The 72,089-nt window shown below is 33.2% G+C and overlaps 2 protein-coding genes across 6 annotated transcripts; both read right to left on the reverse strand.

Moving 5' to 3' along the window:
- Nucleotides 1-15,290: 15,290 nt before the first annotated feature.
- LOC117907361 (histidinol dehydrogenase, chloroplastic-like) lies at nt 15,291-29,242 on the reverse strand. 5 transcript variants are annotated; one of them, XM_034820874.1, is made up of 15 exons: nt 29,095-29,174; nt 26,724-26,853; nt 25,299-25,420; nt 25,159-25,211; nt 24,959-25,031; nt 24,629-24,730; nt 24,439-24,540; nt 24,238-24,309; nt 24,092-24,154; nt 23,942-23,983; nt 21,528-21,587; nt 21,302-21,412; nt 19,759-19,929; nt 17,630-17,720; nt 15,291-16,072 (listed from the first exon to the last, which is right to left on the reverse strand). In XM_034820874.1, exons 2-15 carry the CDS (start codon nt 26,845-26,847, stop codon nt 15,789-15,791), a joined length of 1,470 nt encoding a protein of 489 aa, XP_034676765.1. In that variant the 5' UTR covers nt 26,848-26,853; nt 29,095-29,174; the 3' UTR covers nt 15,291-15,788. The 5 variants fall into 5 exon arrangements, with proteins under 5 accessions (XP_034676765.1, XP_034676763.1, XP_034676764.1 ...); XM_034820872.1 differs by having other exon boundaries at nt 28,923-29,113; XM_034820873.1 differs by lacking the exon at nt 29,095-29,174 and adding an exon at nt 27,305-27,404.
- A 15,020-nt stretch (nt 29,243-44,262) lies between these two features.
- LOC117907009 (ABC transporter F family member 4) lies at nt 44,263-48,154 on the reverse strand. The gene is made up of 2 exons (XM_034820325.1): nt 48,051-48,154; nt 44,263-46,780 (listed from the first exon to the last, which is right to left on the reverse strand). The coding sequence occupies exon 2, from the start codon at nt 46,765-46,767 to the stop codon at nt 44,572-44,574; it is 2,196 nt and encodes a 731-aa protein (XP_034676216.1). The 5' UTR covers nt 46,768-46,780; nt 48,051-48,154; the 3' UTR covers nt 44,263-44,571.
- Between the last annotated feature and the right edge of the window lie 23,935 nt (nt 48,155-72,089).

Here is a 72,089-nt window from a genome sequence, read left to right on the forward strand (position 1 = left end):
TCATGAAACAATGAAGATTGGAGCCTTTTTATAGAAGAAAAAAGCCAAACTAGCCGTTGGGGGTTCGATCGGTCGAGTTAGGGGTCGACCAGTTGACTAGCCATTAGGAAAAGTGACCGTTAGGCCTCAACCGGACCTCAACCGATTGAGGTTCAACCTTGACCGGGAAGAGAAGGCCACTGAGAGAGAGAGAGAAACTTTTTAGCCTCCCTCAACCGGTCCTCGACCGGACGAGCACAATCGGTCGACTGGTTGAACCGGTTGAGCCAACATTTTTCAACTTAAAACCTTTTAACACAAGTTTGAAAATCATTTAACACAAGGTTTTAGTTGAAAACATGAAATCATCAAATTCTTAAGATATTTAAAAAAATATTACTCTTGGATGATTTTGGTGCATAAATAAAAAATGAAATGCATGAAAGTTCTAGTGCACCAACAACCTTACAAAGAGATCTTAAGAAGCTTTGGTCTTGAAAAACTCTTCTCTTTGAGGTGGTCTTCTTCTTCATGATTTCTCCTTAGCTTGATTTGTCATTGGATTGCCACTTTGGAAGTCGTCTTGCCTAATCACACTTGAAATATGATCATTAGTTCTAGACCTTGTTTTGTTATTATCAAAATCAAGATTAACCAAACCTTGGTTTCACAATTATCTTATACTCTTGCGTCATTGAAACTTTGGATTTAAAGTTAAGTTTCCTCAATTTTCTCATTATTTCAATTTTAAATGCACTTTGTGCTTGACGTCAATTTTATTGAAAAGTGAAGAACATGTGTGTAGTTTTTCTATAGATCCCCACAAATCTCCTCATTGAAGGAAGTCACCTTTATTTATAGGTGAAATTAGAGAATTAAATTTTGGAATTCTCTAAGATTTTGTTGCTTGATTTTAACAATTTGTCTTCTTCATTAAGGAAATTTGCCAATAAGAAAATATTTATTTATTCTTTATTCTCTTTTTATTTCAATTGAAATATTTATTTCCTTCAAGAATATGTCAACAAGAGGATATATATATTTAATTTTCTTTTGACTGTAATTGAAAGATTTAATTTTATTTGAAAGACTAAATTTTGTAGTCTTTCAAATTTCCTCACATGTCACCTTTTAACACATACCACATGTCAATTATGTGTAGAACTTGTCACTTGTTGATTTCAAATTTTGTCGAATTGGGGAGTCACATTTTTTTTTGGGCCTTGGATATTGGGCCGTGGACTAGGCGGTGGCGGGATGAAAGGGCCAAGAAAGTGGGCTTTTAAAAACAAAAAAAAAAAAAAAAAGGAAAAGGAGAAGGATTGGAAAAAGTGGCAAAGAGGGAGACTTGCGGGACTGTGGAGAATTCTTCTTGCCGCCGGAACTTTGGCCGACCATTTGGACAGCTGAACAACGTCCGTTTCGACTCAAATTTTGAGAAGTTGTTCTACTCAACGAGAGGAACAATTCTACAGTGGCTGATTGTGATTTTAACTGTCAATTTCTTAGATATGTGGTAGGGGAATTTAACCCTAAAACTTTAATTAAATACGTTTTTCCTTAGAAAAAAATTATAAATCTTGTCATTATGAGTTAAGTAGGTAATATTGGTGTTGTAGGAATTTTTGTGGATGATTTGGATTTTTTTTGGAATTTTTGTAATTTTAGGAATTTCTTTTTAGTTGCTAAATAATTGTTTTGGGTTGTTAAAAATTGTTGAAAAATTCCAAAATTGTGGTATAATTTCGAATTTATTAATATGTGAATTTTCTAGAATTTTTGGAAAATTTTCACTAATTTTATTGTAGAAAATTAATTATTTTCGAATATTGGAAATTATTAGAATTGTTGAAAAATTTCGAAATTTTGGTATAATTTCAAGTTTATTGATATGTGAATTTTTTGAAAATTTGTTGGAATATTTTCGAAAATTTTAATGTGGAAAATTTATTTTAGCGGATTATTGGGAATGTTGGAATTGTTGAAATTATTAGGAAATTTTGGAATTATGGCATTCATTTGCACCATGGTTGTGTGGAGAAATGATAAAAAATTGTGAAAAGTGTATGGAATGGAAAAAGAAAAAAAAAAATAGTGATGAAAAGTAAAAGTCCGTGTGAGGCGAATTAAGAAGGGAGAAAGATCCCTAAGGTGAAATACCCAAAAGTTTACCCCGGGAAGACTCCGAATGGGGAGTGTATTTGGGTGCAGACGAATATTCTTTGGTGAAAGCCTGAGAACAATAGTACATTGTATGACTATGTGTCACACGTTCATATGCATTTCATTTAATTGTTGAATGTTGTGAAATTGTATATAATATTAGATATTAAATTACGTGGCTTGATTAATACTGTAGAAATGTTTCTTTTGTGTTATTTGAAACTTAGTAATCCCCATTAACCCCTTGGGTGATAGGCACCCTACTGAGCAATGTGGAATACTCACCCTTTCATTTTTACATATTTTTAGATGCAGATATCACTCTTAAGGATCCACAGGTGGAGCATGGAGGACTTTAGGATGCCCTTGGAGCGGTCTAGTGGAGCGGTCTAGTGGAACGTGTCTCATTTATTGTGTTTGTGCTATTAGGACTTGTTTTGATAAATTGTGAACTATGGATGTGTAATGAGACCCTAATTTGATTAAGTTGTTTAACTATGAACTTTTATTTTGGACTGTAGTGATAATTAATACATCTTGTTGATTTTGAGCAGTGTTTGAGATATTATTAGTTGATGAAAACTCTAGTGTGAGGTATGTGTAGAAGAAGAAAAAAATTTAGAGTGTTTTGGTTGACTGCCAGCGTGGAATAGGAGGAACCCTTAAAGTCAAACCTTTGACTTGGGGTCATGGGCCAAATTTTGGGTCGCCCGAAATTTAGGTTGTGACACTTTGTGTCCCAGATGATGGAGACCTAAGGAGGGAGCTTTTAAAGGAAGCTCATTGTTCTAGGCTTGCGATCCACCTAGGAGGGACAAAGATGTATAAAGATTTGAGACGGAATTATTGGTGGTCAGGTATGAAATGAGATATTGCACAAATTGTGGCTCAGTGTTTGGTACGTCAACAAGTGAAAGTTGAGCATCAACGACCAGTAGGGTCTTTGCAACCACTTTCTATTCCTGAGTGAAAGTGGGAACATATTACTATGGATTTTGTGACAGGGTTACCAAGGACCTTAGGGGGCAATAATACTATTTGAGTGATTATTGATTGATTGATTGACAAAGTCTGTTCACTTATTGCCTATGAAAGTTAACTTCTTTATGGACCGTCTAACTTCTTTATATGTTAGGGAAATTGTGAGAATGCATGGTGTACCTGTTTCTATAGTATTTGATAGAGATCCTCATTTTACTTCTAGATTTTGGCATAGTCTACAGAAAGCTTTGGGTACTAAGTTGAGTTTTAGTACTGATTTTCATCCTTAGACTGATGGTCAATCAAAAAAGGCAATTCAAGTTTTGGAAGATTTGTTGAGAGCTTGTACTTTAGACTTAAAAGGTAATTGGAATGATTACTTACCTTTAGTAGAGTTTGCCTATAATAATAGCTTTCAAGCTAGCATTGGGGTGACACCTTTTGAGGGGCTATATGGTAGGAAATGTCGATCTCCTGTTTGTTGGGATGATGTTGGAGAAAGGAAATTTAGAGCCCTGAACTTGTGCAGTTGATAGTTGAAAAAGTTGCCTTAATTAAAGAGAGATTAAAAACAGCTCAAAGTATACAAAAAAGTTATGCTAACAATCGTAGGCGGGATTTGGAGTTTGAGGTAGGTGATCATGTTTTCTTAAAAGTATCGCCTATGAAATCTGTGATGAGATTTGGGAGAAAGGGAAAACTCAGTCCTTGATTTGTGGGTCCATTTGAAATATTAGAAAGAGTAGGCACTTTGGCATATAAAGTGGCCTTGCCCCCAAGTCTGTCTAAGATTCATAATGTATTCTATGTTTCAGCTTTGAGGAAATTTGTTTTTGACCTCTCTCATATTGTGAAGTTGGAGCCTATTCAGATTTCTAAAGACTTGACTTATGAAGAAGTACCAATTCAGATTGTGGTTGTGATGGATAAGGTATTATGTCATGCTATTGTCAAGTTAATACAAATCCAATGGAGCAATCATAGTATTTGAGAAACTACTTGGGAATTAGAAGAGGAGATGAAAGAAAAACATCTACATCTTTTTTAAGACCAAGGTATGTCAAGTTTAGAGGACTAAACTTTTGTTAAGGAGGAGAGGATGTAACACCCCAAAATTAACTCTAGGGGTAAAATAGTAAATTACAAAGTAGTTAATTAATTAAACTCATTAAAGGTGAAAAAGTCATTTTACAATTAATAATCCTAGGTATAAATTAGATTTTCCTCTTGCCTTCTTTATTCAGAAAACCCTATCAACCAAAATTAGAGAATTGGAGATCATAGGCCTCGAGGTTTAGAGGTTCAGAGTTTGAAGTTCATATTTTTCCAGGTAAAATTCTAACCCTAAATTAATATATGATATTCGTTAGTTAGTTTTGAACACGCTAGATATTCTTTGAATTTTTTTTTTTTTTAATTTAGATTAGGGTTAGTTTATTTTTTTAAATTCGTTTTAATATCAAAATATTAGAAATTTAAGATTATGGGTTGATTTATTGTTGGAAATTGGGAAATCTTAAGTTTTTAGATGGAAAAAAAAAATTATTTGGAAAATTTCAATTTAGGTTAGGGTTAATCTATTTAATTTTTGATGAAAATAGGGAAATTCAAAATTTCTTAGATGAATAGATCTAAGCAATGAAATTTCAAAAATTAAATGAGTAAATAAATATATGATTATATGTGGCTTAAGGGATTGAAAAATATTAGGAATACTTTTTTTTTTTATATAAGATTTCAATGTATTGGGTGATTTCTAAAAGTGTATAATAATAATAATGAGATAGTGTGCACAATGGCCAAAAAAAAAAAGAATGCGTGCGTGAGGAAGTATGAGGAATGATGAAAATAATAATAATAATAATAATAATAATAATAATAATACTAAAGAAGACATGCACTGTGCATGGAGCGTGTGAGTGTGGTGGATGATATATATATATTTATATATATTATATTGGTAGTTGTGCTAGTGTTGTTATGGTAGTTGTGTTTGGAAAATATGAAAATGATAGAATAAATTACATATAAATGAAACGAGGTGAAGTACAAATTAGTTAAATTTATAGTATTATAATTAGATTAATGATAAATATTAAGTTAATAAGTAGCATAAAATTTAATTAGTAAAATAAATTATAGTTTAATTAAATTATTTGTGTCCCAAGAAATAGATTGAAAATAAAATTTAAGTTTTATATGAATTAGAAATTTATTAATTTTTCTAAAATAGGAATAGATTAAGTTATCTTTCATAATTAAAAACATTAATTTGAATACCTAAAATTTTAGGATTGTTAAACCTATAATTTTCGATAAATAGTAATGATTATTTATCTTATACTTTGTTAGGTGAAGAGTAGATTTTCTAGAATTATTTTTCTCTAAAGTTTTTGAGGATTTCTTTTGAAGTAAGGGAAATTAATATAGATTTTGTGACATCCCACATCGGATAAGAGGGAAAGTTCCTTACGCTATATAAGTATGGACTCCTCTTAACCTTGTAAACGCATTTTTAAGCCGTGAGAACCCTTTTGGGTCCAAAGCGGACAATATCTACATGGTTGGGAGTGGGTCGTAACAAATGGTATCAGAGCCAATCTTTGACCTCGATGTGGGAGTTTGTTTGGCCCTATAGGGATGTTCAACTGTTTAGCCCCGCAATCCCGTGGGACACAATAAGGATGTTGTGTCTGCATGAGGGTATTTGTGACATCCTACATCAGATAGAGGGGTAATTTCTTGGCGCTATATAAGTATGGACTTCTCTTAACTCTATAGACGTAGTTTAAAGCCATGAGGGTCCTTTTGGGTCCAAAGTAAACAATATCTACATGGTTGGGAGTGGGTCGTTACAACTCCCACCACTGTAATGTCCAGCTTAGCCATGGTTTCCATAATGGTGAGTAGACAATAAATTAAAAAGAGATGAAGAAAGACCATTTCTTTTTCTCTAACGTTTGTAAAAGTGCATCTTAGGGCATTTATAAGGGCTTATTGGATGGTTCAGTAATGGTGGCGATGCCATTAGGTGACTAACTTATCTTTGTCATTCCTAATTCATGTTTTCATAGGTAATGATTGTTTTTTTTTTCTTGGTTTTATGGTATGACTTTTTTCATGTCATGATTATGCCTTGGAGCCATATCACATTAAGAGTGCTTTTGACAGTGATTTTAGGAAGTGTTTTTAGTATTTCTAACACATAAATTTTTTTATTTTTAAAGTATTAGAAAAGTTAGAAACACTTCTTAAAATTACTGTCAAACGGACTTTAAAAATGTATTTGATAGTGATTCTAAGAAGTATTTATATCATTTCTAATACTTGAAAATTTTTATTTTTCAAGTATTAGAAATATTAGAAACACTTCCTAGAATTACTATCCAACACACTCTTAATATAATCTAATCATCTTGCATCAAATGTTTTTTGTGGAATGAGACAACGTTTTACCTATTATTCACCACAAATAGGCCTTTCTGAGGGCGTTGTATGAAAGGGAAGTTTGTCCCACTAACCTTCTAGTTGATTGAGTTTAGGGACAAGTTCATCTTGTGCCATGGTCTTTACATGTCTTAGGTATGCCACAGATCAAGTTGATCCTATCCCCACAAAAACCAAGATAATGTTTGTTGTAGTGGAAATAATTATCATAAAAGCCTTAGACCATATGACATACCAGTTCAATACACACTTCCAAAGGGTGAAGACATAAAGGGTAAGGCATACAAGGGGTAAAGGCAAGGGAAGGTGAAAGGCATAGTATTTTTTTCTCGAAAATAGGTCCTACAGGCGTCGAAAGACAAAGGGACAATAGAGCAAAGAGCCTTGTGAAGCCTATTTAGTAGAAGCTTTACGAGAGGCCACATGGTGGAAGGACCTCATTGAGCAATAGAGGTTATAAGGTTCTTGCAAGATAGCTATCCCTATATAAAATTGCTGGCGTTAAGAGGATTTTTTATAAGAGTATGGTAGTTTGAAAAAATAATTTGTAAACTACCGTAGTGGAAAAAATATTTCCAAATCTATTGTAGTTTTTTCCAACTAGGAAAAAGAAAAATAAAAATTCTCTCTTCAAAAAACGATTTATTTCCTTTAAAAAAAAATTTGAAGGCAAAAATTGTCTTTTGAAAAGACAATTCCTAAAATTTTTAGGCTAAAATTGTGATTTCTCAAGGGAAAAAGGAAAAAATTTAGGAGAGAAATTGTCTCTTGAAGAGATGATTTACATATATATATATATATATATATATATATATATATATATAAAGGAAAATTGTCTCTTATTTTCCTTTTAACTACTAATATAGTTTAATAATTTTTCATTGTAAAATGAATTAATTTTATGTTTATTATTATTTGATATATTATTTATAATTACAATATTTATAAAAGTATAAATTATATTTATCATCTCATGTTAATTAGAAAAGTATTTTGGTGTTTATCATGATTTTTAAGTGATGTAACATTGTATTATTAATTTAAAATAAGAAAACACATAACACTTATACAATAATATAATTATTATAAATATATGTATTATAAAATTAATTAATTAATAAATTCTATATATAAAAATAATTATAATTATTGGGATATTTATCAACAATAATATTTATAAAAATATAAATTATGTTAACATTTGATATTAAAAAAAATACTATTTTATATTAAGTTAGATATTGATTTAAAAAACATTTTGGTCTTTATCTCTTATTTTATCTTTAAACTAATTCAATTAATTATAATTATAAATAGAAACTAATTTAGTTTTATATTGTTTTTTATAAGATAAATAATATTTATCTATTACTTTTTGTTTTTTTCACTTTCCGATTAAAAAAAAAACTATTATCCATTTTATGTGAAAATTGAGTTTATAAAAAATAAATTTATTATTAATTTATTAAATAATTATTTTAAAAATAAATAATTTGAAATTAATTTTAATAGATAATCTTTAAAATTAACAATGTTGTTCTTTAATTTAAAATTTCACACTAAAATATAAAATGACATTTTTTTGGGGGAATCTTGTCCCACCATAAGGCTGTCCACTACTTCACACATCACTTTCCCCACTATTTCATACATTAGTCCAACAAATTGGGAGAATCTTGTCCCACCACACATCACTTCCCCTACTATTTCACATATTAGTTCAATAATACACTGCACCATTGCACTACATCACTTCACACCATTGCACTACATCACTTCACACACCATTGCACCGTACCACTTAACACAATACCATTGTAGCACTCAATCGATTTGACATTTCACACTACACCATTTCACACAATTTTACCGTTTTAAGTATTGTCACTTCTTCTAAAACATTTAAACACTACACTATTTCACACAAATTTTACTGTTTCAAGTATTGTCACTTCTTCTGAAATATTTAAACACTATTTTTTTTAAAACACACTCCCTATTCTACACATTACACCTATCTTTCATTCAAAACTCCTTGCTTACCATCTTCACTGACAAAATAAAATCTACTTCAATCTCCATTCTCATTTTTCTCAAGGATGAAAATATCAGGATAAATCAGCGATATATCGTGTATTAGAGAAGTTGAATACGATATATAGGTAAGATATATCGTCTAGTAGAAATATTGATAAATATCGACAATATATCGATAATTATGAATATATCAGTGATACAAGTAAAAAATCGGTCCTAAATGGAAAAAAATTGCTGAAATTTTGGATATATATTGGATATATTGAAAATATATCGATGAATAATCGGTAAAAAAATTAAATCATTATAAATAAGTTAATTTTATTTATCTTGTAATTTATTTTGTGTACTAATTAAATATGAAACAAATATAAAATCAAAAATAAAATTATCAATATTTTTAAATAAAAATATTTTGTGTCAAAATGTACCAATATTTTTAAATAAAAATCATAAATACATTGAAATCACATAATTAGTACATTTGTAATAATTTAGTTTTAAATTAATAATTTTATTTTATTTTGATATTCAAGTGTAGTAATAGTATATTAAGAATAAATTAATTTAGTATATTTTTAAATTAGTTTATCACTAAATTTAAATTAGTACATTTCTACAATTAATAAATATATTTTCAATAGATGTAAGTAAATTAACTTAACATAGTAATATATTTGAATCACATAATTAATATATTTGTAATAATTTAACTTCATAATAAGTGTACACTTACAAAATTCACATTTCTTATCGATCAATATGATATAATTAAATTTAATATCGCAAATCATATTATACATATATCAATTTCTTTAACAAAACAACTTTAAAATGTTTATTATACTATAATTTCATTTTTAAGAGTTTTTATTTATTTATTTATTTACATTTTTATAAGTTTTAATCAATTTTTGATCTACTGATATTTTGTATCAAAATATTCATTGATATATCATTGATATATCCGTGATAACTGATATTTTCATCTTTGATTTTTCTTTCCTCCCCATTTGAAACCTAGTTTTTTCACTCTCCATTGCTTATTTTCATAACCCTTGTTTCTCTTTATGCAACTTGATCTGCATATCTCTTCCCTTTCTTTGGATGCTCATGCCACTCATCTTGATAGGTTATATTTTTTTACTATTTTTTCAATGCATGGTTTTTATTGTTATATAAGTTTTTTAATTTATTTGAATTCATGTGACATGAAATTATCATTTTAAATAGATTAAATCATTTAAAAAATAAAAGTTATATTATTTTATTCCTACATAATATTTTTTATCTACTTTGTTTCATTTTTATTTTGTAATGATATATATATATATATATAATTACAAAATAAATATATTAATTTATTGAATTTATGTTAATTTTTTTTAAAATAATATTTGTTGTAAATTGTCATTTTATAGAAATGAACAGATTAAATCATTCAAAAAATAAAAGTGATATTATTTATTTAATTAATATGAAATAATAGTAATAAACATTAGAAATAAAATGAAAATATTATATGATATTTTAATAATAGTAGTTGTAAACATAAATATTAGTGGATAATATATCTATGTATTTGCATAAAATATGATTTAAAAAATATTAAAATCTAAAAAATGGAAATACAACATTATCCGAAATTACGAATTTATCCCATATATTTTTAAAAATTACTGTCAATCTTAATTTGTTGAAAAAATTCTTGTAACATAATGAGATCTAAATATAAAAATAAACAATAGTAGAAGTAAAACTAAAATGTTATTTGATTTATTTAAATGTATAAAATATAATAAAAAAAATAGTAGTTGTGTATTATTATTTAAAAAAACAAAAGAAAGATAGACTTGTAAAATATTAAAATATATAATAATATAAAAAAACTATGAAATTAGTAATGGTTATCAATATTAAATTATTATTATTTTTGCATAAAATATTTTTCAAAAATATTAAAATCTAAGAAATAGATCAAATCCTTGAATGAGAAATTGGGAATGGTTTCACACTTTAGGCTTTTTATCTAGGAAACCTTCTCTAGAGAATATGTGATCTCATTTCAATCACTTAATCGTCTCTATACGATCTCTATCCAATTTCTATGCGATCTCTAACTCTCAAAGGGTTATAATGAGGTATTTATAGGAGTAAATTACGAAGAGATTTGGTTTTAGAAGACTTCCAAATCATATTTGCATGAAAGAATCTTAGTTGGAAATTCATGACCGCTTGAGCCCACTTTGGTGGCAAAGTGGTGGCTTGAGCGTTAAGGGCGCTCGAGCAGTTAGCACTTGAGTGTTGCTGCTCCTCACTTGAGTGTTTCTTGTTTTTCAAAAACTTTATAAAAATTAATTTTAAGTTCAATACAATTACCAATCCTCTTTATCCCAATGGAGCCTAAATTGCCACAAGTCAAACCTTCTTAGATGTACCTATGACTTCTCGGTTGGACGAACAACAACTCTTGATCTTCAATGGAGAGCAAGTTATTATCTAAAAAGGCTTCCATGGCCAAATTTTAAAAGGAACAAAATTGCAAACATATAAACAAGACTCAATGTCTTAATAGGGTTGAATGGAAAAAGATGTCGATATCCTATTTGTTGGGATGATGTTAGAGAGAGGAAAATTTTGGGGCCTGAAATCATGTAGTTAACTATTGAAAAAGTTGCCTTGATTAAAAAATAAAATAAAAATAGCTCAAAGAAAACAAAAGAGTTATGCTAATAATCATAGGCAAGGTTTGGAGTTTCAGGTTAGTGATCATGTTTTCTTAAAAGTTTTGCCTATGAAGTCTATGATGAGATTTAAGAGAAAAAGAAAGGTCGATCATCGATTTGTGAGTCCGTTTGAAATATTAGAAAGAATAGGCACCTTGGAGTATAAAGTAGCCTTGCCCCCAAGCTTGTCTAAAGATTCATAATGTATTTCACGTATCAACATTGAGGAAATATGTGTTTTTTTATCCCTTTCATATTGCAGTTAAACCTTATTCAAATTTCAATAGATCTAACTTATGAAAAAGTACTCGTTCAGATTGCAAATTTCAATTAGATAAGATACTACGTCATGCTATTGTCAAGTTGGTAAATATCCAATGGAGAAATCATGGTATTCCAAAGGCCACTTGGGAATTAAAGGAGGAGACGAGAGCAAATCATCCACATTTATTTCAAGACTCAAGTATGTCAAGTTTAGATGACTAAACTTTTTTTAAGGAAGGAAGTTGTAATACCTCAAATTAATTTTAAGGGGTAAAATAGTAAAATTAGAAATACAAAATTAATTAGGACTTTTGTTAACAATTTTTTAGTTACTCTTAGTTCAAGCGAGGAGTGATGGTTAGGTTGGGAATTTGGCATTATTAGGACTTTTGGTTTAAACATTATTTTTTGAATATTGTTTCAAAGTTAGAATTTAATGACTATTTGAATTGTTAAGTTTGAAGTTGTTTGGACACTAACACTTTGGTTGATGTGTTAGTTTTAAAGTTGAGATTTGAAGATTATAAAATTTGGTTCTACTATTCTGAACATGAATTTGGTAATTGGTAACTTTTAGTTATAAGATGAATGTTTGGGTCAACTCACATTTTGAGCCTTCAGGCTTGAGGTGTGAAATAACAGTCATGCCTTAGAGTGGGTCCTAAGGCATGACACCTTTATAGCGTCCCTTAAAACAACGTTTTTCCATATTTTTAAGCAAAAACAAGAAGTTAGATTCAACAAGAATATAATATATTTCAACCAAAATAAAACATATCACAACTTGTTTCAAACACCAACTATATTAAATACATTTGCTCAAGCTTCAAACAAGGAGTTAACACAACATTTTTAGACAAGCTTCCCTACCTCTTTCAACATTTTGGTTAGCTTAACTTCAATTTCTTTTTCAAAGAAAGTCTTGTTATTCACATGTTTTGATTTTCATGAAACAAACAATGGCTAAAGCTAGCAACTATTTATTCACAACAAGCTATTGTCCGATGTTTAATTTTAAAACAATCATAGTGTCCCTTACACCTATAGTCAACCTCCTTTTTGATGAATTTTAAAATTTTTTGAATTTTTAGGCACTCATTCAAGCAAGCAGTTGACTAAGTTGCCAACTTACTAATCATTAAAACGCAAAGGTTCCCTACCACTTCTAACTACGTTTGAGTTATTAATCATCTAGTTTAACATGTTCATTACTTAGCTAAACAATTTCTATAAAATAATATTTATTACTCAATTCATTCATCAAGCCATTACACTATGTTTAATTGGCAGGATATAATATGAGATAAGATAGGATATAATATTATATCCTATCCCATGTTTGGTTGATGATATGATGAGTTATTTCATCACTTATCCTATCATTTCTTCAATCAAACATGAGATAAGATAAGTGATAGGATATATTATCCATTTTTTTTTAATATTTATTCTACATGGGATATGTTAATCTCATGTTAAGATATGACATATGCATATCCATATCCATGTATTATAAATTTATTTGTTTTTTTTATCAATTTTTTATTTTTTATTTTTTTATATACTCATTTTGTAAAATAATTTTTTTATTATAAATTAAATTTATGGTTAAAAAGGAAAGACTAAAAAAATATTTATAAAATAAATTAATATTAATATTTGATACATGAATTGTTTTTATATATTGAATAACATAATATAAAAAAAATTATTTATAAAACTTAAATATTTTAATAGTGAATATTGTTAAATATAAGAGAAATTTCATTCATTTTAAATGGAAAATATTAGAATGTGATATAATTTTTATTTTAAATATTGAAAATGATACATGTTTTTTTATTCATTTCACAAATTAATTATAAAAATAATATAACATAGCATATTTCATTGGATATGCTATCTTAAAATTTCATATAGAATATGTATATTTTAGGATATCATATCCAATTGGATAAGAAATAAATATAATTGGATATCCTTCCTTAAGATTTCATGTACATATATATATATATATATATATATATATATATATATATATATATATATATATATATATATATATATATATATATATATATATATATATATATATATATATAAGAATATCATATTTCATTATAAATCATATCCTAAGATATTTATTTCCTATCTAATTGGATATATGATATTTTAGAATATATACATTTTATCTTATCATATCTAGCATTAATCTTTATTAAAGGATTAAACAAACTTAAGTATGTTCAAGTTATTATAGGTCTTACATCTATTTGATGTATTACTAACTTATGGATCAATGCTAAAGCTATCAAAATTCTAATAGTTATAATCCCAAAGACCGGAGAATATGTATCAAAGTAGTTAATTCCGTTTTTGTGTGTAAAACCGTTATTCACTAGTCTAGTTTTATATTTATATATTTTCCCACCAAGTTTTAATTTCTTTTTAAATACCCACTTACATCTAATAGCTTTACTCTCAGGAACTAAATCAAGTAAGACCAAAGTGTTTGAATTTAAATTCAGTATTGGTAGCTTCTTTCCGAAAAGGTGCATATTTAGACGCCATAGCCTCTTGATAGGTTATTGGACCTCCTTCCATTAAGAAATTATAAAATTCATCTCCAAAGTTCTTTTCTATTCTTCCTATTTGCTTCTTCTAAGGTTCAAAATGAGCTTTCACTTCCAAGTTTAAGCGAGACATGTCACTAAAAGAATGCTATGAAGTGGATGGTCTAACTTGAATAGAAACTTTGGGCTTGTTTAGTTTATGTTTTTGAAAATTGTTCTAGAAAACAGTTTTTGAGACCAGTTTTGTGTGTTTTCAAAAAAAAAAAAAAAAAAGTGTGTTTGGGAACTGAATTCTGAAAAACAGTTTTTGTTCTTAAAAAAAAAAAAAAAACATGTTTGATTGACTTAATAAAAAAGTTTTTAAAAATAAGTAAAACAAAAAACATGTTTAAAAGTTTTTTTTTTAATTAATAAAACGTTTTCTTCCATTAATTTGATATTATAAATATTTAAATAATTTTTATATGCATAATTCATTTAAATTAAAAAAAATTATTCTATTTTGAAATTTTTACACCAGTTATAATTTTTTAAAACAAAAGATGACTTTGTTATCATGTGTAAGTATATTAATTTTAATAATTTAAGGAATAAGAAAAGGTTTATGGGTGGGGGTGTGGTGGTTGGATGGAGTTCACCTTTGTGAAAATACAAAAAATAGATAAGAAAATACAAAAAGAAGGAAGAGAAAACACGAAAAATAATCTATTATTTAAATAGTAAAAAAACAATGAAAACATCTTTTTATTGTTCTAAAAAAAGTGATTTTTGAGAACACAGAAAACACAAAAAATAAAAACACACCCCCTTCCCCAAACAAGTTTTTTGTGTTTTTTTTTTGTTCTTGAAAACAGGAACCAAATAAGCCATTTGGTTCTAAAAGAAAACATACCTTTAAAGCATGTTACTATAGAAAAGCCCTGATTACTCTATTCTCAGTCAAAAAAACATAATTTTATTTTATAATTTTCCTTTCTGCTTTTATATAAATTGAAAGTATAATTTCTTTTTATTTTTTAATTTTTAAGAAAAGTAATTTAAAAATATTTAAAGATTAAATTCAAGAGACGCCTATTATGAAATTTTTTCAATCTTCTGAATTAAAATCCTGAACGGTCAGTTTTTAGGAATTCAACAGCGCCAGATTTTTTTAATCAAAATCAATGTGTCGTTGGTCACCAGCACATCTCTGTGGAGATTAGCGGGTCCACCACACCATCTAAATCTCCAGCGTCGAGGCCGATGTGGCCTCCTAACACGGGTTTACTCTTCCAATCACCAATAACATCGCCACACCTATGCTCTTGCCTTCTCTAGATTTGTAGGCCCCACCTCAGCCCACATAACGGGGTTTTGCTTGAAGTGGGCTGGGCCGATCCAAGCAAACTGACCAGACTAGAGGAAATTGGGGAGAGAACTGCTTCCTAGTCCATACAGTCAAAATTCAACTGCTATTAACTTAAACCATTCAGTATCTAGCCCCAGAATTTCCTCTGTTCCTCACATCTGAAGGATTATTAAAAAGACTGCTGACCCCAAACCAGACCATCTTCTGGAACACTTTACACTACAACAACAATTTGCTTAAAAACCCGAGACCAAGAATTTGCAGCGGCAATCATCTCATATTGGGCACTTGCCTTGCTTCAATATCCTGTAGTCTTAGAGTTACAGCTCTCTTGTGGGCTTCCAGTCCTTCAACTTCAGCCATGACTTCCACATATGGGCCAAGCTTCCTCAGGCCTTCCTCTGTCAAAGACTGTACTGTCATATACTTCAAGAAGGAGTCGAGAGACAACCCGCCATACATCCGTGCATAGCCATATGTTGGAAGGACATGGTTTGTCCCACTTGCATAATCCCCCACACTTTCCGGTGTCCACTGCCCTAAAAACACAGAACCTGCAGAGAAGTAAATGATATGAGGCTGGATTATAAAAACACCAGTGATAAACATAGTTATTGACTGGGCTGCATGGTCTCTTGTTTTTCTTAATCATGTTACACAAAAAAATCATAGACCGGAAATACATAAATACTGAGTAATGCCTGGTAAAGAAACTTTATAATGGTGAAGACTACCAAAACAGGGAGGCCAAAAATAGGAAAACTTCCATCTGAAACCCACTCTGATAATACCAACACCTCAATAAATGGACTTTTCCTACTAACTTAGAATGACCAGAACAGCAAATATTGGTTTTTCATTTAAAACTAATCAAATGATCACAGTAGGTCAATGCTTTACCAGTTGGAAAATACTAGTACTAGATTAATCCAGTCTTTCATTTCTAATTAGCCGCTGTGAAAATCCATGTTGGAAGTTGTGACAAGTACATTTTCTCCAAATAAAAAACATTAAATAAAAAAGGACATGAACTTCATAAACAATTAGGTAAACATGTAGCAGATGACCCAAAACAGACCTTACTGCCAGGAAGGAACACAAACTGGCTTGTAAAAAAACTTCTTGTCAATTTTCCCACCTACAGAAAATTGACAAAGCTGGATAAATCCCAACCACTTCTGTACAGAAAATTTTCCAGCAAGACTCTACCCTATGTTTGGTTTTTGGAAAATTTGAGAAAAAACATGAAGGAAAGAAAATAATAAGGCAAAATAGAAAGAAAATAATAAAGAAAAATAGAAAGAAAAAAAAAAGTGAAAAAAAAAAAAAAATTTAATTAATGAAAGTTAATAAATTATTTTTATATGTTTCTTCAAACTCATTTTGCTTAATTTTTTTTTTTCTCTACAAAAATTAAATAATTTTAAAATGCATAAATTTCCAACTAATTTTAATAATATTTGTTTCTTCTGCATTTTTCATGGTAAACCAAACATGAGAAAATAATTTTTCTTAACATTTTATTTCTTCCCACTAGGAACCAAATATAGCCTAAAGGACCTGCTAAGATGTTAATTAAAAAGAACTAGCCAAAACAAAGGAAAAATGAAGCATGGGCAGCAGCTACTATAACTGTCAGACTCAAACTTTCCTATATGGCCAAGGATAAGACATCCATTTGGATAATGAACTATCAATTGTAGATCATCTTTGGTGATAAATCAACATGTTGAAGTGCTTTTCTTGCATATTCTTGACAAACTAGTGTTTATATATAGATGTAAAAAGATGTGTTTGGGAAGAAGCAAGGAGCTTTGCTTTTTTTAATAGGCAAAGTACTGAGCCTTTTTTGACATCTCTTCATCTGTGAAGAATTCTCTACTATTACTAAGACATGCTTAAACAGATCAACAGTCAAGATATTGTCATCCTGTGCCTATGTTATGAGCTGCTAAAGAAAATGTTGAAAGGAAAACACCCCTGAAATAGAAGTGGGAAATTAACGTGATGATTAATAGCTATTACGGCACTGAAGATTATGATGATGATGGTGAAAACTATTGAGAAAGAACAGCCAGAAAGATAAACAATCAAACCACTCCAAATTGTACCTGCATTCTCAATGAAATTCTCCCACTTCTCAGCATCTTTCACATTAATTATCAGATGCTCAGGTGCATATAAGTTTGAAAAGGAGATAGCCTGAAAGTTCAAATGATCAATTTTAGTTTCAAGAGGTAATAATACAAGATATATATATTCATGCATGCATGCATATGTATGTGTGTGGGTGTGTGCGTAGACATACACAGTGGAAAGTTTTCACCAAAGCTGCTCCTGAGTTTTAAACTCACAGGGTGCTCTCCTTCATTTCAATTCACTCCTATCAGTTATCCTCAATGTTTCACCCATTCGTATAATATATTTCTTTCTCTTGTCAGTTGTCACTGTTGGTTTAATAAGTTGTTCGGTAAGTATTCAGTATTCTTGCCAATTAATGTCAGATAGCAGTGTTGTGTATCTTCTTTGTAGTACAAGAATGCATGGTAAATGCATTGTGTGCTTATTTGTATGGAACAACATAAGCAAAATCATAAATCAATAGGAATCGCGACCATAAAGCTAAAGAAACACTGTCATAAAAAACATGGAAGGAAATAGAAGCATAAGATGTTTTCATGGCAAGATTAAAGTGAATTTAGGTGACAAGGAAAAGGTATACAGGACACACTTTGGTTATGCACTTTGATGGGAATGCTTTCCACGAGTTCAAGTATGTGCATGCATGTGTCCATGTGCATCAAAGGTGAGAAATGGAATACCTATCAAAAAACAAAAAGGTGAGAAATGGAATCAATGCTCTATTGCTTTGGGTGTGTATTTCTATAATTTCCAAAAAAAATTCTCAACTTCCACACCACACCATGTGGTCTTCTCTCTCCACACACCACACACAGACCCACCACCCATCTATGATACCCTCCCACCACTACTGCCCAATTCTTGTAACCTCATCCAGGGCCACTGCCACTGCCACTGCCACCGCCACCACCAGTGGTATGTTCTTGGTTTTTTCAAAATTAATAAGGAAAAATGAAAAGAGATGAGTTCTTTCCTATTTCCAGAGAGAAGAAAAATGGCAATGCAACTAAAAGAAATCCAAAATGTATAGTCCTTTAACATAAAGGATGAATAGGAAACCCTAATTTGAGACTTTAGGGCTTGTTGGAGCTGCTGAGCATAATGAATCGAAGCCGAAGACGGATCAAGGTTTTTATTCCAAGCCGATAGGCGAAGGGCCGAAGGATGGAGCGTGCAAAGTCGATCGTGCACCTGTCGTGTGACCCGTTGGTCCTAAGCAATGTCTTGCGCGAAGCGACCCACCTAGAAACAGCTCTCCTTTATGTTTCGAGATCAAATAGAATATGTTTCTTTCCATTCCTCGTGAGCCACTTATTTCTCCGAAACAAGAGATCAAAGTTATTTGACTCCTTTTTCCCAATAAGTCGACGGCGTTACACCATTGGGATACTTCGAATAAACTAGAGTACATATAGGATACACTGGTGCTAAAACCTTTTCTCAAGATATCTTCCAAACTGTTGGGGTCGTTGCTCCGGATGTTGTTCCCCGGTGTCTGCCTTGATAGGGCAGTGCTCTGACCAATTGAACTACAATCCCAGGAAAAGAAGGTGTACATCCTACATATTCTTATGATTTAATTCAACCCATTTCTATTTAGAAGCGCCGTCTTCTATTATAAGAGAGACGCGAGTGATATATTGATTATACACACGGATATGCACTTTAGTGATTACTAGTAATCCTTTCGTTATTGACAAATCGATTGATAATCAATCTTTCAATGAAAAAAGTATTTTTTCACTTTTCAGTTATATATTTAAAAGAGGGGGACAAAAGCATAATCATTGAGAAGAGAGTCTCAAAGGAATGTACACAAAGCAAGAGAGCAGAATTGTGCAACCATAATTGATCCTAAAGACACCAATGAAAATACAACAAATATGAGCTTATTTCTATAAAATTGAGCTACCAAATTAGGAAAAAACCATATAATGCTGTGTTCAACACAGAAGGGGCTTCAAGCCATTTTTATAAAGCTGCAATTGGCTCATGGATTCTGCGTCCAATCACTATTTTCCAAACAATCTAAATATGCATACAAAAAACAAATTCAAAAAATTAAGAACCAGCCCCAATCAAGAATAAGACCACTAACCTCAACCATATCGCGAGCAAACACAGTGAAACTGTGGCTCAAAGCTTTTGAAGCAAACTCTCCTCTTGGAAGGCTTTGGCACTGCTTGCTGATTTCCTCCTCAATAGCCCTTAGGTCCGCGCCATCCCCAGCAATTACAAGAACAACCTGACTATCAGGGCCATGCTCAGCCTGGAAATAAGTCAATTGAAACATCAGGGATGAAATAGTATGAAAATTGAAAGCAGAAAACTTAAAAACTTTGCTTTACACATGCATATGGAAATAGGGGGAGCTCCTAACCAATGACAAAGAGTAGAGCTTTGAGGAAAGCCTAATTGCAAGATTCTGCAATTGGCATAAAGAGAAATTTGCAGTCTTGGTATTGGAAGGTTTCACCAGAGAGAATATCTTGAAAATGTAACTAATGCTTGAAACCACTTAGGTTACTTGATTATTCATAAATTCAAGAAACGTACTAGTCTGAAACCTCATTGGATTGATAACACAAATTCATTTCCGATCAGGAACACCAAATATAACAGCAGGTTTTAATGCATTATTCCCATTAAGTTTAATTAATTACTCTTAGCAATAACCCAATTTTATATCCCTTCCAGTTTTCTAATGTAGATTCAAAATTTTAAAATATATTTAAAAAGATCATCTGGAAGAGAACACCTGCTCTATCATCCCCACCAGGAGCGAATTTCAGTTTGTTTCTTTCACATTAATTACTAATGGAACAAATGCCCATTCTCAAGATAGACTAATTATTTATATAAAGAAACAACCATATTAAAATAAAATGAGGATGAGGTATCCTTGAAGTAGAGAAAAAGAGAATGGATTCTAGGAGGTTCAGAAATAACAAGGCAAGAAGAACAGAGAGTGATTGAACAAGGAACTAATATGAGTGTGAAGGCCATGCAAAAGCATGCAGGCATCTACACTCCTGGCGTAAAAAAGGATAAAAAAAAAAAAGAAAAAAAAAAGGAACCTCCAAGTTTCCAACTGAAACACTCGCGCAATAACTTTTCTGAGAAGCTCCCTCCACAAAAATACTTGGTAATATCATCAAGCAAACATGTATCTACACATAAACAATAGGAAAAGAGAAGAATGACCATTTAGCCCTTCCACCTACACCACTCAAAAAACGTCTATTACAACTCTACCTCATCTTCTTCGGTGATTCCAGAATTCCACCACCCCAAAAGAAACCATTTTTTTTTATGAGAAACCCTAAAAGAGACCTATTATAAATATGAAAATGTTTCAGAATGAAAAAGTAACTAATAGAGATGGATACAAATCTGTTCCTTCGACCTAACTCCAATCCTTTCAAACTTTCAAATATAACTAGACTAGTCAAATATAACTAAACCTAGATCTTTATGTAGTAGGGCCAACTGCTAAAAGGATTTGGACTTACCCAAAAACAGGTGCACTTACTATATCATTCACATTAGATAAGCAGAAAACATAGAATAACTTACTTAACCTAGATATATGGAAGTGGTCCATCAAAAATTATAACAAGCATTACAAAATGATTACACACCTGGGACAACAAATCTGCAGCAATATGAACAGGATTAGCATGTTTGTCGGCAATGACTAGAACTTCTGATGGACCCGCAGGCATATCAATTGAAACCATAGCTTCACTATTCTGTTGATGAATAAAAAAAGAAAAGCAACAGAATCATATCAAGATAAGATGTGTATCATATAGACAGCAAAAAAGTAGAGTTCCAATAATCTTTGGGAAGGAAATGTGTGCCTACTTGGAGAATCATTTTTGCAGCCGTGACATACTGATTTCCAGGGCCAAAAATCTTTTCCACCTGCAAATTATGACTAAATACACTTAGAACTGGATGTCATTTCTGATGCAGCCAAGCAAAACTAATTAAAATACTACATCTTTGATGAAGTAACTCAAAGAATTAGAACCATTTTCCTCTTCAAATTAACAAAATGTTATCCAATCAAAGGTCTACACTTCCCTTTGGGCAGGATTGTCACACAAACTAAGCTGCTCAAGCTCAACCCAATAAGAGGCTCATGTAGATAGAATAAGTGGTAGTGTCAGAGTGGAAATTGTTAGATGTGCAGTCTGCTCCTTTGCTTGAAAGTATAGACCAGCTAACCAGGATTAATGGGCTGGCCATGAGGGGAGCTCACTCGACTGAGTTTTATTAGGAACTTTGTCCTCTTCCTCCACTCCCCCTCCCTGCCTCCTCAGTTTCCTCTGCTTTGACATTGCCCTGATTTTTAAGGTTGGGTTTATGTTGTTATGAACCATTTCTAATCTTTTTGTTTTCTTTTTTGATTTTTCTTTCTTACCCTTCTATTTGCCTGAAGGAACCTTCATTCATTCCAATTGCCTCTTTTATATTACATTAATATACATATTGAATTTCTTTAATATAAAAATAAAAATTATTAATAAAAAAACCTCCCCTAGTTGGTGGTTAGCAAGCCTCACTTGAAAAAAAAAAGTACCAAAAGATCAGATTTCTGGGTTCCCATATGCCTGCCCATCTCCATTTGCTTCAAAAATTGTGTACAACACCCTATTATGATACATTTTGTTTTGGGACAAATCATAATCACTTCCTTCACTCTCCAATAATCTACAAAGTAGTGGCAAAAGGTCATGTATTAACTCATGTATTCCCTTCCATATTCACCCACACAAGCACATGCACATGTTTGGGCCTGCATACAGACAACCATATAACCAAGTCTAATCTTTGTATTTGTCATGTCCAACACAACAAACCATTTGTATAGATTATAACTTTTAGACGTTGACAGGGGCAATATCCAATATTTACCCACTATTTACTGCCTAAACAGCTTTTAAGAGTTTTAATAGCGAAAAATGTTATTTAAAAAACCTAGAGTAAAGCTCTTCATCTATCTAAATTCAACAAAGTCACTATGCCATCCACTAGGGATCAGCTACAAGGCTCCTTTAGCTCTATTTTTGGTATTTGCCTTGCATTTTTGGTAAAACAAGCAAGGGAGAAAGTTTTGGTAAAATCAATCATACTCCAATTCTTACTTATTTCTCAACAACAATATGAAACTCCTTTTTTTTTTTTAATTTTTTATTAAAACAATATAAAACTCCAATTGTCCAGGTGTTTTGTTTTAGTTATTTATAATACACATTATAACATCAAGGATAACTGATTTCCACATAAAATGAGATTGATTTGGTAAAGACTGCATGGCCCAAGAACTATTGTGCTAAACCCATCAGCCCATCTTTTTATTGTAGTATCCTAAAAGCTTATATTGTGCATGCCTCTTTCTCTTCCATTTTATTTTATGTTGGGAGCAAGGTTGAAATTTTTGCCAAAATCTCAAATATTGCATAGATTATAATTTTGATATAAATGTAATGTAATGTGTTTTTAATTTTAAAATTCAATGCAATGTAATTTTTATCTCTATATTAATATTCAATATTCACTTTTATAGCCATATTTGTAATTAGTGTATTTTTATTATTCACTAATGACATTAATTTTATCATATATTATTTTCTTAAGAAAACTAATTTAACATGTACATTATTGATTATTTTATCATTTCTCCATCCATAATATTTCTATCTTTTGGTCATTTTCCACCATTTTTTTCTAATTTCTAAAGAAAATTCCATCGATATTTCTGTCAATATCAATATTTTCAACATTGGGTGGGAATAAACTAAATTGTTGAATCATCCATAGCATCAGTAGACTTAATAATCCTGGATGTCACCCTTTCACATTCTTTTGACCCAGAAGTTTATGACACAAACATAAGAATGATAATGGACACCCAGCAGCTTGCATGATACTCATTAAAGCATACAAAACAGGTAGGTCAAGCAAGAAGCCCAATTTCCAAACATTCAATAATTCTTAAGCCAATACTCAAAGCATGAAAATAATCACTAGCCAAAATTTTTTCTCCCATATATTAAACCCATTTCAGCACAAGCACACAAGTCCAACCACTGGTATGTTAACGCTCAAATGCACAAACTTGCTTTTCAATTCAGAAACCAAAATATTAAATCCCAATTTCAATTTAAGTGCATCAACTCAAAACCCTTAGGTTACCAGCAAAAGAATCCAATTCTTATTTTACTTCAATGCAATACCAAAATGTGTGTGGTACATTAACTGGGAACTATTACCTTAGGGCATGATGTTGTCCCCCATGCCATGGCAGCAATGGCCTGCAAATATAAATTATCAACTTAGAAAGTAAAATTAAAACACAGTACCATACATAGGTGTTGTCTGACAGGCAATTTCAAATATAGGAATTATTAATGCTTTCAAACCTGTGCCCCTCCAGCTTTGAGGATATGAGTCACACCAGCTTTCTTGGCACAATAGAGTACCTCCTACAGGAGAACATTAATCAAATAATAATAATAATTGATTTCATAATGAGATATATGTCTCATCTTAGGCACTAAAAGAATACCTTGCATATGCCGCCATCTTGACTAGGGGGAGTTGCAAGGACAACAGTCTTACACCCAGCAATCTGTGCAGGCTGGTGACAGAACATACTCAATGTCAATCAAATGTGACAACAGACATCATAAAGTCGAGGATCTAAATAAAGATTTGTAGGAAGATGAACTAAAAAAAGCAATTGACTTGGTAAATTTGATCAACCTACAACTGAAAGCATCAGAGCTGTTGAAGGTAACACTGCAGTTCCTCCTGGAACATAAAGACCAACAGAAGCAATGCTCCTTGCAACCCGTTTGCATTTAACACCCTGGAAAAAATCAGGAATAGAAAAAGTAAATATGGGCTAGAAGTAGGATGAATCAACCATAATTAGCATTCAATATTCTCTTGCTTACTTTCATGTTCTCAACAATTTTTTCAGCTGACTTTTGAGCAGCATGAAATGCAAAAATGTTATCATATGCCACATCAAATGCTTCTTTTATACCTGCATCAAGCTGCAGCACAGACATATATATATTTTAAAGGTATTGGAATTGACAAATTTGCCAATAGAAGTCACAGCTCACAAATCAACCTTTCAGGTCAAACAAGTAGTTACTTAAACATGAAAGGTAAATGAACTATAGCTGACTCCAAAATATTAAACCTGAGTTAAAGGGGGTTGCCAATCTTCAGCAAAAAGATATGAGTGCACAAAAGAATACTTGTGTTTGAAGGAATACCTCTGGATCTGGAAGTTCAGCAACATTTTCAATTAATCTATCTAGTTCAACTTTGTCAAAACGTGTAGTATAACTGCAAAAGAAATATATGACAATCTCAATGCTAACTGTACTGCACAGAGCAAAATTATTTCATCCCAATTTCAAAAGCCTTAAAATACAAGCAAGATATTTAATAAAGAAATCAATGAGGCACTAACTCTTTAACAGCAGCATCACCTCTACTGCGTACATCATCAACAATGGGGTGAACCTGATACAGTATCATCAAGCGCTAAGTAAATTGAATAAACCTCAAAGGAAGGTGAAAGTTGCTCTCAGAAAGAAACTTGAAGCCCACCACATTGAAAATGGAAGAGAAATCAATACGAGGACGAGCCTTGAGGCTGTTGACTTCAGCCTGAGAGAGCTCTGATAGTCGATAAGACTTCATTGAACAACTTATACTTCTATGAATTGATCCTGCAACAACAGTTAACTATAGAAATGAAGATGGATAAGAATCACAAACAACACATACATTACATCACTTGTACAGGAAGGGAGCTCCTAAACTTGGTCAATCAAAACCATACAAAGGTCAAAGGGTGGTTAAGAACAAAAACTTGAATTAGACATTGAAATATAGTAGACATGTTATATGGTAGACACATTAATAAGTTTTCACAGGTTAACTTCCCTTTTGCAATACCAACCTTTTTTCCAGGCTTTTGATTAGTTGGGTGAAAGATGAGACAGCAATGCATTATGGTGCATAATGGCAGGCAATCAAGAAAATTATCTAGAAATGAGTGTTGCTGAATGAAATGGATGTGTTAGGAAGTATATGTAATTCATTAAGGTGAGAGAGGAGCAAGCACCATCTATGATTAAGCTCTATCTCTCTCTCTGAAATAATGGGGGTCTGAGCGTGATATGGATGTTAGGAAGTATATGTAATTCATTATGGTCTCTCTCTCTCTAAAATAAAGAGGGTGAAATGAATGCATTAAGAAGTGTATGTAATTTATTAAGCTGATAGAGGAGCAAGCACTATAAACAATCAAGCTGTATTGCTTGTTCTCCCTCTCTCTCTCTCTCTCATTTCAGATTCTTCTGAATTCCAAGTATACATTCATATGAAAGAGTCTCATACTGTCCTTTTTGTTGTCCATCCATTCATAGCACAGAGTCAGTTCAGTTCCGGGTTTAGATCACTAGGGGAAGTCTCACTGCAGAACTGAAAGGAAGGGGAGAGAAGGACAAAGCAAGCAGCAAAGGGCATAGTTTCATCAAACTTACTAAGGCAAAAGGAATCCTCAACAATCGAGCTATGGAAACCATAATAACATTAGTCTCAAAAACAAAATACATAATGCAGTAGAATACAGTCTCACGGCCAAAAAGGTCCATGATGCACTTGTTTTTCTTAATGGTTCAAAAGCATGTAAAGGTGGGCAGACCCATGATTATCAAAACCAGAGTAAACACAAGTGGATAGATGTTTTTTTCTATCAACTACCATCTGACATACTGGCTGTGAATGGGATAATATATCCCTTTTTAAGTAAAATATAGTTATCAAATGTCACATGACTCACATCCAGTTTTTCATATCTTTATGGTTTATAGGACAAGCTATTAATCAATAAATACATTAATTTTCATTTTTTTAAAATAAAAATGAATGCAGAAAGATAATTCAAGAACCCTTTTTAATATCTAATTCCCATGTTAGTATAAAATGTCACTAAATCAAAAGATGTATCTAACAATATGGCTCTACCTTCTCGTAAATAACAAGAACCACGATATATATTTTGGGGAGTACCAATTACTCGAAACTGATGAATCTGCCACAATTTAGTCAAAAAGTTGCTCCGATTAAAAGATACAAGTTGAATGTCCATCACCACCTTCAATCAATCAAATTGGCAAGAATGTAAAAACAAGGCAAGTAATTTTATAGAAAAATGGAAAAAGATGAAAGTTTTCCCATTAATTTAATTCAAAAAGATTAGGCCTGACCTTATTCATGAATTCATACTAAGAATTCCAAATTTATACATTCTTTACTCTAATTCTCTATGTGAAAGAGAAGTAAAATTGTAGACAAATAAAATTGAGTTGGACTCAATTTTTATTTTCCTTCACTTTTGCTCCATATTTTTTTCTCTTATTTTTCATTGATTTCCATGATCCAAATGGAGCCTAAATAAACCCAATATTTTGAGTCAAATCACACATTATAACTTGATTCATCAAAAACCTTGAACCAGATACTACAAAGGCAAAATCAAAGTAAAACCTAAGCAAAGCAATACAAAAGTAAAGTATGGAGAAGGATGAAAATACAACAATGATTACCAGCAATGGATGATAGAGCTCTTCTTCTCCATTGAGAGAGACATATCCATGGAGAAGGATGTTACTTGAATTTAAAAATGATTATTAGGTAATCTGATTAATCTATTTTTAATATATTTATCTAATCCATATTATGTATAAAAATTTGAAGAAACCAAGTGTTTGTAGACTTTCCCTTCCCTAAATACCCTTTTAGATATTCAAAATTCCTAATATGTCCCACACATCATTCATATCTTTAAACTCACTCTTTTCTATATAACAATCAAACTTTAATTTCAAACAGATACTACTTATCAGTTACTTTAAAGTTTCTGTTTCCATAAGAATTTTAAATAATTTATTACATTATTGTTGAGGAAATTGAAAGACTGATGACAGGTCCAACAGAGAACAGAAGCTCCTTGGTTCATGCACCTTGGAATTGTAGCTTGTGTTATATTAAAGTTAAGGATTTGTGGCTTGGATTTTTTTCTTCATCCTCTACACTTCAATGATGATGGCTTCCTATGATCTTGTCAAAGAATTGGCAGTTGAATATGGCCATTATTGGGTTGAATATTTGTTTATACTGCATAAAAAAGTGCAGAGAATTTGAAGAAACTTTTTTCTTTTGATAGTACCCATTGTAGACTTTTTTTCTGCTCAAAGGGCCAAAGTACCCCTGTTCACTTATCTCCCCTGTTATATCACTCTTATTTTATAGGCAAACAAGATTATATAAAAGAAACCAATCAAAGAGTGGGGGCACACCCATGTACAGAGGAGGTATACAAAGGATATATCACTTATTTCCTCTCGTATTCCACATCTATATTATTTTTTCCATAACAGTCATAATATGATCACCTTATAATTATTTATAGGTTATAACTGATAAAATTAAATTCATTTTACTTATTTTGCACTTCAATGTTCTTTCTTTTCTTTTTTAAAGGTAAGATAAAAGTTTTTACATTTTTCCTTGCTCCTCTTTTTCTTCCAAAGGTTCCATTATTGGAAGCACGATAAGTGCGATTTATATTTCTGTGGGGAAATTCGTGAGCATTAATTCAAACTAAATCTTGTTTATATAAAACTACACAATATAATGTTCCCGTAGAATTAATTCTATAAAAATTCTAGCTTGATTTGTAGTCCAAAATGAAATCCTAGAATTCAAAATTTTTAACAATAGCATTTACAAGTTAAAAGCACTCAAAGAGAAGCCTAGCTTTCCGGTTGGTTTCCAATAAAATAGACCAATAAAGGAAACAACATTTTCATTCCTATGTCATATCTCAGCTTTCGCTTCCGGAAAAACCAAAAAAAAAAAAAACCTAGGTCAACTAATGCCAAACAGTCAGAGTGAATTTTAAGTAAACGGCTGTTCAAAGAAAAACCCTAGATTCAAAACTTCCAGCGATAGCATTCCCAAGTTATTAAGCACTCAGAGTGAAACCCGACCTCTGTTTGATTACCAAGAAAATGAAGAAAGATAAAAGAAAACAACATTTTGATCACTATGTCATCTGTCTCACTATCTTTGCCGTCAAACATCCAAAACAAACCCAAAAAATAAAAATAAAAAATAAAATAAAAATAAAAATAAATAAATATCAGACGGCCAAAAACTTACTATTAAAAAAATTTCTTTCCTTTTCTAATTATTTCCTCAGTATCCAAACGATTGTATATAACCTATAAGTCAATTGATTGAACTGGGAATAGAGATTGGAGCAGAGAGATCGACCAAAACGCAGCGTTTGAAGAATGAATGATTGAACTAGGAATCGAGATTGAAACAGTACCACCAGAGAGATCGACCAAAACGCAGCGTTTGGAGAAGGAATGACTGACTGATTGAATGGTTGTGTAAAGCAAACCCTGAAAATGGGATTGTGCTGCAAACAAACCCGGGGAGTTCAGTATAGAGGTGTCCATTGGGCCGGCCGCCCATTTTGGCCCGTGGCACGGCACGGCACGGGAAAAGGCCGGGCTGGGCCGGCACGGCCCGTCACTGTATCATGATGGGCTGTCACGCCCCAAAGTAGCAGGCCATGCTGGTGGTGATTTTTGTATCAGGTGGTGATTTTTGTTGATTGGGGGATTATTTGGCACGGACGAGTTTGAATTAACGGGTTTTTGGGAATATTTTGGAAAGTACCTGGTGTAGTTTAAGATATGTAGAATCGATTTTGGGGTTGCTGAACTACATAGGATGAATTGGGGTTTTGTTCATTTGAGGGAAGGTTGGGATCAATTTAAAAGATCTTAGGATAATTTGAACATTTTGTCAGTGCAGACGATATGAAATAATTAATTTGATCACTTGGGGAAAGTTGGGATCAACTAGAAAAATTGTCCATTCACTTATAAGTGCTAGATAATTGATATGGGTAGAAGTAGTGCTCGGCGAAATCTGCAGAACAAGTCGGTCTGTATCTGTACCAACCAAATGGAATCCTGTAATAGTGCATCTGACAGTATTTTTATTCAAATTGCTTGGAAGTGTTTTTAACAGAATCGTGTGTTTTTCCATAAAACATTATAAGTAATTTTTCAACGCTCCCAAGTGATTTTTCAGGTTTTTAAAAGTGTTTCTAAATTTTATCAAACACCTAATTTTTTATTTTTTTTCAAAAGTGCTTTTTAGACTAATGTGCTAGATTTCTTAAGTAGAGAGCTAAAAGACTGCTGACTGCTTAACTTTTTGTTGCTTGAGTAGTAGTGCTATGTTTCCCGATGGTATCTTGACTACCTTTGTGATTGCTTAGCATTGTAATTGTAAATGTGCTATGTTTCACATGCAATCCATCTGAAACAGTTAATGTGATATCTTGATTACCATTGTGATGTATGTATCCTTTGTAGGCGCAATTTTTAGTTTATTCTTGTATTTTATTTTTCTAGGATTTGTGGCTTGTATTTTTTTTCTCCATCCTTTACACTTCGATGATGATGGCTACCCATGATCTTGTAATAGAATCAACTATTGATTATGGCCATTCCTGGGGTGAATAATTGTTTCTTGTTTCCTTTTTTGCAAGTATTAATTGAATTGTTTATTTATTTATTTTAACCAAAGGATTCCAATATATTTATCTCAATACACTTTCTATTTTTTATTTTTTATTTTAAAAAATAGAAAGTCTTGTATAAAATGTAAGGATTTTTATACGAAAAGTAGGTAAATACCTTCTATACTTAAAAACACTTTTAACAATTTCTAAATGTCAGGAAGTAAAAAATTTCACTTCTTCAATTTTTTTGAAATTTTGAAAAGAGTTTTAAGAATGCAAGATAAATTTTTGCTTTTATAAAAGTTCTTGTAGTTTATGTAGAGTTTTTAACTTTTAAAATAAAAAATAGGAAGTGTATCTAAATGCCACCTATGTTAGTTATTTATTGATTTTAATTGCAATGAAGTTAACTATAGAGCTGTAGAACTAGGTAAATTGATTTTTTGAGTTATCTTATTGCCAGATATTCTGGTGCAATGGGAAGGAAGAAAACAGAGGATAGTGGTGCAACTACAAAGGTTAAGCTTAGCAATAAAGATGCCGCCAAGGATGGGAAGAAAGAGAAGCTTTCAGTCTCGGCCATGCTTGCTAGCATGGACCAGAAATCTGATAAACCCAAGAAGGGATCTTCATCCTCAAGCACCACCTCTAGCAAGCCCAAAGCAAAAGCAGCTCCAAAACTTCCATCCTACACTGCTGACATCGATCTCCCTCCCTCTGATGATGAGGATGATGCTTATTCCTCTGAAGAAGACGCACGACTTAAGCGGCAACAAAGGGCTGAACAAAAGACACTTGACATATCCATAACCGAAAAGGAATTGAAGAAACGTGAAAAAAAAGACATGCTTGCCGCCCATGTCGCACAGCAGGCCCGACAGGAGGCCCTTAAGGATGATCATGATGCATTCACCGTTGTTATTGGTAGCCGGGCTTCAGTTCTTGATGGCGAAGATGAAGCTGATGCTAATGTCAAAGATATAACAATAGAAAACTTTTCTGTGTCGGCACGTGGGAAAGAACTCTTAAAGAATGCCTCGGTGAAGATATCTCATGGGAAGAGGTATGGTTTAGTTGGACCAAATGAGATGGGAAAATCTACATTATTAAAACTTCTTGCTTGGAGGAAGATTCCAGTACCTAAAAATATTGATGTACTATTGGTTGAGCAAGAGGTGATCGGTGATGATAAAACTGCCCTTCAGGGCCATGCATTGGCTGACGCACTAGATGAGTTCAGCGGTGGAGTGGTGCTTGTAAGTCATGATTCGCGGTTAATATCTCGTGTGTGTAACGATGAGGAGAAGAGTGAAATTTGGGTAGTAGAAAACGGAACCGTGAGTAGTTTCCCTGAATCATTTGAGGAGTACAAGGAAGAGCTACAGAGAGAGATCAAAGCCGAGGTTGATGATTAAAGTGAGTCTGTGACATAGACATTTTGATTGCTGTAAGTTAAACAACAAGTTCCTCAATGCTGTTTTCATAACATGATTTTCAGTTTTCTGCGAGACAAAGGCATATTTCTATAATTTACGAGTGTAATTCTTTTGTACTGAGGATATTAGGAAATGCGAACCCTTAGAATTTTCAAATTGTTACCTATACATGTATTGTACTCTAGCTCAGGGGGATTCAGTTTCTTTGATTCAATTCCCATGTTTTGGTTTGGATACTGTTTGTGGGCATTAAACTACACGTCCTTATTGTAATAAGGTTACCCTTACTACTTGCAATAGAAAATAGGATTTGTTCTTCCACTATTTAGCAATTCTTCTATTATGTGGAATAATTATTTCCGGTATATTCTTCAAATTTAAGGAATTGCTATTCTATTGGTATATTTGTCCATTGAAAAAGGAAATTTTAACACCTCTTCCATAAATCCGGTCGGGTATTAATGGGCCATCCTTAATGTAAATGTATACAATTAGAAGGAAAAAAAATGATAACAAAAACAAAAACAAAACCATTCAAGGACTAAAATCGACCCTAAATGAGAATTTTGTGGGTCTCATTCTGCTTCTATTTCTGTGGATGAATGGGAAGATCTATTTCTATTCCATCTTAATTTTCTACCAATCAGGTATAATGGTCCTTCCATTCTTCCATCCTTATCATCCGGTACGTGTTCTTCTTCAAGGAGTAATTTTGAAATAGGTTAAAAGTTGAAAACATTTTCTTGCAAGGTTCATCAAGGAGGAGCAATTTGAATTTGATATCCTACTCGTAGTGTTCCTTTGTGGCTACTGCTACTAATCTCCTTTTTTTTTTTGAATTGAAGTAGGTTGATGGAATAACATTTGATTTAGAGCACATTTTATAGTGATTTTAAAAAGTATTTGAAGTCTTTCTTGAAATTTTTTGCCTTTAAATGGTATAAAAATTAAAAACACTTTTTAAAATCATTATCAAACGCACTTTTATAGTTTATTTGACATTGTTATTGAAAAATACTTTTAATTTAAAAAGTATTTTTGAAAAGAAAAAAAGGCATTTGATAAAATTTAGAAATATATTTAAAAATTTGAAAAATCACTTATAATATTCAAAAAATCATTTATAGTGTTTTAAAAAAAAAATTGATAGGTAATTCTCTAAAAAATACTTTCAGATAAAATACTATGACTAAAAATACTTCAAGTAGAAAAACTGTCAAAAACACTCTTAGGAAAAAGACTTATTAAGCAATTAGACATTATGTGATTTGTAATTATACAGTCATATCCTTATTGCAAAATTGTTGAAAAGAAGATTATGAGTAAACTAGATTAGCTAGTTTAGGTTAAAAATTTGTTCCAAATATCATCGTATTGGTCTTTGAATACTTGAGATCATCATCAATTTTGATTTGAGGTCATTTAGGTGGGTCTTGTTTAGTATGTATGGGGTGGATAATGGCATTAAAAGATGTATATTGGGCATGGTTCAAAGTCGCGGTATCGGTCATTAACTCGGATGGTCCCAAGGCACATCGGTCTTGATGTCTTGGCTTGGTATCGGATGATACGCAAAATATGATAATTAAAGTTTTTTTAAAATTAAAAAAATACTATAAAATTTTTTAGAAAAATAAATATAATTAAATAAGTTTAAAAACATTTAAAAATAAAATTTATTTCACATTTAACATTATTTAAACAATTATAAAGCCTTTGTAGAAAGCAGTTTATAATAGTATTAAAAATTTAAAATTATTTTATTTCACATATAATAATATTTTTACTAAAAGACATAACTCAATCATCAATTCCATTTTTAATTTTGATTAAATGATTTTAATAATATTAATATAATAACAAATTAAATGGTTTGAATAAATTGTTAATAAGAAATTAATACACCCAATATGCTATCATTACCATATAAAATGATGCAGTACATATCATTTATATCACACCATTAATATATAAAACAATAAATCATTATCATATGAAATAATAGTTTAAAAAACCAGTTAATATATTGCGAATATCCTTTCTCCAAATACCCAATTTACACCCACGACCCTTTTTTCAATATCACCAATTCATTCACAGCACTCACCCACACCATGGTGAGATAGGGCCAAAAAAGCAAAGAGAGAAGGGCAACAACTGTTGTTGCATTCCTAGCGGCACCACCGAAGGAGCTCCACATCCATTCTGCAATTAGTGATGCCCTCAACCTCCTCTTTTTATACACCTCCAACACTCATGGTTAGACTGATGCCTTTCTTCTTCTTCATAATGGGTCATGGGTCTTGGTTGTTGAAAAGTTTTTCCTTTTGAAGGCAATCTCTGATTTTTCAAAGGTTTTTTAGGTTTAGATCTCAATTGTTGTTCATTTGCTATGATTGCGAAGTGAAAAAATGATTTATTTTGGTAACTCGGAAGGTTCGACCTAGTCAACTCGGAAACCCAGATCGAGTCAACCGAGGTTAAAACGATTCTTGATTTGAGTCTGAGTTTCAGATCGTATCAGGTATCGCACTCGGCGCGGAGAGGCTCGAGGTAGATACCACTTAGCTGAGTCGTACCGGACTCGGCCGATACTTTGAACCGTGATATTGGGTTTATAGCATTATGTAAAATTAATGGGCTGAAAAAATAGATTTTGGGGAGGAGCATTGAAGAGCTTAGATTTAATCATGATTTGTATATTTTGCATCATATTTTCTTTTCTCATGTAATCAGTGTAACCCGTTAAGCATAAATACACCTTATTCTATTGAATCTTTTAAGGTGTGCCTTAGAATGATGGTGTCATTATTCTCCGCCACATTCCCAACTATTTCAAGAGTCTTATTTTTAGATAAGATTTGTTCAAGGTGATTAACCATTTATCCTCAAATTGCTGAGGAGTTCACTAGAGTATGAGAGGCTACATCGTAGATGTGAAAATTAGTGTAGGTGTTGTCCATACCATTGACAGATTGTAGTGTTTGGTCCAAGTCAAACTATGTACTTATTCTCTAATATTTAGTGAGTTTGCTCTACTGTTGATTGGATATGTGATTTTTACACATAGACTTTATAAATGGTTTTTGAAATACATCATGTCTGAATTGTGAGATTGGAACTTATTCAACTATCTTGATATTTTGTATCGATTAAAGAAATTCATTATTGTAAAAAAAATGAAAATTTGGGCATATAATCAAGACTACATATCCAATCTTCATCTATATAGTTTTAAAAATAAAGATGAGAGCTTTTATATAGATACATGCTTAGACTTATAGTTGTCAATGCAACTCATCAAGCCAATGTTACTTTGATGTAGCTGCAAAAGTTATTAGATGTTTTATGATAGAACTTGTAAGGAGTTAAAAAAGAGGTATAACACTTCTTACTTCCAAAACAAAAAAGAAAAAAGAAAAAAAGAAAAATGATTTGTAAGCTAACTTGCTCAACCTTGTAATGTAGAAAAGCATAATCTGGGGAGGCATAAATAGCAAATTCAACAAAGGATTAATCAATTCATATGAAAGATCGTAAGTCTTTCTTACAAATATCAACAAGATTAGGGATGACAATTTTATGGGTTTTTTTTTAGTCATCCACCTCACCTTGCCCCTATTAGGACAGGTATAGGAGCATAGTAATCGAGGATGGGACGGGTTCAAGTTTATTCTTTTAAACTCGAATTGAGTTCAGGGCAAGGTCAGGTTTTGTAATAATATGCTCTGCCTCGAATATGAAATTACAAGTTTACCCCCACCTAAAAATATTTGCTTCTCTTCCCATCTTCCTCTCTCATTTTAGGGTTGTCGTTCCTCCCACTCAACTCAAAAATCCATCTGATAATCTCATTTCCTTCTCCTCCTTTCTCAATTCATTCCTATCTATTGCATAAACAAATTTATTGCCAGTCCCATTAGTTCACACCACTACCATTTTCTCCCTCCAAATCATATTTTCTCGCGTCCACGAACTAATATGGTTCTTTGTTCATTTGTATTCATTTGTTTTTTGATCTTGGACTTTAGGTATTTTTCTCGAATGTTGATTTGTTTGCTCTAGGTTTCTTTAAAAGATTCATGATGTTCTTCGATTCCTAATCTAGGTTTCTTTTTCATTAATGATAGATGTATTTTCTTCTTCTACATGTCTAATATTTTATTTGAATCTCTTTATTTTTTATTTTGATTGTATTGCATGCAACCTTGCAATTTATTCAAATCTCTAATTATTTTTCTTAAATAGTAATGAAGTATGAGGGGGATAGGGGTAGTAATCCTCATGGATTTAACATATTTTGGAAATATATAAGCAAAGTTTGGGCATTTTCTCTGTCAGTTTGTAGGCAAAAGATGAGAGATTTTGTTGCAATCTCTACCTTTTAGTAGGGCAATTCAAGATTGAGAGTCAAAATTAGTGACACACTTTTTGTTGTCCTTGCAAGATGGTGATTCTGGTGAAGTTGAGGTTTAGGTGCTTCCCAAAAAGGAGATTGGTTTTTGGAAATGGTGTTTGCCAGAATTTCCAACTTGTAATCTAGCCCGGCACAATCCTACCTCACTTCACTCACCTCACTTTGAAAACACATACCCGTGTCAAGATGGGATGGGGTTAGGATTTCAACTGTTGTTTCAAAACAAGGATGAGGTTCATTTCCCGCCCTGCCTTGGGTTTGGGACGAGGATGAGAAATAACCATATATTGTGGGACGGAGATGGGATAGGGGTGTCCCATCCCAAACCCGCCTAGTTGCCATTCCTAAACAAGATGAATGATGCAAGTTGGACTTTAAGAAGGTTCATTACACAAGATATCTATAATGAGGAAGACTTGGATGTCACATGTAAACATAAAAAATTTAGTGGCTTAAATTACCACTAAATTGATCATCAAAATTGTGACACATTAGTTCAACAAATTTGGATTTAACAAGTGATAAGTAGAACATGTGACATGCAATTCAAATGTTAACACAAGGCAAATTTTGGAAGATTACAAAATCAAGGTTTGCTAAAAAAATATAGTTACAACTAAGTTGATGGAGTCTAAGAAGTCTCAAGCTACATACAACAACAAGAGTAATGACAAGATTATCTTTGCTTAATCAATGCACAACACCTTAACAGGCCTTATGACTCATCCCAAAGCAAAGACACCCATTGTGTTTTCAACAAGGCAAGCAAATAGGCATACTCTCTTGTTGAAACCAATAAAGACACATGACATTTAGAGCTGCTTATCACCTTATCTTTGTGGGATAAGGACTAAGGTTCTTATGGTAAGAAAAATGCCCTTCAACATTTAAGGGCTTCAAGGATAGGCCTTCTTACTCTATTGCCAATGTGAACTCCACCATTGCCCCATGTTATGAATCACTAATCGGGATGTCTAAGAGAGATCGTTGGTCAAAACACTCTAACTCCTTCACTTCCTACTTCTCAATGACTATGTGAAAAATGACAATTAACGCCACCTCCAATGAAAACAACTAGCTAAGATAGGTTGTCTCATTGCAAAACTCATGAACAAGGTTGAGATGCAAAATGTAGATGAGTTGAGTTAGGGACTCACTCACCCTCCAAGGATTACACCTCAAGGTGATGCACCATATATATGCATCTATGTTAGTGCAAGTCGAAAGGCAAACTGCTAAATTTGCCTCGATGACTTTATTATCTGTCCAACAACTCTAGAACATAATAACCAACACCATTAAAACACAATATGAAGGATCATCATAAAGGGTGACCTCCTTGTCAAACAATTCACTCATTCCCTTTAAGGGAATGTTTTTAATTGTTATATGGATCTTGAGCCTAAATGCATTGATAGTTGGGATCATGGTTTGAAATATTGGTAAACATAGATATCGGTACTTGGATTTTACGGATATATTGGAAATATAGGAAAAATATAGGTGGATATTTGGACAAAAATATCGATAATGCGAAAATTACTCAAAATTTATGGAAATATTTAGAAAAACTCCAAAAACATGATAAAATAAATAAAATACACATGTTAAAGTCATTTTCTAAGTGTAATTGACATAGATATGGTCAAAGAGAAAAGTATCGGTAAGCAAAAATAAATCGATCTTACTAATTTATTATTTATCTAATCAAATTAATTTTAATTTAAAAATATTAAAATTTCATTATTGTTATTATTTTTATTTTAGTATTTTTTAAAAATTCATATTTTTTATATTTTAAAATAAAAACATTCAAAATTAAATAAAATTAAAAGGATAAATATAAAAAATTTAAAAGTAAAGTGATAGTAATTTTTTAAAATAGGATTAATGAGATAATGATATATTTAATATTAAAACTATAATTTATTTAGTTCAAATCCATTCAATAATGTAAAATAGATGATAATGCATATATGATTTTTTTTATATTTATATTTTTTATATTTAATTATCATATAAATAATATTAAAAAATATTTGTTAAAAAATTATATGATGGTTTTTATACATTTATTAATTAATTAAATAAAATTTAAAGTAAAATAATTATAATTAATTCATTAATTTTTTTTATAAGGGAGAATCATTTGATTCTCCATAGGATTTGCTATATCCCAATTCGATTCCATAAAATCCGAATGTATAGCTGTAAATATATGTAGATATGTTTTCAATATTTGTATTTCAAATCTTTCCTATTTTATAGGATCACATTGTTGCTATTTATTCTATATATATTTGATGTTATCTCCTATACACGACAAGGAGGATTTCAATCATTATACATTGTTTCTTAAACATCTTTATGGTATCAGAGCAAGGTTTTTTTCTTTGATTCTAACCATGGCTGATTCGGCTTCTTCATCTCCTTCTTTTCCGCTTAACACAATGGTGCATATGCTTACCATTAAACTGACTTCCTCAAATTACTTATTGTGGAAAAATCAATTTGTTCCACTGCTCCTACACACGACAAGGAGGATTTCAGTCATTATACATTGTTTCTTAAACATCTTTATGGTATCAGAGCAAGGTTTTTTTCTTTGATTCTAACCATGGCTGATTCGACTTCTTCATCTCCTTCTCTTCCGCTTAACACAATGGTGCATATGCTTACCATTAAACTAACTTCCTCAAATTACTTATTGTGGAAAAATCAATTTGTTCCACTGTTAGCCAGTCAAGATTTGTTTGGCTATTTGGATAGTAGCATCGGGGTTCCCTCAGCCAAAATTCTTGTCGCTGATGGCACCACCAAGTCAAATCCAGCATACACTTCTTGGCTACATACTGATCAGACGCTTTTCAGTTTACTCTACTCTTCTCTTACCGAGGAGTCCATGAGTGAAGTATTGGGTTTACGTCATTCTCATGAGGCTTGGAGTGCTCTTGAAGTCTCATTCTCGCATCGGTCGAAGACTTGTGAACGACAACTCAAGGATGAACTCCAATTGATGGAACGCGACTCTCAGTCCATTGTTGAGTCTTCCCGTACCTTCAAAGGTCTTTGTGATCAATTGGTTGCGATCGGTCGTCCCATTGATGACACAGATAAAGTTCACTGGTATTTACGAGCATTGGGGTCCGACTATAAGATCTTCTCCACCACCATGATGTCACAATTTTCGTTACCCTCCTTTGCCGAGATTGTTCTGAAAGCTTTAAGTCATGAGATTTTTGACAGGTCGGTTTCCCACTCGTCTTCTAACTCTGCTTATTATGTGCAGAAGACTTCCAAACCCGTAGGGGCTAAGAAATGGAAGAATCAGCCTCCCACTTCGTCTAGCTCTTCTATAAATTCGAAGTCCTCATCCACCGTTCATTGCCAATTGTGTACCAAGGATGGACACCTAGCCAAACGTTGCTGGAGCTTCTTGAAACTTAAGAAGAAGCAGTCGGCTAATATTGCTGAAGCTTTTTTAGCTTGCTCGATTCAAGACCTGAATGACTTTGAATGGTATCCTGATTTTGGTGCAACGTCCCATATGACAAGTGACACCGAGGTTGTGGATCAACCAACTCTCTACTCTAGTAATGAGCGTGTCATGGTTGGAAATGGTCAATCTTTAGCAATTTCTCATACTGGTTCCATTTCATCTCTTATCCCGTCTAGTTCTCTTCTTTTATCAAATGTCTTAGTTGTTCCTGGCATTAAGAAAAATCTTATTTCGATTAGTCAACTTACTACAGATAATAATTGTCTTGTTACCTTCTCTTCCTCTGGTTTTACCATACAGGATCAGGTCACAAGAACCGTACTGGGAGTCGGAAGATGTGAAAATGGTCTCTATGTGTTGGATCGTTGTCATCATGCCCTTATGTCCACCACTTCTCCTTCACCGCGAGCCTGTGTTCGTTTATGGCATGCTCGCCTTGGTCATCCTAATTATCGTACTGTCGTTTCTCTTTCTAGATTGGGATATATTTCTTGTAGTAATAAATTGGTGAACATTGATTCTGAAATTTGTGTTGGTTGTAGACTTGGCAAAAGCCATCATTTACCTTTTTCTCTAAATGATAAACGTTGTGCCATGCCTTTTGATCGCTTACACTATGATTTATGGGGTCTGTCACCAGTTCTCTCTTTTATTGGATATAGATACTATGCGGTATTCATTGATGATTGTACCAAATTTAGTTAGATATTCCCTTTAAAACAAAAATCTGATTTTTTTGATACCTTCATCCATTTACAACATTATATTGAGACTCAATTTTCATCCAAAATAAAATCCTTTCAATGTGATGGTGGAATCGAATTTACAAATAATAAATTTCGATCTCACTTGCAATCTTGTGGCATTGTTCTCCGTTTGGCATGCCCCTACACTCCTAGTCAAAATGGCATTGCTGAATGCAAGCATTGCCATGTCACAAAAACGGGTCTTACCCTTATGTTCCATGCACGTGTACCACTCTCTTTGTGGGTTAAGGCCTTCTCAACTATTGTCTTTCTCATTAACCAACTCCCGTCACCGTTACTTGATGGCAAAACTCCTTATGAGCTCTTGTTTGGTAAGCAACCGGATTACTCTATGTTTCGCACTTGTGGGTGTCTTTGCTTCCCTCATTTGAAAGATTACTCACCAAATAAATTGTCTCCAAAATCTGCTTCTTGTATCTTTTTAGGTTACAATACACTTCATAAAGGATTTCGATGCCTCGACCGAACGACACATCATGTCTATGTTTCTCGACATGTGCAGTTTTATGAAAATACTTTTCCTTGTCATGGTGATTCTGTACAAAATTTACAAACCAACATTGACTATACCCATTTTTCTGAATGTCCGGACTATATGTTTAGTTCTTCTAATATTGGTTATTCTCATTCTTTTTCGAGTTCACCATGTTTGCCTTGCAGTGGTTCTCCACACCTGTCCTCAGATCATCCCCCTGATCTGCAAGGTCCTATTCTGTGGAACCCCTCTCGGATTCTGCAACTCCAGACTCAACTTTCCCACCGCCGGTGTTTTCCGTTCCTCGTGTGACCACTTCCAACCACCCGATGATTACTAGAGGAAAAGCTTGTATATTCAAACCATGGTTATATCATGCTATGAATGTTTTGTCATATTCTCAAACTTTTTAGGCACTTCTTGCTCTCAAAGAACCTCAGGGTTTTAAGTATGTTACAAAACACCCTAAATGGCTCTCAACTATGGATGATGAGATTCAAGCTTTGAAGACAAATGATACGTGGGTTCTTGTATCTCGTCCTAACAATCACAATGTAGTGGGTTGTCATTGGATTTTCAAAACCAAACTTCGATCGGATGGGTCAATTGAACATCACAAGGCATGTCTTGTGGCTCAAGGATTTTCTCAGATTCATGGTCTTGACTTTGGTGACACATCTGCACCCTGCTACAGTCAGAATTATTTTGTCATTGGCTGTTACTTCTGGATGGCATTTATATCAGCTAGATGTTAAAAACGCCTTTCGACATGGTTTTCTCAATGAAGAGATGTATATGGAACAACTGCCTGGTTACACAGATCCACAGTTCCCTCAGCATGTTTATCGCCTAAAAAGGGCTCTTTATGGGTTGAAACAAGCTCCTCGAGCTTGGTTTCATCGTTTTAGCTATTTTTTACTCAAACTTGGATTTCTTTCCAGTCAGGCTGATTCTTCATTATTTGTCTATCACTCCTTGGTTGGAACTGTTTATTTACTTTTTTATGTTGATGACATGGTCATAACTGGAAGTAATTCTTCTATGGTTCAAATCCTCAGTACTCAGCTTTCCAAGGAATTCTCCATGAAGGATTTGGGTGATCTTCATTATTTCCTCGGCGTTGAAGTGCAAGCTAATGAGAAGGGTTTGTTTCTCAGTCAAACGAAGTATGCCCTTGATCTGTTGTAGCGTGCTTCCATGATTGATGCAAAGCCTATTTCTACACCCTGTGTTGTCCGTCAACATCTCTCAATTGAAGGAAAATTGTTCTTCGATCCTATTATGTTTCGTTCATTTGTAGGTGCTCTTCAATACCTGACCATCACCAGGCCGAATCTCTCATTCAATGTGAATTCTATTTGCCAATTCATGCATGCTCCCCGCTCTTAAGCGCATTTTGCGCTATGTCAAAGGCACTCCTCATCATGGACTTCAACTCCATCAACAATCCACTCATGATATTCTTGCTTACTCTGATGCAGATTGGGCAGGTTGTCCTGATACACGTCGTTCCACTATTGGCTACGTTATTTTTTTTTGTACCAATTTGGTTTCTTAGTCCTCTAAGAAACAAAGCATTGTCTCTCGATCAAGTGTCGAAGCAGAATACCGCTCTTTAGCTGTTGCCACTACTGATATTGCCTGGATTGTTCAACTACTTTGGGACCTCCATGTTACACTCTCAACAACACCTAAAATTCTTTATGACAATTAAAGTGCAATTTTTATGGCAGTCAATCTGGTTACTCGCCCTCGCTCAAAACATATTGCGATCGACTACCACTTTGTTAGTGAACTTGTTGCTAATGGCACTTTGAAAGTTGATTTTATCCCTTCACATCTATAGCTTGCTGATTCATTGACCAAAGGCGTCACCAAGCCTCAGTTCTTTCTCTTCCGAAGCAAGCTTAGCGTTATCCCTTCTCCCACGCTCACCTTGCAGGGGGGTGATAAGGGAAAATCATTTGATTCTCCATAAGATTTGTTATATCCCAATTCGCTTCCATAAAATCCGAATATATAGCTGTAAATATATGTAGATATGTTTTCAATATTTGTATTTCAAATCTTTCCTATTTTATAGGATCACATTATTGTTATTTATTCTATATATATTTGATGTTATCTCCTGCACACGGCAAGGAGGATTTCAATCATTTTACATTGTTTCTTAAACACATTTATTTTTAATAATAAACTTTAACAAATTTATTATCAACATATATTAATAAGTGTGAACTTGGCCTAGTGGTAACCACACTTGAACCTAAGGGGGCAGACAGCGGGCAACAAGCAGTAGGCAACACAAAATTTGAAGGGGGTAGGTAGTGGGCAGTAGGCAGCAACGTAATTGAAGGGTCAACTGGAGTTGACCCCCGAAAATATTAAGAAATTTCCTAAAAAATCAGCTGATCGATTATCGATGAGGAGTACCATGCTAATTTGCTCCGATAACTGGAATATGGGCGATATTTCGCCAAAAAATTCCAACATTTCAAACCATGGTTAGGACCAAATGGAGCATGAATTCCTCGATCACTTCTATAATACCTAATAAATAGTAAGCATGATCAAGCTCATAAATACCAAGTAATAGAAAGACAAACCCATTATTTACTATAATTGTTGGAATTTTTTAAGCCATGACTACAAGAATAGATTATTCGAGAGTTCAGTTGTGAAAATGTGGATACAAGGTATGTATTGGGGTATTTTATACATCTTCTAACGGATACAACTGATGCACCTTCAAAAAGTTAGCTACTTAACATATAACATAAAGCTTAGCATAGTTAACCATTATGTGAAGAAAGAGCCTATCATACAACAAAGGGAGAAGAATGATAGGGAATTGATAAGTCATTAAAGAAACCTATCAAGGATTCAATGGTAGTGTATACGAGTCCTATCAAAATCTTAACATAAGATAAATGACAGAGGTAAGAGAGTGGAGCCAACCTAAGAAAGAAGAAGGTATCAATTCACCTTAGAATTCCTAACTTTGATATGTCTACATATTAGAAGACCTATTTCATATAAAGGTCATGAATATTGAAAACACCCTGAAAGAAATGATTCGTGTCAATAATCTGAAATACTGCGGGTACCATCCAATTTAAGGAATTAGAAAATTTTCAGTTCTTTAAATTTTTAAAATTTTAAAAAGAGTTTGTAAGGTTATACAAAGTAAAATTTTACTTTTTGAAAGGCAGTACTAATATTTTATATAGGAGTTTTTCTATTTTTTTAAAATGAAATATAGGAAATGTACCAAACCTCGCATTGCAATGAACTTAACGACCCAATTGCTTTTTCTAACTTTTCCAATTTAATGACTAATCTGATTTTAATAATATTAAAAATAATTACTCATAGGAATTAATAAACAGTATAAAAGGGAGCCTTATTACAATAAGGATGCGAAGTTTAATTCTCATAATTAAATTAAAGAAACTGAACCCCTTGAGCTAAAGTAAAATACATGTATATGTAACAAAGTGAATTCTTAGGGGTCGCGTTTCCTAATATCCGCAGTACAGAAGAATTACGCTCGTAAATTATAGAAATATCCATTTGTCTCGCAGCAAACTGAAAATCATGTTATGAAAACAGCATTGAGGAACTTATTGTTTAACTCATAGCAATCAAAACATCTATGTCACAGACTCACTTCAATCATCAACCTCTGCTTTGATCTCTCTCTGTAGCTCTTCCTTGTACTCCTCAAATGATCCAGGGAAACTACTCACAGTTCCGTTTTCTACCACCCAAATTTCACTTCTCTCCTCGTTCTCACACACACGAGATATTAACCGCGAATCATGACTTACAAGCACCACTCCACCACTGAACTCATCTAGTGCATCAGCCAATGCATCAATGCTCTGCATGTCTAGATGATTTGTAGGCTCATCCAACAGCAAAATGTGTGGTTTTGACATAGAAATTGATGTGAAGACAACCCGTGCTTTCTGCCCTCCCGATAGTTTCATAATTGGGGTGAGGTGGTTATGACTGGGGAGCCCAAATTTCCCAAGCTTTGCACGAACGGCTTCCTGCTTGCTAAGTCCCTCCTGATCTGGATGAAGCCTGAGAAGATACTGAACTGGTGTTTCATCCATTGTCAGAAGGTCCACAAAGTGTTGTGAGTACCTCCCAATCCTCAGTTTTTGACTCCTTCGTACTTCACCCTCCGTCGGAACCAAATCACCAGCAAGAAGATTAAGCAATGTAGATTTCCCAGCTCCATTTGGTCCAACAATGGCAACACGAGTCCCCATATCAATACCAACATCAACATCCGATAGCCTGAAATCCTCCCTGTTTGGATAGCTGAAACTGACTTCAATGAGCTGTAAGAGTGGTGGGGTTAACTCAGTGGGTTCAGGGAAGTGGAACTCCACACTGTAATCTCTCCACTTCTTTGGGGCCTCTGGTTGAGGCTCATCATCGTCAACCTTACCCTTGGCCTTATTCTTTGAAGCTTCCTTAGCAGCAGCAAACTTAGCTCTATCCTTAACCTTCTCCTGCTGAACCCGATTGCCTGTTCTCTTTGCAGCTTTCACTTGCTTATCATAAATCTCGAACTTCTTATTCATCTCCTTGCGACGCTGCTCATACCCACTTTCAAAATCATCAAAGTTCCCCCGGTAGAAATGAAGTTTCTGGTCATGGAGATGAATAATCTCACTACAAACCGTGTTAAGAAAATCCCGATCATGCGAGACGACAACAAGAGTTTTCTTCCACCGGCACAAGTACTCCTCTAACCAGAGAACAGCCCTCAGGTCAAGATGGTTGGTGGGTTCATCAAGCAATAGAAGAGTTGGCTGCACAAAGAGTGCCCTAGCCAATGAAATTCTCATCCTCCACCCACCACTAAATGACCGGGTTGCACGGCCCTGCATATCCTTAGTGAAACCCAGTCCAGCAAGAATCTTTGATGCCTGAGCCTCAGCAGCATCAGACCCCAAAAGCTGCAAATTCTCATACAGTTCAGCAAGCTTTTCTCCCACATCATCCCCACTCGCATCATTTTCATCCTCGTCACAAGTGGCAGCAGATGAATTCTGCAAAGAATCCAAAGATGCAACTTCCTGTCGGAGCCTGACCAGCTCTTCGTTCGCTGAAATAACTGCCTGAAGGGCAGTATTATCATCACCAATCACCTCTTGCTCAACCAGTAGTACATCAATATTTTTAGGTACTGGAATCTTCCTCCAAGCAAGAAGTTTTAATAATGTAGATTTTCCCATCCCATTTGGTCCAACTAAACCATACCTCTTCCCATGAGATATCTTCACTGATGCATTCTTTAAGAGTTCTTTCCCACGTGCTGACACAGAAAAGTTTTCTATCGTTACATCTTTGACATTAGCATCAGCTTCATCTTCGCCATCAAGAACTGAAGCCCGGCTACCAATAACAACGGTGAATGCATCATGATCATCCTTAAGGGCCTCCTGTCGGGCCTGCTGTGAGGCATGGACAGCAAGCATGTCTTTCTTTTCACGTTTCTTCAATTCCTTTTCAGTTACGGATATGTCAAGTGTCTTTTGTTCAGCCCTTTGTTGCCGCTTAAGTCGTGCGTCTTCTTCAGAGGAATAAGCATCATCCTCATCATCAGAGGGAGGGAGGTCGATGTCAGCAGTGTAGGATGGAAGTTTTGGAGCTGCTTTTGCTTTGGGCTTGCTAGTGGTAGTGCTTGAGGAGGAAGATCCCTTTTTGGGTTTATCAGATTTCTGATCCATGCTAGCAAGCATCGCTGAAACTGAGAGCTTCTCTTTCTTCCCATCCTTGGAGGCATCTTTGTTGCTAGGCTTAACCTTTGTGGTTGCACCACTATCCTCTGTTTTCTTCCTTCCCATTCCACCAGTAGACCTGGAAGTAAGATAACTCAAGAAATCAATTTACCTAGTTGTAGAGCTCCATAGTTGAGTTCATTGCAATTAAAATCAATAATAACTAATTTAGCAACTAGCAAATATAGACAATTATATTTATAGCCCTATTATAAGCCATCCTAGATGATCTCCATCAAGATATTTAGATCAGTTTGAGGCTGTCAACATCAGAAGAGAAATGGAGAGGTGAAGTACAGAAATCTCCATACCAATTTTATCACAATATCAACAAGTTCAAGAGAGATCCGAACATGAGAAGTAATCCAATCTAAGTTGAACACGCTTCTTCAAGCTTAGATTAGCAAAACACAAAATAAGACACTAAATATGCAACAGAGATAGCCCAGTGGCAACAAGAAGCAATGATAACATATGGGAACCTTTATTGGTGCAGTTAAAAGGGAAAGAAAAAATTCAATTCATACTTGCATAAGAGGAAACAACAAACAAATATTTACCCCAAGAAGGGACATATTCAACAGCCAATTTTTTTACAAGGTCAAAGACAGCCATCATCATTTAGGTGTAAAGCATAAACTGAAAAGGATACATACATCATGAAGGTAGTAAAGATATCACATAAACTGTCTCATATGCATTGCATCTACACCACTAAGCGACACAGCAGTACCACTCAAGCAACAAAAATTTACACAGTCAGCAGTCTTTCAGCTCTCTATCTGGAACAAATCCAGACCGATTCGCAGATTTCACAGAGCACTACTTCTACCCACACCAATCAGCTAGCACTTATTTGTTTATGTGCAATTTTTCTAATTGATCCCAACCTTGTCTCAATTGACTAAATTAATCATCCTATATCATCCGCATTGACAAACTTTACAAATTATCTTTAAATCCTTTAAATTGATCCAACTTTTCCTCCACTGAACAAAACCCCTCTTCATCCATGTAGTTCAGCAATCCCGAAATCGATCCCAGGTATCTTAAACTACACTAGGTAATTTCCAAGACATGCCAAATAATCCCCCAATAAAAAAAAATAAAAAAAATACACCCTAATCCTAAATTTTAAGGCCGACCCATCTTTCCAACAATCGCCAAATACGAAATACATCTATGAGTTGTAGTTAAAGTGCAATTTTATGTATTCCCAAGCCCTAGATGGTGAAAATTTTACGATTCAAAATTTCCTTCCATTTTCTCAATATTTTCTCAGCATACAAACGATTGCATATAACCCATAAGACGATTGATTGGACTGGGAATAGAGATTGGAACAGTACCTTGAGCTGAGATATCGACCGAGCCGCAGAGTTTAGAGAGGGAAAGGTTGAATGGTTTTGTGTAAACAGAGATTGGGGTTTCTTGGGATGCAAGCAAACCCTAAAATGAGGGACAAGGAAGTTTAGTCAGGTGATCAATGGGCTAAACCCGTGCCGGCCCAATATTTGAATTATTGGGCTGATCCTAATAGTTTGGTCCAAAGAAAGCTATCTTAACCCAGCCTGCTTTTAATGCCTTCAATCCACCTTGATACATTTTCCATTTTTAATTCTTATACAAAAAGTAGGCAGATATATTGTGTAGTTGAAAACACTTTTCAAAACTTTTTAATTTTTTTAAAAAAAAATCACTTTCTCAAATTTTAAAAATTTTGAAAAGAGTATTAAGAATACAAAGCAAATTTTTTTCTTTTTATATAAAAATCCTACATTTTATATAGAATTTTTTATCTTCATAATAAATAATTTAATAAATAATTTTATTTTTAATATATATATATATTAATTTGATAACTAATTAATTAAGTTTTCGTCAAAATAATTTAGATTGATATTATAGAAAATTTTTATCATTTTATTTATTGGACTGGACCAATACCTTCATTTCAACATGTTAATATTTTCTTTTGTTCATATATAAAATACTTTTCATAATATTACATTTATACAAAATATATATATATATATATATATTTGTATATGGTTGTTAAATGTATAATTTTTTTATTTTATAATAACCATTAAAATTATTATTTTTGTGGTCCTTTAATTGGCTCTTTCTTTGAAAGTGTGATAAATTACCTTAGTACTCGATAACTTAATTTAAATTATTAAATAGATTAAACCTATTTTGTAAAATAATTTAATATCACAACTTAAAGTTAAAAATAACTTCAAATGTTAAGTTAAAATAATTAATTTATTCTTAATCCTAATTTTATTTTATTTTATTTTATAAAAATATGTTTAACAAGTTGACTCTATATCCATAACTCATTTTTTATAGTAAATATTTTAAGGTTATTTTTCAAATTTACATTTAGTGCTTAAGATTAAGTTAAATTTTTTAATAATAAACATCAATTAAATATGTGAATTCAATAACTTAAAATAAATTTTAAGTTAATTTTATCAAATAACTTTAATATTTAAGTAAAAAATAAATAATAAGTTTTAAGCTATCAATTTAAAATTAATTTAAGTCATTAAATAATAAGAAGTTTTATGAAACACCCACTTAATTTTTTATTTCATTCTAACTCCAGTTATTAAAATAAAAATTTTAATTGGTAGAAACTTTTTATCTTCCTTATTTACATGTAAGGCATTTTATATAAAATTTTAAGATACTATTACGAGCATTTTATATTTCTAAATTATCTTTCTTTATATATAAAATATTTATGAGAAATATGTTGTACAAAGTCCAATAAATAAAATAAAAATAAGAAAAATGATTTAGAAATTATTTACAAGGAAAATAAATTTACAAGTGAAGAGCATATATTAATTTTACAAAACTATATATTACACTCTTTGCGATTATTATTATTATTATTATTATTATTATTATTATTTTAGTTATTTAAGATTTTCTATTTTTTGTTTTTATTTTTATTTTTTATTATTGAAATATACAATTATAATTACTAACACAATATACTAGATTGAATTTCAGTAGAACTAAAGACTCCCATACAAGACGTGACTACGCACCAGGCCGACTCAACCATCGAATTATCAAAGAAGGTGAAGTTTAGTGGAAATATCAAAGAGATTTTCTTGTAAACTTATTATATTTCACTTTTTCCTTTTATGTATTCCAAACACCCTATTTTGTTTGCTCTAAATCTATCTAACAATTTTTATAAGTAAAATTTTATTACAGGTGCGATTTACAAGTTTGTTTACTAATTATTTATTTTTTGTGAATTTTTTTAGTCTTAATATAATGAAAAAAAAAAACCAATAATTTTATATAAATATAAATAAAATCAATCACATGAATGAACAAACCACCATATAACAATTTATTAGGTATAAAAAATCATTGGTAATCTCGATCATTAAATAATATACCAAATATGATAAAATAATATATAATTTTATTTGATTGGATGTACCTACTCAGATTATGTCGTTAGCACTATGCACTCAAAACCCTTATTGAGGTTTCGTTTTACAATGTGATCTTGCACTCCTCTACTCCACCCTAATTGAGGTTTCGTTTTACGATGTGATCTCAATCGAAAATTACTTTCAAGAAAAATCTTAAAAGTTTAAAAGTTAGAAGATGAAACTTTTAAAAATGATTATAATTTATATTTATTAAACCTTTTTAGAATTGTGGAGAGTTTTAAATTTTAAAATATTCTAAATATCATTTTTAAAATTAAATATCAATTTAGAGATAATCACAATTTTAAAACTTACTAAAAAGATATTTCAAAAATTCTTTTTAGAATCCAATACATATTTAGAAATAAACATGATTTTAAAACTTATCAAAAATAATATATAGAATTAAAGATATAGTAAAAATCAAATTAGAAAATCAAAAGTATTATAATCTTAATTTATTCTATTAGCTATTCCAAAAGTTTTATTAACCGTAAATATATATTTACCTTAAATTTTACAACTCTGATCAATCCTAAGAAGTAAGTTGCATCTAATTAATAAGAAAAGAACAAAATCATCAATTAAATAAAATATCCTAATATTTTGATTAAAATTGTTTTGCCTTTCAATTAGGTTTGTTAATTTAATTATTGTTTGGAAGATTTTATCAAGTAAAAATCTTTTCAAATTTTAATAAAAAATCATGAATTTTCCAAATAAAAATCCAACCATCAGAAAAATATAAAATAGTATTTGCAGTGAATGTGATGTCTTTTAAATTAAAAATGCTCGTTTAGAATTTTAAAATATGATGAATCAAGTTTTTAATCCTTATACAGAAGTTTCAAATGATTTATTAATATTTTCAAAATCAATCGTTGAAAAAGATGTACTTGAATCCAATTGAGATCGGATTCCAAAAACCCGAATTTGTCGTATAATGTAGAAGTTTGTTTATTAATTTTTTTTGTTTGAAAATTATTAATTTTCTTTTGGTTGAGTTAGTTTGTTTAAATTGTTTTGTATTTTAATTAGTTTGTCAATTTAACATTATTCAATTATGTACTTTATATTACTATTTTTTTTTCATTTGCTTAATATATTTAATTAATGCATTTCATTTTTTTATATAATTTTTTATTCTATGAATGGAATAATTTTATAGTTTTATATTGCGATACTTTTTTTTTTGCGAGTTTCATGAAAAAATAAACTAAATAAAAGTAACTAATTTAAAAAGAAAAATGTCAAAAAGGTTTTTCAAAAATTTCAAAATAGTTCATTAAAAACAATTTCAAATTAATAATTTCAATTCATTTTTAATAAGTGATTTGATTTAATTTTATTTGTATTCGACTTTTATTTTCAAGAATATTATTAACACTCATTGTCATTAAAAGAATTTGTTAAAAAATTTAAATCGGCTTTGTTTACAATAAAAAAGATCTTTATTTATTTTGCTAGAAGAGGAATTACTTTTAAAATTTTTTTTATAAAAATACTTCAATTCAACTTTTATTTGAGAAAAAAGAAAAAAAATTGCAAATTATTAAGAAAAATATTTTCTATAACTTTTAAATTAAATAAACAAGTCTTTTACATTTTTATTCACAAAAATATTATAATTCAATCCAATTTTATTAATAAAAAAATATTATTAATAGGAAGATGAATTTTTACAAAATTAATTACAAAAAGATAGTTCAATTGTTTTTTTTTTTTCCAAAAAAAATTTATTATTTGATTATAAAAAATATTTATTAAAAACATTATTTTGTTTGATTTAAGGAAAAAATTTTCAATTTTATTTAAACTTAAAAAAAAATCCTTGACTTTATAAAAAAGAGATTTCAAATTAATTACTTATCTTTAAAGATTTGGAATTTATTTTAAAAAAAAAAAACCTTAAAAAATGTTTCTCCAGTTTTATTTTAAAAATTAACAAAAAGGGGTTCCAATTTTATTTTTTATTTTAAAAATGAACTTTAAAATTTGGTTAAAAAATAAAATAAATTGCATTTTCACAATTTTATTCAAAATGAAAAAATCTTACTTGACTTTCATTATGAAATTATTTTTCATAAAATTTCATTTACGAAAAGATCCAATTTAATTTTATTTATAAAAAGTCCATTTACAAATTTATTTATGAAGAAAAAAGTATCTCTATTTTTATTTAAAAAGATGATTTTTAAAATTTCATTTTAAATAAAGGAATTTACTTAACTTTATTAAGAAAAGAAATTTGCCTTTTATTTTAAAAAAAAGTTTTATATATATATATATATATATATAAAAGTTCATCCAAAAGAATTTTTATTTAACCTTTATTAAAAGAATATTGTAGACCCCGCATTTTACACGATGCATTTCCACTTAATGATGTGACTCGGTTTTTTTTTTTTTTTTTTGTGAAAATTTGATTTTTAGAAAAATACTTGGAGTCGCCACTTATTTTTGTTTTATATTTAAAGAGAAAAATAAAATAAGAAAGAAAAACCCTAAGTGTGACTCCTAAAGGAAAAAGGGGTTTGTGAAAAATCGAGTTTGAGTTCGGGGGTTAGGTTACTCATTAGGAAGGTACGGTAAACACTATAGTACCCCTCTAGGCCCCTAAAAATAGGTCTCTACTAAATAAGGTGAAACAAACATAACAATTAACTAGGAGATCAATGAATATCAAAATGAAATAATCAAATAATAAAGCGAATCATGCATAATAATAAGTGAAATGAGAATTAAATCGTACATTAATAGCAATTAATAGTGTGCTATCACAGAAACAGGGTTAGCTCATATATAAAATCATCACATGCATATCAAAGAGCAAGACAAAGATAAAGTATTACTCATCAAGCATAACAATTGACAATTAGAAGAGAAAACTCATATGCGAACCATCAAAGCCCAATCTATCTTGCACGAATTAGTCTCACAAATTCCATTATTCTGGAATTATGAAAATTGCATTCATACTTATCTAAAATCAAGAGAAACAAAAGAAATATTTGAAAATCAAAGAAAATTTGTGAAAGTGCTTACCTGAAAGAAAATGTAGCATGTTTATTTAAAAATGGGATTTTTAATAACTTAAAACCCTAATGAAGGATGAAAAGTGGTAGAATTAAAAATATTTGAGAATTGAAGTGGGATTAAAAATTATTTGAAAGAAAACATAGAGTTTGAAGTTTATTTGAAAATTGAAGTCTTGAAAATTAGGGTTTTGAAAATTAAATTTAAGAATTGGAATTTCGAAAAATTATTTGAAGATGAAAATGATAAAATAAAAATATGTGAAAATTGGAATTTTGGAAATTGGAAATTAAATTTGGAAATTAGAGTTTTGAAAAATCATTTAAAGATGAAATTAAAATAATAATAATAATAATAATAATAATAATAATAATAATAGTGAAAATAATAATGATTTAATGAATAAATGAGAAAATTGGAATTTTGGAATTTTGGAAATTGGAAATTAAATTTGGAAATTGGAATTTTGAAGAATTATTTAAAGATTGAATTTTTTAAAAAAATAAATAAATAATAACGAAAATAATAATGATTAAACGAATAAATGCGAAAATTGGAATTTTGGAAATTGGATATTAAATTTGAAAATCAGAATTTTGAAGAATTATTTAAAGATTGAATTTTTTAAAAAATAAATAAATAAATAATAACGAATAATAATGATTAAACGAATAATTGCAAAAATTGGAATTTTGGAAATTGGAAATTAAATTTGGAAATCTGAATTTTGAATAATTATTTAAAGATTGAATTTTTATAAAAATAAATAAATAAATAATAACGAAAATAATAATGATTAAATGAATAAATGCGAAAATTAGAATTTTAGAAATTAAATTTGGAAATCGGAATTTTGAAGAATTATTTAAAGATGAAAATTTAAAAATAAATCAATAAATAAAATAATAATAATAATGATAAATTGAATAAATGCGAAAATTAGAATTTTAGAAATTAAATTTGGAAATCAGAATTTTGAAGAATTATTTAAAGATGAAATTTTAAAAATAAATCAATAAATAAAATAATAATAATAATAATGATTAAACAAATAAATGCGAAAATTGGAATTTTGGAAATTGGAAATTAAATTTGGAAATTGGAATTTTGAAGAATTATTTAAAGATGGAATTTTAATAATAAATAAATAATAATAACAAAAATAATAAGGATTAAACGAATAAATGCGAAAATTGGAATTTTGGAAATTGGAAATTAAATTTGGAAATCTAAATTTTGAAGAATTATTTAAAGATGGAATTTAAATAATAATAATAATAATAATAATAATAATAATAATAATAATAATAATAATAATAATAATAATAATAACGAAAATAATAATGATTAAATGAATAAATGCGAAAATTGGAATTTTGGAATTGTACCTGGACCAAACTGATGATCTATTCCTCTGCTTAGCCTGAATTGTTTTTTTTTTTTTTTTTTCTTTTCTCAACTGGTTTTTTCCTTTAAGCTCTCTCCAAACGTTTTTTATTTTATTTTATCCATCATCTTGCCTCTCCCACGTCTTTTTTTGTTTAGCTGTCCTTCAAATCACCTCAATCCCCGCCTGCAAGCTGCTATCCACCCCTTTTTTCTCTTCTTGTTTCCAGCAAGCTTTCTCTCTTGTTAATCCTCAGACTTACTCTCTGCAACTCTCTCACGTAAGTCACATCTAGCCGCCCAATAGCTCACCCATCAGTCCCATGGCCGCCCAATGTAGCCCACTTCCAGGGTGGTCAGAAAAGAAAAGAAAAAAAGGAAAAAACCCCATTACTCCGAGGAGGTCTACAAATATGGTCCTCTTCGATAGAGCTCACAAGTGTAAGAAATATTAATACTAGAGTGAAAAGAAAGTGTGAATAGTGAGTGGAATGAAGTGAACTCTACCGAAGAACAAAGAAGGACCCCTAAAGGTACACAAGTAGAACACAAACTTGCTCAAACCAATAAATGAACAAAAAGGGCTCTAAAATCTTAAGAGAAGGGTGACTCTCTCAAAGCGCCTCTAAAGCTACACTAAGGACCTAGACTCTATTTAAGATTTCTTCAAGAGTGACTTGAAAATCGATGTAAAAAATGAGTAACGGTCGAATCACCCTGGAGTACAGGAAAGAATGTGCCCAAAGGGGACTACCCTATGTGAACTACATGATGACACTAAGTGTAGGGTGCCCAACAACATGATTGAAATATGTGTTGTGAACTCAATGGACTATGTCATATGCAATGGAAGGGGAAGTCTAGAAGAGCATGATGAACAAGCGATAAGCACAAGGTAACAAAGTGAGGAAAATAAGGACGAATGTAAAATCATGAAGGCAAGATGTGCAATGCCAGTGAATATGAATGCCAAGAGCCATGACAAGGAATGACAAGGTTGAGGAAAAGTGACTCTGAATACCAAAATGAAGATGCAACTTTAAACGCCGAATTGAAGGAGATATGGTGGATTTGAACGTTTAATTAAGAAGAACATAACGATTCTGAATGTTGAACTGAAGACATGACTCTGAATGCTGAACTAAAAAAAACTGATAACACTGAATACTAAAGACGAAGCTCTAAATGTCAAACTAAAAAACACAACTCTAAACGTCAAACTGAAACAAACAACGACTCTGAACGCCAAAATGAAGATGTGGTTCTAAATGTCGAACTGAAAGAGATATCGTGGATCTGAACACCTAACTGAGAAGGACATGACGACTTTGAATGCCGAACTGAATACATGGCTCTGAACGCGAAACTAAAAAAAATTGATAACCTTGAAAACTAAAGACGAAGCTCTGAATGCCCAAACTGAACTAGCAGCTCTGAACGCTAAGAACGTATCTCTGAATGCCGAAAAATTGGCAATGAATGCTCGATTGCGATAGGATGATGGCTCGGAACGCCAAACTGGGAATGCGACTCTGAATGCCAAATTGGAGATGCGGCTTTGAACACCAAACTGAGAATGACGACCCTGAACTCCAGGAATGTAGCTCTCAACGCCAAACTGTGAAGAGATAGTGACTTTGAACACCAAGTTGGAAGTGTTGATCTGAACGCCGAACTGAGAGCGACGATCCTGAATGTCAAACTAGAGAAGATGAAGGCTCGGAAAGCTAGGAATGTAGCTCCGAACACCGAAAAGTTGGCAACGAATGTCCGATCATGATAACATGATGGCTCTGAACGCAAAACTGTGAAGAATTAGTGACTTTGAACACCAAGTTGGAGATATGGCTCTGAACGCCAAATAGAGAACGACGACCTTGAATGTCAAACTAGAGAAGATGAAGGCTTTGAACACCAAGAATGTAGCTTTGAAGGCCGAAAATGTGGCAACGAATGTCCGATCATGATAGGATGATGGATCTAAATGTGAAACTGGGGAAGATGAAGGCTCTGAACGTCAAACAAAAAACATGGCTCTAAACGCTAAATTGAGAAGGATAGAGGCTCTGAACGCCGTAACTGAGAAGAGATGGTGGCTTTGAACGCCAAACTCTAAACTGATGGTGGCTCTAAACGTAATAACTAAGAAGATATGGTGGCTCTGAACGCCAAATTATAAATTGATGGCGGAATGTCAAACTGTGAACATAGCTCTGAATGCCAAACTGTGAACTACGACTCTAAATGTCAAATTGTGAGCATAGCTTTGAATGCCAAACTGTGAATGAGGGGCTTTGAGCACTAAACTATGGAGAGATGATGGCTCTGAACGCCTGAATGCGAACGATGGCTCTGAACACCTGAATGTGGACGATGGCTCTGAACGCCTGACTACGAACAACGGGCCCTAAATGTCGGACTAAGGATAAACGACGACTCTGAACGCCAAACTGAAGATGCGACTTTGAATGTCAAAATGAAAATGAGACATGATGGCTCTGAATGTCGGACTAAGGACAAATGACGGATCTGAACGCTGAAATTGAGAATGCGGCTCTGAACGCCAAAATGAAAATGCGACTCTGAACATCAAACGGAAAATAGACATGATGGCTTTGAAGGTCGAACTAAGGACAAACGACGGATCCGAATGCTGAAACCGAGAATGTGGTTTTGAATGCCAAAATGAAAATGCGGCTTTGAACGTCAAATGGAAAAAAGACATGATGGCTCTGAATGTTGAACTAAGGACAAACGACGGCTTTGAACGCCAAACTGAAGATGCGGCTCTGAACGCCAAAATGAAAATGTGACTCTAAACGTCAAACGGAAAAAAGACAATGGCTCTGAATGTCGAACTAAGGACAAATGACGGATCTGAACGCTAAAACTGAGAATGCGGCTCTAAACGCCAAAATGAAAATGCAACTTTGAACGTTAAACGAAAAAGAGACATGATGGCTTTAAAGGTAGAACTAAGGACAAACGATGGATCCAAATGCTGAAACCGAGAATGCGGTTTTGAATGCCAAAATGAAAATGCGGCTTTGAACGTCAAACGGAAAATAGACATGATGGCTCTAAAGGTCGAACTAAGGACAAACGACAGCTCTGAACGCCAAACTGAAAATGCGGCTCTGAACGACAAATTGAAAATGCAACTCTAAATGTCAAACGGAAAAGAGACATGATGGCTTTGAAGGTCGAGCTGAAAATACAAGGAGATAATGAGGGGGAGATATGCCCTAGTGTAGCGTGTTGTTACAACTCTCAATCCATAGGAAGGGTCTGAAAAAAGCTCCATGAGTCTCAAAAGATGCTCCGCTGACGAGTTGGAACGGTAAAATCGACTATAAATATGGCCTCACAATCCATCTGACTGAAACACGAGCCTGATGAATGCCATAATAGGTTGAACGTCTCTAACTCAAAATGCTCTACTGAAGGAATCCGATGTCATCTCAAATGAATGATCCAATGGGGAGTCTCAAGAGAATAGTCCGCTAGGGTAACTGCCACACTCTCAATCTACTGAAGAGTCATGTATAGTAAGACGATCAAACCCTTGAGGTCGTGCTCTACTGAAGGCTTGTCTCGGCAAAAATCATCGAAATTGTGGCCAGTAATGCAAATAAACATCACTCGGCCGAATAATGGAGATTGTGACAAGTCTGTGAGAAAACAATCATCTCCATAGCTAAAAAAAGGAAATATGCCCCAATATAGCAACTAGGGCATCCGGTCTATCCTGATGACTCGAGGATAGCTCCATGGGATGTATAAGAAGTCTGACATGTACTCCTCTGAAATAATGACATGGGAGTCTATGCACCTCGAATAACTCCATCCAAGAGTCATGACAATATCAGAAAATATGAGCATAACTGAATGACTCAAGGAAAACTCCACTAGAGAATCATGACAAAATGAAAGCAAATCATCAACTTGATGTGTATCTCATAAATGGGGATGATCATGCAAATCAATGATGACCTACAAATCTCAACCAAAATGGAAATATGCCCCCAGTATAGCATCGGATGCATGATAGGTCAGAAAACCAAATGACAACGAATCATCCATCACCAAGTGTGTAATCTAAGTCATCCATGTCCGCAGCTGAATCAAATCCACAGATCAAAGAAACATATCCCAGAAGGAGAAACACGATGACGTCCGAATGCCGAAAGGTGTGGGTTTGATTGAATGACTTAAGAGAGGCTCTCCTGGGAGATCATGATAAGATAACAAACAGGTCATCATCTCAGTGCGTATCTCGTAGGTGGGGATCGTCATGCGACTCCATGAAGATCTGTAAATCTCAATCGAAACGAAAATATGCCCCAGTATGGCATAGACGTGTGACAAAATGAAAAATTGGATGACCTCAAATCATTTATCATCAAATGTGTAATCCCAGTCATCTAAATCCACAATTGGATCGGGTCCGAACGTCGAAGAGGCGTCTCCCAGAAGAAGAAGCATGATAATATCCAAATATCAACCCAAATCTCAAATACCCGTCCAAGTAGGGGCTATCGAAGTCGACATCTGATCACATAGCCTTAAGGTGGTCTTAAGACACGGGATGTAATGTAGGCTAGAGTGATAAGGTAATAGAAATGAAAGGAAATTAGACTCAAATACCCAATGATAAAAAAACTCATGCCCTCATGTATAAAATGCAACATGTATAGAAACGCTCGTGAGCCATGGACTTGAGGGTTCCCAATGTGAATATAATATCAATAATGAGACGATGAAGCAAATCAAATTGATAATGAGATACACAAGAATGATGCAAGGAAAATGCCAAACCTATAATACGTCAGTATAAGAAAAGAACAAGGGGGGTGAAGTGAATGGGAAGAATCACAAGCAATGACAAGGATGATAGCAAAACAATGAATATACGAAGAAAAGTGATGATTAACTCAAGTCAAACATGGAGTGAAGTCACATCAATAATGAATGTAATAATGGAAAGGACAATGACCCAACATCCCTAGGAGAAGATCACTCATCTCACTCTCAAAGAGATATGACAAAGTGAATAAAAAGAAAATAGGATCTCAGAAAGCTCACATACGAACTCTCAACAACAAACATACTCAATAAAGTGACCATCGGATATCAACATACATGCCCAACAATGGAGAATATTATGCACATATACACATGTGCTTATTTTTATTTTTATTTTTTCTTTCATTTCATTTTTTTTCTTTTTCCCATTTTTTTTTTTGTTTTTTTTTTACAAATGCACATACCTTGAACATAAACAAATGAACCCCAAAGGTGATATCAATAATGGATAGACACACTCTCAAGTGCTAAGGTAACAAAAACTCTCTCTGACGAGATGTCCTTCTCAAACTAAGGATCTTTGAATCAGTGTCCATGGGATAAGTAGTGAAAATGATGTGACTATCCTCCATGCAATGAGCCAAGGAGGATCACCACTCAGGGTGGAGAGAATATGAAGCAAAACAAGTAGTAGATGGAATAAAGAAGAAGAAATGAAGAACACAACTTATGAGATACGATGGAATGTAGTAGAGTGATGATGGGAAAAAATAATGAGAGAAAGATGTACTTGTAGATCCAAGACTCATGAGACTCCCAAACAATGTATGCATACACTAAAAGACCCCCATCCCAGTCCAAAAATGTGAGCAAGGTGATAAGAAAGAAATGTTATAATGCACGTGCGAGGCTCAATGGGCTAGCAATGGTCTATATATCAAAAAGTTGAAAGGGTATATGGCTAACCGAAATGATGGCCACTCATCCTGTGACCATGGTCTCAAACATAGTACCTCTTTAGTTGATCCACGTTGGTCGGCTTCGAGAATCGGTTTCCATTTAGATCCATCAACCATGTAGCGCTCTCTAGGGTCAGTTCCCTAATGAAGTAAGGTCCGCTCCAATTGGGTCTAAACTTCCCTCTAGGATCTCTGATCAATCCCTTGATGACCTTCAGAACCAAGTCACCTCTCTGTAGCGACCTAGGCTTGACCCGCTTCTTAAAAACACGGGCCATCTTCCTCTGGTAGGCACAAACATGGTATGCTACCCTCAATCTCCTCTCATCTAGGAGATTGAGCTGGTTTAATCGAACTTGAGCCCAATCTACCTCTGGAATCTGCTGCTCCAATGCTACTCTTGATGAACCCATCTCAATCTCAATTGGTAGCATTGCTTCCATATCATACACCAAGGAGTAGTGTGTGACTCCTATAGAGGTGCGAAAAGAAGTTTGATAAGCCCACAATGCGAAATGAAGCTTTTCTGACCAATCTCGAGATGTCTCAACCATCCTCCTCAAGATCCTCTTAATATTCTTATTTGCAACATTTACCGCTCCGTTAGTCTGTGGCATGTACGTAGACGATCTATGATGCTGGATATCGTACATTTGTAAAAAAAGTGTTAACATCTACTCTGAAATGTATTCTTTTATCCGAAATCAGCTCATGAGGGACTCCATAACGATAAATAATGTGTGATATGATGAAACTAGCAACCCCAGATGATGTCAATCTCGCATATGAAGTAGCCTCTACCCACTTGGTGAATTAATCAATGGCGACTAAGATGAACTCATGACCACTAGAAGACTTCGGCGAAATCTTCCCAATAATATCTATACCCCATACTGAAAATGGTCATGGTAAAGTCAGTGCATGCAACTCTGAAGGCAACACGTGAATGAGGTCCCCATGTATTTGGCACTCTAAACATCTTTGAACAAACTGGCAACAATCTGTCTCCATAGTCAACCAAAAATAGTCAGTCCTCATGATCTTACGGGCTAACATATGTCCTCCCATATGTGGTCCACAGACTCTCGCATGAACCTCTCTCATCACTCGATCGGTAGAGGCACGGTCTAAGCACAATAACAACATCCCACCAATTGATTGTTTGTATAATGTCTCTCTTATCACAAATCGGGTGGCCAACTGTCTTAATGCTCTCTTATCCTTGGTCGTGACGACCTCAGGATATGCACCAAGTCTCAGAAACTGGTATATGTCACGGTACCAAGGTAAGCCATCATCAAACTCTGCCTTATCAATCAAGCAACAGTAGGCAGGAACAAATCTCGACTCAATCAATAAAGAACGAAGGATGGTATTAGTAGGAATATCAATCATGGAAACTAGAGTAGCTAAGACATCAGCAAATTGGTTCTGCGCTCTAGGTAGATGTGTATAACTCAAATCATCAAATATCTCAACCAGTAGCTCTAAGTATGCATGGTAGGGTCTAAGCTTCACATCCCTAGTCTTCCACTCGCCTTGAATCTGTCTCAATACCAGATTGGAGTCACCAAACACCTCCATCTGTCTAATCCTGAGCTTGAGAGCTGTCTCTAATCCCAAGATGCAAGCTTCATACTCAACAATATTGTTCGTGGCAGGATGTTAATCTGATAATGCCAAACGAACATATTTAGGGATGTGGTTACCATGAGGGGATATCAACAAGACACCTATCTCGTATCCAAAGTGGTTGGCCGCATTGTCAAAGTACATGCGCCAACCTGATAAACTAGTCACAACAACAACATTCTCATCTAAGAAATCATCATCAATCACTTTATCATCGAAAACCGGTAATGAGGCTAAGTGATCCGCAACAATGCTTTATTTGATGGAATTCTGAGTGACATAATGGATGTCAAACTCAGTCAAAAGTACCAACCATCTCATGAGTTGTCCGACCAAAGCAAGCCTATTAAACAAATATCTCAGAGGATCTAGACGGGATATCAAGTGCATTGAATACTCAGTCATGTAATGTCTTAGTCTCCGAGTAGCCCAAACCAATGCCAAGTAGTAGCGCTCAATCGTGACATATCTCGTCTCATAATCTAGCATCCTTTTACTCATATAATAAATAGCTTGCTCCTTCCCTGAACCATCGAGTTGAGCCAACATGCATTATAATGCTACGTCTGAAACTGACAAGTATAGAAGTAAAGGACAGCCTGGTGTAGGGGGCACCAAGACTGGAAGTGACAACAAGCACTCTCTGATCCTCTCAAGTGCGCGTTGGCACTGATCATCCCAAACGGTAGGTTGACTCTTCCTCGAGAGTTGGAAAATGGGCTCACAGATGTCTGTCAATCTGTCGATGAATCTATTGATGTACTGAAGTCTACCCAAAAGGCCTCTAATCTTTCTCTTGGTCCTTGGCGTAGGCATGTCAAGAATGACTCTAATCTTATCTGGATCTGTCTCGATGCCTCTCTCACTGACCATGTATCCCAATAGTTTCCCAAAAGTCACTCAAAAAGTTCACTTCTTGGGATTCAGTCTCAATTTGAACTGCTTGATCCTCTCAAAGAATCTCTCCAAGGCTGCTAGGTGATCTACTCTATCTTGGGATTTCACTATCATGTTGTCTACATAAACCTCGACACCCCAATGCATCATGTCATGGAATAGAGTAGTCGCTGCTCTCTGATAAGTAGCCCCTGCATTCTTCAAACCAAACGACATCACTCTGTAGTAGTAAGTACCCCACTTTGTAATGAAGGACGTTTTCTCCATGTCCTCTTGAGCCATCAGAATTTGACTGTACCTGGAAAATCCGTCCATAAAGGACAACATCGAGTGACCTGCCGTACTATCAACTAACATGTTGATGTGTGGGAGAGGAAAACCATCCTTAGGACTGACCTTGTTAAGATCTCGAAAATCAACACAAACTCTCACCTTGCTGTATTTTTTGGGAACAGGGAAGACATTGACCAGACACTCAAGATACTCGATCACTAATAAAAATCTCACACTAAGCTGCTTCTGAATCTCCTCCTTCACCTGCAAACTCTAGTGATGGTGCAATCGCCTGAACTTCTGCTTAACTGGTCTGACATGAGGCAGAAGTGGCAAGTGATGCTGGACTATGGATGGATCAAGGTCTGACATGTCCTCATAAGACCATGCAATAACATCCAAATACGATCTGAGCAACCGAGCGAGGCCATCCCTATCATCTGCAGACAAATCCAATCCAATCCTCAACTCTCTTGGCTGGTTTGTTGTACCAAAATCAACAATCTTAGCATCTCATGTGGCAAATGAAACTCTCTGACCACTAGAACTTGAATCAGAAACAGAATAAGAGTCCTCATCTGAACCGTGTTGTACAATCTCATCATCTATATCAAATATCTGTGATGTGGGTGAAGATGGTGTAGATAAAGTGATATCACAAGAGATAAACAGATACTCGAAAATGTTCAAATCCATAAATGAAAAGTCATGAACATCGGCAGAACGGGAGACAAATCCTGATAAAACATCAAATAAAAGAGGTGGTTCCACAAAGTCGGACGCTCCTTCAACTGGGCTAACAGGGCCATCAAACAAATCATCAACTACTATAATATCATCTGAAAACTCTGGAGCAGGAGCAATCTGGATCTCCTCAGCAATCTCGATGGCAAACACTCCAAAGAAATTGAATGGTGAATCAAGCTCAAGTTGAAATAACCCATCTAGGTTGCTCATACTCATAGCGAGCATCTCATCAATGTACTCATCATATGGAACAACTCCATCCACTATGTCTCTGATCTCAGAAAATGTCCCATGCTCATCGACATCATCCTGGAAATAGAGTGTCATGAGGCTCATACGATTTGGAGATGATGGGGCAACCAATGCAACAGCGGAAGTGCTAGGAGCTCCGTCACTCAATTGCAACCGGTGGACAAGACGTTGAAGCTCGACCTTCTGAGTAGTGTTGAATCCCCCAATGCTCCCATCTGAATGTGTCTATAGCTCTGACGCCCTCACAAAGTAGTCCGCCAAGCTCATGTTGTATGGGCGAACAGGATAGTCAAATGGTGTGTGAGTCACACCATATATCAATAGTCGGCCTCAGTAAGGATGAACCTGAGTCTGAACGGTACATTGTGATCTGGGATAACCATGAACTCATTAGGCCCATTCTGACGTCGCCCCAACCCCATGCCAGGTAAATAAGACATGCTCCTCATCATATCGAGTACTATTGTGTTGTCATGCTGGTCGAACGACATAACCACGAAGTCTCGACAAAAATCCTCCAGCTCTAGAGACTACACCCCATCAAATGTGAATCTAGTAAAAAATAGGTCGTCATTACTGTGATTGATATGAAGTATTGGCTCAGAAGAAATAAACATATCTCCCACAGACTGCACTGTGATGACCTGACCATCATGAATGAACTTTACCTTTTGATGAAGGGAAGAAGGAATAGCCCCGGCTCTGTGGATCCAAGGTCGACCCAAAAGCAGGTTAAATGATGTAGGAATCCTCAAAACCTGGAACAAAGTGGTAAATGTGGTCGGACCTATCAATAGCTCAATCTCCAGAGCACTTATGACATCTCTCCTAGTGCTATCATAGGCTCAGACTGTTTGAGTAGAGGGACCAAAATCTGAGGGCGCATAGTCGAGGGCAATGGCAATAGCTAGAGGACAGACATTTAGGGTTGAGCCATTGTCCAAAAGAACAAATGGGATTCGGTGGCCTGAATAACCGACTGAGATGTACAATGGGCGTGTATAATTCGAACCATCAGGCGGTAAGTCATTATCAGAGAATACTATGCAGGTGGCTCTGCTAGCTGTCACCATATGAATCAATCCATTCGAGGTAGTAGTAGTCTCGACTCTGATCTGGCTCAAGGCTAGAATCAATGCGTCTCTATGAGTGTTGGAAGATGCCAGCAAGCTCCAAATAGAAATACGAGCTTGGGTGCTCTATAACTGCCTCAGAATCTCATCATCCTCCCTCTTGACCTCCTCATGAGCGGACGTCCCCTCCAAGGGTTTAACGGCTATTGGGGGTTGCTACTGTACCACCCGACCTCTGCGGATGACATACTATACATCGGAAGTGTGAATATCATCAACATATGAGTCTGAACCTCATCAACATCCGAAATCAAAACAAACGGAGTCTGAACATTGTAATGTGAGAAGATCAATGGCTCGATTGTGGTCGTCTGTACTGATGCCGCCTCAGGTACTAGTCTAAATGGTGTAGACGTCTAAGGACCCAAAGTCACTTTGCCTATTTCATAAATCTCATCTGATACTATGGGCTCTGGCTCTGACTCATCCCGGCTCAACATGCGGATATGATTGTCAAGCTCAACGAAGTCAATGGAGTGTGTGCCATCGACTTGAGGAGGAACTGCGTGTGTAGTGTGAGTCGGTAATGAGTTTGTGGTTACACTCGATTGACCTAAGTGAACCAAACCCTGATCAATCAGATCCTGAATAGCATGTCTCAGAACAGTACAACGGTCGGTCTCGTGCCCTGGTCCGTGATGATACGCACAGTGTAGATCCATCCTAATTGAGGTGGAATGAATTGAGGTAATGGTCTGGGAGTGAGAGCCATCAACAATCCGACCTCTGTGAGTTTCTGAAGAGCCTGGCTCAACAACATACCCAACTGTGAAAACTATCTCTGGGTCCTCAAAGCAAAAGGAGTAGGGGTTTGTGGGGCTCTGGGTCTAGGATAGGATGTTGTAGGTCTCGCGGCAAACTGTGCTGCATAGCATGGTTGCCCTGTGGCTGAATATGAAATAGGAGACCTCTTTGTGCCCTGTGCAGCGTGGTAAGTCAGTGCTAATGCAAAAGGCATGTAAGCCTGATCATATGATCAATGAGGTGCCTATGGTCTATACTGCACACGAGGAGATAGTGGGTAGTAGAATCCAGAAGTCTGCCCAACTGTCTGATAGTGTTTAGGAGGTCTCAACCTTGCCGAACTGATAACACCCACATCTCCTGGTTTCTATCCTCTAAAGGGCTTCTTCCCTTTTGAATTAGAAGGAGAAGACTCAAACCACAATCCTCTAGCTATGCCCTATACCATATAAGGCTTGTACCAAAGGTCCAAAATTCGTATGAGGGAATCCCATCAAGTGCTGAGCAAATCGAGGTTGCAAGCTCCTCATAATCATGTTGATCTAATCCCTCTCAGATGGTTTATCAATAACTTGTGAAATCTTTTCTCTTTATCGGGAGATAAATGAAGTGATCGACTCCTCCGGCCTCTGTCTCAACTCCTCTAACTCTCTCATCGAGATGTCAATGACAGTATTAAATGCAAACTATCTCAAGAACTCCTGGGCCAAATCATCCCAAGTTCGACGGCGTGATACACCTAATGAAGCAAACCAACGTTGTGTTGCGCTACTCAGGAACATAGGGAAAAACATAACCATCTGGGCCTCATCCAATCCATGGGCCCTCATAACTGTACTGTAAAGCCTCAAATTTATGTGAGGGCAGCCAATGCCCATGTATCTCTCAATCTCGGCCATCCTAAACTTGGCCGGTAAATTAGTCATCGGTGTTCCATCAAAATCCTCCTAGGTGATAGCTCCGTCTGAAGTCCTCAACTACCTCAACCTCTACTCAAGTCTATCCATACAAGCATGTGGGTCCTTTGAGGTTAGGGTAGGCACAATTATTTGACGCATCATTGAAGACCCTGGGTGACCTAGCCTATCATGCCAAATGACAAACTTTTGGGTCGTTGAACTTATGATTCATGACAACATATGATTCAATAGGCTTTATAGTTGTATGATACAACCCAGAGGAGAAAGCCTAGAGTTTTTCCATTATGAGCTTCTGGCCAGATATAATGGAAGTAATGTAAAGAAATTCTACATTATCTTCATTCATAGTTTCAATATGATATCCATTTATGCAAATATCTTTAAAACTAAGCAAATTTATTCTGGATTTGCTAGAATATAAAGGGTCATTTATATGGAATCTAGTTTCATTTGACAATGTTATGTTTGCTCTTCCAGAGCCTTCCAAATATGGTACTTACATGAGCTTTTATTAATGTCAATTCGAGGAAATATCTTTTATCCTGAAGAATTGTGTGTGTGGTCGTATAGTTTGCGAGACATACATCATCCTCATTCATCTTGAGACCAAATAAAACATGGATTTCAGCTATAACTAAAAAAAACAAGGCATAATGTAAACAACAAAAGAAAATCAGATGTAAATATAAGACATAATAATATATTATTTCATATATAAAGTAACATCAATCAATGTTAATTTTCTCATCATTTATCAAATGGTCTGTTTTTTCATTAGAACTTCCAAAGAAATCAATGTCATAGTAGGTTAGGTCAAATCCATCACCATCAGTAAAGTTAATCTTTATCTCTTTACCTTTTGCTTTTATTAATGCTTGGTAAAGGTCGACCAAATGTTTGGGCATACGACAGGTACGTGACCAATGCCCCTTCATACCACATCTATAACAATTATTCCATGGTTCTTAGGAGGTTTATCTTGTAAACGCTTCCCATTTTCTTGTTTTGCCTCAATATTGTTCCACTTTTGGTGGTGCAATGAGGCTTTCATTTTCTGAGAATTATTACTATAAGAACCATGGTATCGGGGATTTCTTCCACGACCACGTTCTCATCCTCGTCCACGTCCACGAGTTTGGGACAATATTGCATTCACTTCAAGGAATGGTTCAGATCTAGTTGGACGAGACTGGTGATTTATCATCAAAAGCTCATTATTTTGTTCAACAATAAGAAGACATGATATTAATTCAAAATATTTTGTAAATCTATGCTCTCAATATTGCTGCTGTAGGAACACATTCGAGGCATGAAATGTAGTAAAAGTTTTCTCTAACATGTCTTCTTTTATGATTTTTTTTCTCCACACAGCTTTAATTGAGAGCTGATTTTAAAAAGTGCGGAGTTGTATTCACTAACAGTTTTAAAATCTTACAACCTTAGGTGCATTCAATCATATCGAGATTTTGGGAGAATCACAATTTTCTGGTGGTCATATCTTTCTTTCAAATTACTCCATAGAGTAAAAGGGTCCTTTACCATAAGATACTCATTTTTTAAACCTTCATGGAGGTGATGGCGAAGGAAAATCAATGTTTTTGCGTGATCCTACAGGGCTGCTTGATTTCCTTTTTTGATCATAGCTCCAAGGTTCATTGCATCAAGATGTATTTCAACATCAATGATCCAAGATAAATAGTTCTTTCCCGAAATGTCAAGTGCCACAAATTCAAGTTTTGTGAGATTCGACATTGTCAAATAACTTCATATATATGACAAAACAATATTATTAGAATCAATTATAATAAATTGATAGCATTGGTATAACTTTGATTATAAACAAAATCAAATAATTTTTTTATAATTTTTAACAAAACAAATCAATAATAATATAAACATGTAAAATTTTATTCTATATAAATAACTTTAAGTTTAAGATACGAGAATTACCTTCAGAGCAATTCATGTTGATAACATGTTGTAAAACGAGAATAAATGTGACTCATATAAAGGTAGAAATGACTATGTATTACTTTAATATATATATATATATATATATATATATATATATATATATATAAAGGGGAGAAAGAAATCAAAGAAGAGAAGTATTGAGAGAATGAAAGAAAGAGAGAAAGAATGAGAGGAAGATAATATTTTTCTTTTGCTCGGGATGTTTCTTACACGGGGTGTAAGAAGCCTTTTATAGGCTTCACAATATGAACTCCCATTACTCATCTTAAAGATGAGTAAATGGAGTTTAAATAACCATTAATGTGGACATTCACCACTTTATTTACATAATTATTATTATTATTATTATTATTATTATTATTATTATTATTATTATTATTATCATCATCCTTGATGTTATGGGAATTAAAAAACTTATTTATAAGGTGTATTTTTTTTAGATCAAATTAATAGTAATTTAATCCATTAATTTTTTTATACAGATGTGGTTTATACTTTGGACCCATTATTGGAAAGAGAAAAAAAAATCTTATGATTTATTTTTCATTGAAAAAAATATAAAATAAATAAAAATTGTTGTACATCCATTATGATTAAAAAAAAAAAAAAATTATTATCAAAGAAAGTAATAGATCACATTATTTTTATTCTTGTTGTCTCCCGATAAGCTCAAAAAAAAAAATTAAAATGCTACTATTTTAATCAAACTTTTCTTAACTTTTTGAATACCGACATATTTTCCAACTAACACTCGATTTTATGCATCCAAGTGTGTTGGCTTTATCTAAAATTGATGGGGGAAAGGACAGAAAGTTTTGACATTTGCAATTCAAAGCCCCTGGCATCATAGCAATTTGCGAATTCAACCATTTCAAAATTAATTTTAAATCATAATGAGAAGTGGATTATTGGCGGACTGCCAAAAACCACGTGACACAAAAGAACAAATAAAAAGTAAGCCAATGGAAACATAAAATTATTTTTGGGCCCTTGTCTTTGGTCCTGGTTTGATGGTTTCGCTTCCTCGTGATTTTCAACCGTCGGATCAAGATATGAATCGTCCGTCCTTGGTCCACACGAAGAATCCGCAAATGGATTAGAACAACGAAACGGCGTCGTTGTCCCGTACCAACCAGGAACTTCCACGTAAGCTAGTGACATGAGTTTGAATCTGCGCAAAACGCCAAAACCAATTAGTATCTCTATGACTATGAGATATTTGTTGCCTGTGGATGATTCAACCACGTGGAACACTCATTTTTGACATGTGGACACGTCAGGGTTAGATGATTGGTGATATTTGAAGACGTGTCGCCCAAAGACTTCTAGGAGGTTCGTTGACGGGTCACACGTAAAAATATCTATTTATGAGAAGGCTAATACCATCTTTACGAATGTTTTTTCCTTTTACTTTGTACCGTGAAGCGGCAAAAAGAAAATTAAAATATGAGAATGGAGGCTGTGAATGTTTTTTTTTTTTTAAAAAAAATTCCTCGAAAAAGATTTGTTTAGGAATAGTTTTAAAAATAGTTTGTTTTGATATTTTTTAGAATATGAGTGCAAATTTGAGACCAATTTCCTAAATGTTTTCAAAAACAATTTATAAAATATTATTTTAGAATTGTTATTTAATATTTTATAAAATAAAATTAATGTTTTTGAAAATAATTTTATAAAAATAATATTTTAAAATAATTTTTAAAAATTATTATTTAGTATTTTATAAAGTAAAAGCTCTACGAAAATATAAAATATTTTTAATCTACTTTTTATATATATTATTTTAGTTTTATTAATTCTTCGTGTTTACATAATTATTTTTTAAAAAATAATCTAAGTGAAAATAAATATGTCACCTAGAAATGTCATTTTTTTTAAGAATATAATTTTATTTTTATTTTTTTGTTGTTAAAAATGTTTTTTCCTTAAAAATGAAAACTATTTTAAAAATCAATTATCAAACAAGATGAAGGTCATGTGTTTTTTGAAATTTATTTTTAAAAACTATATTTTTTTTTTTAACTTAAAAACATTTTTTAAAACTAAATTTTAAAAAATATGATCAAATATACTCATGTTTTTAACCTAAAAAAAAAAAAACCGAAAACAGCTCATACTTATTTTTTAGAAATTATTATCTATTTCACTTTAATTTTAAAAATTATTTTCAAAGAATAATGACTAAAAAAACAAAAACAAACCACTATTTTTAAATCACAAAACTAATAAATAGACTTTAAAATTTCATTAAATTTTTTTTATATATATATTTCTTAAAAATAATATTTATCTATAATGATTTATTTTTATTTATTCCTCATATTTATATAATTATTTTTAAAAAAATCATTTAAAAAATAAGTGAAAATAGCTTTAAAACATTGAAATATGTACCCTCAATAAAGAAGAATGAAAGAAAAAGGAATTACACGATTTACCACTCATCCATCGTCATAGGAATAAATAAAAATGAGAAACAATAAAAAAAATTCAAAAAATAAATTATAACTATGAAAGAAAAGAATAACATTTTGTTTTATTATTCTTCACTGTTTCCCGTCCCGTCATTAACTGCGTCATCCCTCCCAGATTCCGAAAACACGTGAAACAAGCAAATAAGAAGTGAAGCAATCCTCGAGCAATATAAAATGGTTAAAAAGTGGAATCGGGTTCCATTCCTCGTGATTTTAACCCGGAATCAAGATTCCAATCGTCCTGTATGGGCCCACAAGAAGAATCCGAAAATGGTACTAGAGCCACGCAACGTCGTCGTATCTTTTTGCAAAAGGTCGAATTTCCACGTAAGCTGGGGAGATAAGTTGGTACCACTTATTGTTATCGATTGTAAATTATGTTTCCTTATGGAAAGCTTTATTTGAAGATTTTGGCTGTGCGAATGCAATCCCGCCACGTAGGAGAAGACACGTCAATGTTAAATGATTGGTGACCAACTGATCATTTTCATTGATGAGTGAGACTGTTGAAAGGTGTTTTGAGTGCCGGTAAATGATCTCGGAAAATTTCCCGGTCCGTTCTTTAGAAAAATCTGTTAAATTTGTATATAAAATTTGACTTACATGTATTTTTCAAAAAGCCACCGGTATTTTTATCAAATATTTTTACGAACTTTTCACTAAAAACACATAAAGATAACAATTAGTT

Source organism: Vitis riparia, chromosome 18 (assembly GCF_004353265.1).
Source record: "Vitis riparia cultivar Riparia Gloire de Montpellier isolate 1030 chromosome 18, EGFV_Vit.rip_1.0, whole genome shotgun sequence".
Taxonomy (NCBI): domain Eukaryota; kingdom Viridiplantae; phylum Streptophyta; class Magnoliopsida; order Vitales; family Vitaceae; genus Vitis; species Vitis riparia.

Coding starts and splice junctions, on each gene's coding strand:
- LOC117907361 (XM_034820869.1), bottom strand. Junction 19,930..21,301: donor CTGCAGATTTGTTGTCCCAG/GTGTGTAATCAT, acceptor ACTTATTTCCAG/GCTGAGCATGGCCCTGATAG. Junction 16,073..17,629: donor GAATTTCATTGAGAATGCAG/GTACAATTTGGA, acceptor ACTTCTCTGCAG/GTTCTGTGTTTTTAGGGCAG.
- LOC117907009 (XM_034820325.1), bottom strand. CDS start 46,767: ATGGGAAGGAAGAAAACAGAGGATAGTGGTGCAACCACAAAGGTTAAG.